This window comes from Lepidochelys kempii, chromosome 23, assembly GCF_965140285.1.
Source record: "Lepidochelys kempii isolate rLepKem1 chromosome 23, rLepKem1.hap1, whole genome shotgun sequence".
Classification (NCBI taxonomy): domain Eukaryota; kingdom Metazoa; phylum Chordata; order Testudines; family Cheloniidae; genus Lepidochelys; species Lepidochelys kempii.
Window position 1 is genome coordinate 13353347 of NC_136402.1, and position 71135 is coordinate 13424481.

The window sequence follows — 71135 nt, forward strand, 5'->3', positions numbered from 1 at the left end:
TCCATAGGAATCACAGCAACTTCCGATGGCCGCGGATGCCAGGACAACGCATCTGCATCTACATTGCTTCTCCCTGATTGGTACTGAATGCTGAACTCATAGCTAGTCAAGGCGGCCACCCATCTCTGCCCTGTAGCTTCCAGTTTAGCACTTGTCAACATGTAAGTCAGCGGATTGTTGCCTGTCCACACTTGAAACGTAGCACGATACAAGCAGTCACAAAACTTCTCATTGATGGGCCAATTCAAGGCCAAGAACTCCAGCTTGTGGATGGGGTAGCGAGTTTCACTGTCACACAGCCCTTGGCTGCAAAGGCCACAGGTTTATGTTTGCCTTCAACTTCCTGGTATTGGACCGCTCCTAAACCCTCCAAACTGGCATCTGTATGTAGGATAAATGGCTTGCTCAGGTCAGAAAAGACTAGGACAGGAGCATAAGTTAAGCAGTTAATGATTTCTCAAAAAGCCCTTTCACATCTCTTGTCCCATCATGGTCCAAAGCGCTCTAGGGACCCACTGTGTCTCTGTTCAGGAGGCCTTGGGGACTTCCCCTTACTCTTGGTCTTACATTTGTTCTTGCTGGATGGGTATCCCCTGGTAAGACCAGTCAGAGGCTTTACGATGAGGAAGTGGGGCTGAGGCAGTTGACAGGGGAGGTCTGACCATGGTGATCGGCTACTTGGGCAGCTAGGCCGAGCACTCACTGCACAACTGCACCGGCCCTGCTGTTTACAGGCACTAGCATGGGTCCGTCTACATGAGCTGAGAGTGACCCCTCCCAGTTTCTGTGCAGACAAACTTCCCCGTCGTGTCAGTCACCTGTGGGCCCTGGCTCTGTGCACACACTGGTGGGGTGTCATTTCTGTGGCTGCCTTCAGATTTGGGCTGGCTCTTAACACCCTTATGAAGCACACAAATGTTATAGATCCAGCTTAGAGAGGGGCAAACTGAGGCACCCAGACAGGAGGGGACCCACCAAGGACAGTGGTAGAGCTAAGGCTGGAACCCCAATGCCCTAGTACCCAGACCAGGCATCACCCCCAGAATCATTCTTCCCACCCCCTGCAACAGAAGGGCCGGTGTCTGGTCAGTGCCCTGAACAAGCTTCTGATAAATGGTTGAAAAATAGAGGGGTGTGTGTGTGTGTGGGTGGGTGTATAATAGCATTGTTCACAGACCAGATATTCCAAGAATGCCATTTTTAGGAACATCCGTATTTTTTAAAAATACTTTAAAGTGATCGTGGTCAATTTTGTGCCTCAGGTTTTTGAAGCTGCCAAATTTGAATTTGATGACAAAAATGTGGTGTGGGAAAAAATGTCCAGGACCCAGGTCTCTAAGATGACAAAAGCCATCTTTTGTCTGCTACAGCCCCACACTGTTTTCAGAGTAACTAACCCAGGTTAGGGGCTCAGATTTCTAACCACTAAGCCAAACTCCCCTCCCAGAGCTGGGGGGAGAATCCAGGATTCCTGGGCACCAATACGCTGCTGACAAGTGAATACTATGGTAACCCACTGAGAAAACATTGCTCACGTCCTTCTCTGGTGGCTGGTTGAGGAAAGGGCTAGTAATTGCTCCTGGAGCTCAGAGAACAAGCTGGGGTTCTGAGCAATTGAAACTCTGCTGCTGACCTATGTGGGGGCTGAGTGTCTTTTCATTCTGGGCTTGTACAGCGCCTAGCACAATGGGGCCTGTTCCAGGGCTGGGGTCCTAGGCGCTACCATGCTCTGCTTTCATGCAATTCATACAGTGAAAAGCCCCCTTGAAAACAGGTTTGTGCTTCACAACTCTGTTGCTCGCTGGGTCAGTTATGGTGTGAATCCCTGACACACGCATGTCAGGTGTTTGTCGCACATTTTGCCTGTGGAACTCTTCTCCTCCAGTGCAGGTGTGTGGTCGGTCTCCCACGTCCTGCCCCACATGCAGGCACTCAGCCTGGGAGTCTGGCACTTTGGCATGAGCTGTAAAGACTCGTGTGTTTAGCTCTGGATTCATTGGTCTCGTCCCCAGCGTTAACCAAGATGGCAGCCAGTCCACTGGCAGGTGTCTCTCATTAGCCTGCTCCAAGGGGGTGAAGTTTGGTTCACACGGGAGGGCAGGGGAGAGTCCAGGCAGATCAGCTGGTGCCGCAGAGGCCTGGCTGCTCCTGGCCACAGCCAATTTCCCTGAGCACTTTGGCAGGTGAGTGACGGTGCACTACATCCCCCGAACTGCCCCGCTAATGCAGCCCCTCAGGAGTGACCCCTCTGCTTGTATCTGTGTTACAGCAGCCCATCCCTTGACCCCACACTCCCTGCACTGGTGACGTCCTTGTGCCTTGGACCCACCAGAGGTCACTGTGCCGGTGCTGCCTTCCCTGCAGTTTCGGTGGAGCTGAGGACAGATTGTTCTTGGCTGTCCGTTTGCGAAGGCCGTGAAAAGTGAGTTATGGGCAGCCTTGTGGGCAATGAGAAGGTGGGGTGCACAAGTCTTTCCCTGTCACTTCCTAATTGTGCAATTGAATGATCCTTGTAATTTCCCATTAAATAGAATTCTTTCTGATTGCTACAATCCCATCCCTGCGCATTGTCCAGATTTTAAAGCTTTACTGGGTTTCTCTTGTGTTTGATTGGAGCCGTCTTCCCGGAACGGAAACCTGTTTCTTCTCCTCTGAATTGTCTTATGAAGCTCGGGATTTAGCAACAGGCACCTGACCCTAGCCGAGGCCTTTACCACCCACCTGTCCACACCAGAGGATCCCTGCCTGGTTAACGAGCAGGTGAATCTGGCTCAAGGAGAGAAGCTCATGAAATGAAACAGGCCTGTACGACTCACCAAGCCAGGGCAGGCCCATGTTTCTGTCTAACTGGCTCTCCTGCCCCCTGTTCCCCACCCCCAGCGCAGCGCCTCAGAGTCTCCAGCCACTGACTGGAGCCTCGTCCCATCAGCCTGGGAGCTACAGGTCCCTGTGGGGCGATGGGGCAGCTACACGTCCCACTGCAGGTGGACGTGCGGCCAGCGCTGGAGCCAGAGCGCTTTGCCCAGCAGTTCTCATGGGGCAGCAGCGCGTGTGGCCTCCATGTCATCATGCTCCCAGCCGAGGGCGTAAGGGCAGGTCTGCCCCGATCCCCTCTCAGCCCCTTCCCACACAGGGTTGGGTCTCCCTGCTGCCAGTGGGGGGCTGGGAGGAAATATGCAAACCAGGGTCTGTTCCTTGTGCTCTTCATGTGTCTTCCTCCAGTTCACCAGCAGATGGCAGCAGATGGTCAGGTTAATCCACACCGATCTCGGTGTTTGGCAAAGGCCGGCCTGTGTCGCTCCCAGGGGGTGACTCTGCCAGGGGTCTGGGCTCAGGGGGAGCCCCAGGCAAAAAGTGGGGGCCAGGCCTGGCCTGATGAAGGGGGCACTGCCAGGGAGACTGGGAGGCCTCACGTGCCCTGGAAATAGGGTGACCAGGTGTCCGGTTTTTTTGACCAGAACACCGGGGGTCCTGGCAGTTCCGGTCAGCGCCGCTGACCTGGCCGTTGACTGTCCAGTTGGTGGTGCAGCGCAGAGGGGCTGACAGGCTCCCTGCTCGCCTCTGCATCGTGCGGCTCCCAGAAGCAGCTGCCATGTCTGCCCTCTTCCTTCTACGCATAGGGGCAGCCGGGGGCTCTACACACTGCCCCCACCCCAAGCACTGCCCCCACTGCCCCCATTGGCCAGGAACCTTGGCCAATGGGAGCAGCAGGGGCGGCGCTTGAGGACGGGGCAGCGCGCAGAGGCAGGGACATGCCGCTGTTTCCAGGAGCTGCTTGAAGTAAGCGCCAGCTGGAGCCTGCACCCCGGAGCCCCTCCCAGGCCCCAACCCCCTGCTCCAGCCCTGATTCCCCTTCCGGCGGGTTGGGGGCCCCCACTCTCCGAACCCCTCAGTGCAGCCCAGAGCCCCCTCCTGCACCCCAAACCTCTTGTCCCCGGCCCCACCCCAGAGCCTGCACCCCCAGCCAGAGCCTTCACATCCCCCAGCGCCCCAACTCCCTGCCCCAGCCCAGAGCCCCCTCCTGCCCTCCAAACCCCTCATCCCTACCCCTACCCCAGAGCCTGAACCCCCAGATGGAGCCCTCACCCCCTCTCGCATCCCAACTTACTGCCTCAGCCTGGAATCCCATACTGCCCCCCAAACCCCTCGTCCCCAGCCCCTCCCCAGAGCCCGCATCCTGAGCTGGAGCTCTCACCCCCCTCCCCTGCACCCCAGCCCCCTGAGCCACCCTGGTGAAAATGAGTGAATGAGGGTGGGGAGAGCGAGTGACAGAGGGAGGCGGGGATGGAGTGAGTGGGGGTGGGGCCTCAGAGAAGGGGCGGGACATAGCTATGTAGGAGGGGTGGGCGGGGCAGGGGGAGGTGTCAGAGGTGTTTGGTTTCCGTGTGCGTAGAAAGTTGGCAACCCTACCTGGAAAGCCGAGACGCACGGACAGAGACGAGGGCGCCAGACGCACGGACAGACAAGCGGCCCCAGGATGCTCTGACACTTTACTGGTGTTAATCATATGGTTGGGGGGGACTGCAAGAAGAAATATCCCACCACCTCCAACCCTGCATCCCCCCATCAGTGCCCCCCGCCCCATAATCCCCCCACCCCTCCAATGGTGCCCCCACCCCTTCATCTCCCCAGCCCACCGACGGTGCCCCCGCCCTGTCATCCCCCGCAACCCTCCGATGGCGTCTCCTGCCCCGCCACCTCCCTATCCCTCTGACAGCGCCTCCTGCCCCGCTAACCCCTCCCAACGGTGCCCCCTGCTCTCCCCCGCATCCTCTGCTCTCCCCTGCGTCCCCTGATTTCCCTTCTGCCCCACTGCTCACATCCTCGGCAGGCAGCGATTGGTGTTGGGGTTGTTCCCTCTGCAGTCCCTGTAGCCATTGTTGTTGCAGAGCAGCAGGGGCACGTTGTCCAGCCGGTGCCAGGCCTGCAGCAGGCTCCGGCGCTTCTCAGACTCCCAGTCCCTCTTGTAGATCTGTTGGAAGACGAAGGCCTTGTAGTTCTTGCTGATGTGGCGGAAGGTGTCGCTCACCATCTTTAGGATGTTGTAGGGCCCCTTCTTCTGCAGGCACGTCCCCACGCAGGGCGAGTTGAGGGTGAAGAAGATCAGGCAGCTGCTGCTTTTGTAGGTCCGGGCCAGGAGCTTCCCCACGGGGCTCTGCCGGTGACCCCGAAGCAGGCGCCACTCAGTGTGTTGCCCCGCCCTGCCCAGACGGTTCACCCGGGCAGCCACAATGTGCCCTTCCTTCGGGTCATACAGGCCACCCTTTTGGTTAATGGCCGCCTGCATGCTTGTCAGCTCATCCTCACGTAGCTCCTGTTCCAGACCAGACGGGTTGTCACAATAGGTTCTGCTCAGGCTGACGGCGAAGGAGTATTGCTCATCCACCCCAAACCTAAGGGAAGGCAAAGCAAAGGGCAGTGAGGGCCTACGGGGCTCCAGACCATCCTATCCCGAGCCCTGAGTGGCAAACGTCTGCAGCGCAGGACACTTGGGCTGGGTCACACGTGGCACCGTCACTGGCCGGTTCCAGGCTCTCAGGGCTCCAGCCTGGGTCAGGGAATGTTTGAAATACACATGGAGGGCAGTTTTAAGAAGATCAGAAACTGCCACAGGTACCCCCTGGAATCATCAGCCCGGTGTGAGCTTTGGTCCGTCAGCTCCACCAGGCTGAGTGTTACCACTTGAGCTCCAGGAACAAGAAGGAGCTTTTATGCGGAGCCACCCCAAGAGAGTGACGTGACACACAGTTGGCCCCGGGACACAGAGCGATTTGCTGGAGAGTTAAAGAATACTGGAAATCGGGGCCCCCCATTTCTCCCCCCAGATCTGGGAGGGGACTGTGACTGTAGTTAAAGGGAGGCTAACAATGGCACCTATATGTGGCTCATTACCTGGGAAAGGCTCTGTGTCTGCCACATTAGAGAGCTGGGTTCTAGTCCCACCTCTGCCTGAAGTGGCCTTGTGCAGCTGATTTGGAGAGGGTTGGGGGCTCATAGCTGGACACCAGCCTGGGGTTCAGGGCCCTGCTTAGAAACAAGGGCTGTGATGTGCACTATACAGCAGACATGGGAGCAGATCTCCTGGCTCCCAGCCCAGTGCACCTTTGCCTTAGCTATGATCTACTGGGAGGGAATCTTCCTCTAGATGGACATAACATGTGCTTGTGGGATTACTGGGGTCACCTCTGGGGGCAGAGTTAGTCCTGCAGACCCTTTATCCTCTAAGCTGAGCCCCCCAGCCTTTGGAGCAGGGGGTAGGAATGAAGCTGGGGCCCCTTGCCCCTGTGCTGAAGCTGCCCTGGGAGGGAGTCACTCACCTCGTGATGTAGTTGATGATGGTGTGGAGGTTTTTTCGTCTGATGTGCCCGAGTGTCCCCATCCCCAGCCATAGCAGGAGGGCAGCTGTCCAGAGAGTGCTATGGGGCAGCCGGCCAGGCAGCTGGGGAGAGACGGGGGCATCAGGAGTGCCGGCAATGCTCCTCCACTCTCTAGAGCTTGGCTACTGCTGGGGCGTGGGCCCCTCTGGCCGAGGGAGCTGGGGCAGAGGCAGGGGAGGCAGCTCTAGGCCTTGGAACTGGATCCATGCACCTGGCTGGATGGGAACGGTCAGTCATCCATGTGATGTTCCCAGGGCGGGGGAGTGTATGAGACACGACTGCCCCCAGCTGGAGGGGCTGAGCCCTGCTCAGTGTGTATGTGAGATGGGGGCAGAGGGCACCTCCCTGAGCTCCATGGGGCAGGAAGGAAGTGGGGGGCAGAGGGAGCTGCCCTGGAGCTCCATGGGGCACGGTGAAGGTGAGGGTGGGGGAAGAGGGGCAGGAGGCAGGGGCAGGGGGGACTCACCATTGTTTCCATGGGGCAGGAGCAGAGGGTGCCGTCACTCACTGACAAATGCTCACACTGGACCCCTAGTGATGGGCTCAGCTCCCAGCCCCAATTCTTGTAGCCCCATTCTCCACCCCGCACCCCCCCGCACTGCAGAGGGGTGGTGCGCACTTTTGCTGTCCCCGTGCCCAGCCCAGGGGAGGTGGCATCAGCTGGGACTCAGCTGCTTCATTCAAAATTGCCTTTAAAGGAAACTCCATGGGGCTGAGCTAGGAGGGCTGGGGCAGACAGGAGACGGGATGGGAGGTGGAGAGGGGAGGGCAGACAGGGGTGGGGGATGGGAAGTGGTGATGGGTGGGGCAGACAAGGCTGGGGGATGGGAGGTGGCAAGGGCTGGGCAGACTCCAAGCTGGAGCATTGGCCCGGTCCGGGTGGGGTTGGTTTGTCTCACTCTGGGGGTGATGGGGTGAAGTTGCCAATTCCCTGCCTCATGAGCAAGGGCCATCAAGCTTCAGACCATTCCTGGGGCCTCACATCTCTGTCCGTCTGTCCGGCTCTCTCTCACCCTGTCAGGCTGGCCACAGACAGCTGGGGACAGGGCAGGAGGCCGAATGCGCCCATCTGTCTCTCAGCAAAATTGGGTTGCCACTGTCTGCGCCAGCAGCACCAAGCAACAAAATGGGACATCAGGCAGGTCCCAGAGGGTGACAATCAGCCCCGAGCCGCTGAAGTCAATGGGGCAGGTCCCAGTGGGTGCCAATTGGCCCTGATGTCAATGGAGCTGCTCCAGCTGGGAATCCTCGCTCCAAGTTCACCCTGGGCTGGGGAGAGGTTCTAGTGGGGAGCTTAAAGCATGCTCGGGGTGGGGTGGGGTGGGGGTTTTAGACTGGAGTTCAACACTTTCCAGGGAAGAGACAGAGGTTCTAGACTGAAGCACAGAGGTCACTAAGAAGTGAGGGGAGGGTTCTAGATTGGAATCTGGAGCAGAGTCAGGATGGGGTGCGGATTCTAGATTTGAGCCAGGCGTGCACTCCAGATGGGGCAGAGATTCTAGGTAGGAGCCACGTGCACATGGAGGCTGGGGTTCCAGATGGGAACCAGGTGCACACTCAGGATGACAAGATTCTGGACTAGCAGCCATTACACACTCGGGCAGGGGTGGGGCTCTAGATTGGAGCCTGGCATATACCTGTGGGTTCCATACTGGTGCTCAGCAGGGGCAGATTTTCCCCCTGGAAAGCACACCGCACCCCGCAGCGACTGGGCAGAGTCGCAGCACTGCCTTTGCCAAACCAGCTGGTGTTTGTCAGTCACCAGGATCCAGGATTGAAGAGGGCTTGGGGTGGGTCTGGGACAGGGACAGGTAACTGAGAGCCCCAGGCTGGCAGCGTGTCACCCCCTCCCTCCCAGCCTCTTGTGGACACTGGGATGAAGGTCTGGTTTGTGTTAGTCCCCTGCAAAGGACTCGCTATTTGGTACCTGAAAGTCTGCTTTCCAGGTGAGGGGAAACTGAGGCAGGCCTCGCCCACGGTGCCACATCTGGCCTTAAGGGGGTGTGACAGGACGGCCTGTGCTATGACCGAGCTGCTTCTGTCCATCGCTTGGCTGCCCAAGGGGGCTCGGCACGCAGGGATCAGACCCCAAATGGGTGCATTATTGTTCTAATGCAGATTTAACAGGGGTGGGCTGTAGGTGTCAGGAGGGGTGAGAGCATCGGAAGAGCTGGCCTGGGGCCCCATAGCAAGGCACCGCCGGGGCGGGGCGGCTTTTGGGGTTCATGCAGTCATCAGGGCTTGGGAGGGATCCACTGAGTATCGAATACAACTGGGGAGACCACTGGGCAGTGCGCCCCTTCTGTGCCCAGGTGGTGCCCCTGGGGATCATGGGGCAGGGGCTGGGCAGGTCGTGCCCTTTAGTGGCTGTGCAGGTCCTGGGCCCTGTGGGCACTTGTGGGGTCATAGCCCAGCCTGGCTGAGTGGGACGCTCCTGCCCCGCCCCAATCTACTAACGGCCCCAGCCCAGCTCCCCTTCCTGGAACAACCGTGGCTTGAGAAATAAACGGTCTTTGTGGCTGTGATGGTGGTGCAAGAGCTGCGGGGCCAGCAGCCTCCAGCCCCTGAGGGACCAGCCTCTGGCGGCCTGGTCTGTGGCAGGGAGTGGGGAGCGGGCGTGGGCCTCCCTCCCTAGCCCCTCATCCTTCCTCGGGTCCCGGCCCTGTGATTCCCAGGAGAATGCGGCTGGGATCCAGATTAGAAGGGGGGAGCAGGGCGGAGCGGGGGTCCCCAGCGTGCAGGATGGGGGTAGAGCGACACAGTGAGGGTGTCTCTGGGGTGGATGCGGAGAAGGTATTTCTGGCAGGCTGGGGCAGAACAGGGGGTGCAGGGGAGAGCATGGGGCAGAACAGGGGACATGGGGGAGAGTTGGCAGTAGAGTTGGCAGTAGGTGTTGCTCAGTCTGCCCTGCAGTCCCCCCCGACCCAGCCCAGGGAAGCTCAGGAGGTGCCACGCATCCATCCTGGACACCCCTCCCCTCGGAGGAGCTGTGACCCCCCTAAACCCCATCCCCTGGCTGGCTGGAGCAGGGCCACAGCTGCTGGCCAGGGCTACAGGGCGCTCGAGTCCTTGGGGAGCCAGTGCGGGGAATTGGGGCTGGGGCGGCTTCCTGGAGGGATGGGGCGATTTCCCATCACTGGGGTTCCATGTTGCTCTCTCTCTGGCTGCGTCCAAGGCCTGGGTTGGATACAGGGGGTGCAGACCTAGGACACACCAGTCCCGCTGGATGGTCCCAGCCCTGTCCTGGCCGCGGACCCTGCACTGAGGGAAGGACATTGGCTGGGCTCCCCGCCAGCCCTCTGCTCTTCAGGAGCTCCCGGTGCTGTCCCTGCCAGCCATGGCTTCATGGGGATGGGCTGGACGTGTGACCGAGGGGAGGCCATTGGGGGTCAGGACTTGGGAGGGAAACACTGAGTCCCTAACAATAGGGGGAGCCATTGGGCTGCGTGTCCCATCTGTGCCCAACCAGTGCCCCTGCCCCAGGGAGGATGCGTGTGGGAGCGGTGCCCCTGCAGGGAACGATGGGGCAGGGCTGCTCATGTCACTTGTTGGCTGGGCTGGGGCCTGTACCTGTGGGGCGCTCACATTGGTAAAGGGGTTCATGGCCCAGCCTGGCTGGGCGACACCCCATCTCAACTCCCTGCACCAGGCCAAGCACAGGGCGTCCCCACTGGCTGAGTTCCCCACACTGTCGCAAACATGACTTGGGAAACAAACGGCCCTCGTGGCGGTGATGGTGGCGCAAGAACTGTGCGGCCGGGAGGCCTCGCTCCTGAGCCTTACGCCAACCTGGCTGGGCTTCCCCCGTGGGCACAACCGCGGCTTGAGAAATAAACGGCCCTTGTGGCCTTGATGGTGTCACAAGGGCTGCAGGGCCGCCAGCCTCAGCCCCGAGACAGCAGCTGCTGGCAGCCTCATCTCCTGCAGGGAGCGGGTGAGGGCCTCCCTCCCTAGCCCCTCATCCTTTCTACGGGGTGAAGGGACCTCCCTGCTCCCAGCCCCGCCAGGGGAATCCAGCTGGAACGGGCTTTGGCCTGGGTCAGAACTGGGGAGCAAGCAAAGCGCATGTCTCAGGGCATGTACCCGGCGTAGCCCCGGGGGCTGAGCTAACCCCAGGAACGTGAGCAGGAGCTGTAGGGCCAGGTGCTGGTGGGCCAGCTGCCAGGGCCTGAGCCGGGGCCTCCTGTGCTACAGGCATGACCTGCTGCCGTTTGGGAACCAGCCCCGGGAAGGGGTTTTCTGGGCAGAGCTGGATGCAGACGTGAGCGCCTGACGTCCAGGCAGAGATGCCAGGTGCCAGGCCCCAGGGGCTTTATTGGCCTCGGTCGCCTGGCAGAGAATCAGCAACTTCATCACACGTGTCATGAACAGAGCGAGCAGGAAATTCCTCCTGACACCACCCTGATGGCACCCCCTGCCATGGGGACCCGCAACCCTGACTGCACCCTCTGCCCTTGGACTTCTGCCGCAGGTGCACCTATTTCCCCAAGACCCCCACCCCAATTTCACCCCCCCACCTGGAGACCCCCCCTCCCCGATTGTGCCGCCTGCCCCAGGACCCTCATCCCCAATCAGGCCACACCCTCAGGAGGCATCCACCAGGCTCAGGGAGCGGCCACCCCCCCATAGCCCCATAACCCTCTCCCCTGCCCTAGCGCTGCAGGATTTGCTTGCCTCCCTTTGCACAGTGAGGGTGTTACACAGATAAAACTACACAGGATCGTTTCAGGGGACAAGACAAGATGTCACGTTTATTATAACACAATTTGATTTAAGACCAATAACTAATATCTAATAGCTATTTATACACACACACACACACACATCAAATGTTCTGCAGCTGCTAGACAGTTACCAGTGCTGAATGTAGCTTGAGTTCGTGGCCTGGGTTCCTAGCTTGTGGCGGCTAACTGGCCAGGAAAGCCGGGCACAAGGAAGAGCTGGGTCTCTGTCGGGCATACACCGATACCCTTCCATGTTGGCAGCAGAATGTTCCCCTCCAAAATCTTCCATCTCACCCATCCTTTTTGTAGGCTTTAGTTTGAATCCAGAGTCTATAGGTCTTGCTGTGTCATGCTGCCTCTGGGTTCGGGGTGATTGATCACCCGTCAATTGCAGACCTGACTTTCAGCCTAGGACCTGGCTTTGATGTTTCTACAATTGTACTTTTGTTCTTTTCTTTTGAGGACTCTTCTTGCTTTGTCAGGGCTGTTGTCTGCATCTTCAGCCGTTGGTGTTTACACTTTATTTCATCAGGACCCGCTGGGGCTGGAGGTTGATTCCATCATCCATACATACCTCATTCACACAGCTAAACTACACTAGTAAGATTACAGCAGGGTTTTGCAAAAATGAAGGTTGCAGCAAGCTTTTACAAAATGGAGTGAGCATTTTAAAATGGAGTTTGGGACAAGTTAAAATGGAGTTTGAGTTACAATATGGACAAGTGTAAGGAATGGCAAACAGGGAACAGAAATTCCAATGTAGACAAGTATAATAAATGACAAACAGTGAGCAGAAGTTACAATGTTGAAGCAGTGCAAGTTTCAGCAATTTAAGCAGCAATTGGATTGAAAGTGAAACTCAATTAGCCAGTTATTGGGGTAACCGGTTTTATGAATGAATGTTGTTTCATTCATAAAACTTTGCTTATGAAGTTATATTAATAAAGTGAACAGTTAAAAACAATTTCATTGATCAGTTCTACAAAGGTGGCACTGGGTCTTGTGAACAAGGGCAGCAAAGATGGCTGCCCCCTTCCCCTGTGGGAGACAGACTGTTTGGGGCCCACCCATGGGGCTCTGTCACCCCCCAGAGGCTACAGGATCAGCCTCACAGTGTGGAGGGAGGACACATGGGGGCTGTTCTAGAATCACAGTGGGAAGCCCAGGGAGCCCCTGGCTTGGCCACAGCCCGAACCCCCGTCCCAGACCCCTTTGGGTCCCCAGCCAGGACGGCTGCATCCCCACACTGGCTAGACCCTGGATGTCAGCGCGGCAGGGTGAGAGGCACTGGGCCAGTCACCCACAAAGGGCTCAGGGTCAGTCCGAGGCCTCCTCAGCCCCACAGGTCCGTGACTGGCCCATCTGGCATTGGCAGGGCCTCTCTGTGGGTCCTGTGGGGGCTGGACATTGCAAACACCCCGGAAATAAGAGCTGTCTGTGAGCCAGCGGGCTCCCTGTGCTGTGCTGGGAGCGACGCACTGGCCAGGGTACAGGCAAGTCTGGGGCTGGCTCCAGGACAGCAAGAGTGCACCCAGCTCCAGTCATGGATTGTCCATCACTGGCAATTTTAAAACCAAGTTTGCATGTTTTTCTAAAAGATCTGCTCTGGGAATTATTTCACGGCTGTTCCCTGGCCTAGATCACCCCGGTTCTTTCTGGCCTCGGAATCTATTAATCTATGTGCAGAGATAGACGGAAAGCGGAATGGCCGCTCAGTGGGAAATGCTGACATTTCTGAAATCTGTTGTCAGTCCGAATGCCAGCGAAAAGCATCCCCTGTCCAAAACTGTCTTGGAGAATGGAAATGCTGAAAAATGTCAAAGCAGGAACAGCGAAACATTTGGATAATGTTGGATTGTCTCCAGAACGGCACAGAAATTTGTTTCTACATGATGAAAATGGGTCCTTCTCGTAATTTCAATATTCAATATTGTAATTTAAAATATAGTTAGAATTAAAATTAACAAAATGTTGCATTAATGTTTTGAAACATTAAACTGTAATATACATTAACACATCTAAAATATGATAGATACCATAATATTAAGATTCAGATTTCAATATAATATTAAAAGTTGAGATTACAAGAATTGAAATGATAAATTCAAAATGAAATGTTTTCCCCTCCTTAGAAGAAAATGCTTCAAATAATATTTTGCAATAAAGTAAAATGTTTCAGTCCAATATTTAGAAAACATATTTTAATAAAAAATAAAATATACATTATAATATTAACATTAATATTTTATTTTGGTACCGTAAAATGCTTCACTCTGATAATTTTGAAACAAACATAAAATAAAATATAGAAAATATAATATATACTATAATATGAAAATCTAGATTTTAATATAGAAGTTGAAAAGAATTAAAACAATAAATTCAAACTATAACATTCTCCCTTCATCAGAAGGACATGTTTCAGTTAATATTTTGAAATAAAGTTACATGTTTCATTTGGATAATATACACCATAATATTCACATTAATATTTTGTTTCAGTACAGTAAAAGGCTTCACTCTGACCATGATGTAACCTAGAGGTACTGAGACCACTGAGAGACAGATTAGAGCAGTGGTTCCCATACTTTTCAGCATCATGCCCGCTTTTTAATTTTCAAGAAACCCTCACGCCCCCCACCTCTCCTTTACCATCATCCAATGCCCCCCCCCTCCCCCCCCCGGTCCTTGTCCCCTGACTGCCCCCTCCTCGGATCCCCCGCCCCTAACCGCCCTCTCCGGGACCCCACCCCCTATCCAACCCCCCCTGCTCCCTGTCTCCTGACAGCCCCGACCCCTATCCACACGCCCACACCCTGACAGGCCCCCCAGGATTCCCACACCTATCCAACCTAGGGTGACCAGATGTCCCAATTTTATAGGGACAGTCCCGATATTTGGGCCTTTTTCTTCTATAGGTGCCATTTACCCCCCACCCCCGTCCTGATTTTTCACACTTGCTATCTGGTTACCCTAATCCAACCCCCCTGCTCTCTGTCTCCTGACCTCCCACACAGACCCTTCGCCCCATCCAACTGCTCCCTGTCCTCTGACTGCCCTCTCCCGGGACCTCCTGCCCCTTATCCAACCCCCCCCCCCCCGTCCCTCGCTCCCCGCCCACTTACCAGGCCACTCAGAGTGGCAGGACTGGTTTATCGGGAAGCCTGGGAGGTGGGTGGGCGCAAGCTGTGCCCACGCGGTGGCGTAGCTGCAGGAGAGGGTGGACAGGAGGGGAGGGGCTGGGGGCGAGCCTCCCCGGCCAGGAGCTCAAGGGCCAGGCAGCCTTGCGCCCCCCTTGGAATTTCTTCATGACCCCCAGTTTGGGAACCAAGGGATTAGTGAGTCTGCTCTACAGCCTAAGCTGACCAGCACTTGGCTTTTAGCTCATGCAGTTAGCTCCAAAAGCCCCAGGTTCAATCCTGCCTGTGGCTTCCAATGGTGAAACCTTTAGCTATAAGATAAAATAAACTGTATAAAACATTAAAATTCACACTTTAATATAATATAGAAGTCAAAATGAAAAGAACTGAAATGATAAATTCAAACTGAAACTTTCCCCCTCATTGGAAGGAATCTCATCAAAATCAACACAGTTTGCCGAACCTGCGTTTTCCGATGGAAAACTCATTCGGTCGGAAATTTTACCGACCAGCTCTACCGACGTGCATTAACTTCGTCACCCAGTGCTGGAACATGACCCCGAGATTGCTCCTTTTCGTGGCGGTTTCTGATATTCATGTGACGGGAACGTAGGGACACCCAACGGTGTGCACGGCAGTGTGTACCACACAAGACACGCTATCGGATGGGGCACAGCAGACGTGCTGCTTTCCAGGCCCTGTAGCCAAAGCCGTGCAGCTCTGGGCACTGATGTTTCCCACTCGCTCCAACTCACCCTCCCTGACTCCGCCTGCTCCCCACTGGTTGCCTGACCCACAGCCCTCAAACTGTCCAGTGTGAAACTGGGGCCTGTGCTGGAGGCACTGCTAATGGCGTGATCCATCTCATTACAGCCAGACACGGCCTCAGGCAGCGCCAGAGTGGGAATCATAGAATCATATCAGGGTTGGAAGGGACCTCAGGAGGTGTCTAGTCCAACCCCCTGCTCAAAGCAGGGCCAATCCACAACTTTTGCCCTGGATCCCTAAATGGCCCCCTCAGAGATTGAACTCACAACCCTGGGTTTAGCAGGCCAATGCTCAAACCACTGAGCTATCCCTCCCCCTAGATTCATGGGCCTTTAGCTTTCGGTAGGGCGTCTTTCCCCCTTTGATCCTCTGGCAAAACAACAATAATCCCTCACTCTTATGCAGTAGATCTCCAGGTGCAAAGGAGGTCAGGGTCACTATCCCCACTGTACAGATGGGGAAACTGAGGCAGGGTCCTGCAGCAGACCCCAGGTCTTGTGCCCTCCCTCATCCCCAGGCTGCCCCACATCCCTGCAGTCTGCTCTGGATTAACTCCGGAGGTGCAGAGATCAGGCTCTGGCCCTGACCCCAGGGCAGTCGGTGGGAGTGAATTGGGGGGTTGACTCAGTAGGGGTGAATGGACCCTTCTGGTCTCCAGAGCAGTGGCTGGACTCCCTGCATCCCTCCTGCCCCTGGCTGGCTCCCCAGCTCCGTCTCCAGCTGCTGCTGCGGTGAGCGTGGGACTCGGGCAGGAAGGAGGAGCCGCCCTCCTGGTAGAACCTGCTCAGCGGGTTCCAGAGCTGCCGCCCTGCGCGCCACGTGGCTGGGAGCGATAGAGACGGTGGCACTGGGGAGACTCTAGCAGGCTGCAGGGGGCAGCGTCTCCGGCTCTAGCAGGCTCCGTGCAGTCTGGGATGATGCCCTCTGGTGTCAGGCTCCTGGCCTGGGGCTGGCTGCTCCTGCCCGTCTGCAGGGCGCTGGAAGGGGAGACCTGGCTCCGTTGAGCTGTGTGATGCAGGACTGAAGAGGGCTTGGGGTGGGTCTGGGACAGGGACACGTAACTGAGAGCCGCAGGCAGGCAGCGTGTCACCCCCTCCCTCCCAGCCTCTTGTAGACATTGGGATGAAGATCTGGTTTGTGTTAGTCCCCTCCAAAGGACTCGCTGTTTGGGACCCGAAAGTCTGCTTTCCAGGTGAGGGGAAACTGAGGCAGGCCTCACCCACGGTGCCACATCTGGCCTTAAGGGGGTGTGACAGGACGGCCTGCGCTATGACCGAGCTGCTTCTGTCCATCGCTTGGCTGCCCAAGGGGGCTCGGCACGCAGGGCTCCATGAAGGCTGGGATGATGCCGTCTGGTGTTAGGCTCCTGGCCTGGGGTGGACTGCTCCTGCCCGTCTGCAGGGCGCTGGAAGGAGAGACCCAGCTCCGGGGAGCTGAGTGATGCGGCTCCAGCGCCTGCGTGGAGCCACCGGGGCACGGTTGGGGCGGCGGGGAGGCCAGTACTGGGGGGGTCCGGCCCTGCATTGCCTATCATGGGGGTGGGGTGCTGGTGTTGGGTGCCATGGCAGGGCTGGGAGCAAGCGCATTTCACGGGCAGATGGGATCCCGGAGCAGGGCCGGAGACGCTGGGGCTGGACACAGCACATGGGTGATGCTGAAACACTGAGAACAGCTGCTAGCCGCATCTTCCGCCAGGGGCAGACGGAGCCTCCCGCCCTGTCCTCCGAGATGCCCTGGGCACGGCCCAGACCCCACCTTGTGCTTTTCCTGGCATGGCCCCAGCTCCCAGCCTGTGATGTCCCTGGCAGAAACCAGCCCCACACCCGCAGCGCTCAGTGCTTCCTGTCACTCTGTCCCTGTCATAAATATAAAGGGAAGGGTAGCCACCTTTCTGTGTACAGTGCTATGAAATCCCTCCTGGCCAGAGGTAACATCCTGTAAAGGGTTAAGAAGCTTAGCTAACCTGGCTGGCACCTGACCCAAAGGACCAATAAAGAGACAAGATATTTTCAAATCTTGGGGGGGGGGGGAGGCTTTTGTTTGTGCTCTTTGTTTACATGGTTGTTCTCTCTTGGGACTGAGAGGGGCCAGACAGAAATCCACCTTCTCCAACCCATCCTAATCCAAGTCTCCAATATTGCAACCAGTAGAGGTAAGCCAGGCAAAGCGGATTCGTTTATCTTTTGTTTTATGTGAATTTTCCCTGTGTTAAGAGGAAACTTAACTTCTGTAACTTTAAGGTTTTGTCCAGAGGGAGATCCTCTGTGTTTTGAATCTGAATACCCTGTAAAGTATTTTCCATCCTGATTTTACAGAGGTGATTCTTTTCCCTTTTCTTTAATTAAAATTCTTCTTTTAAGAACTTGATTGATTTTTTCATTGTTCTTAAGATCCAAGGGTTTGGGTCTGTGTTCACCTGTACAAATTGGTGAGGATTATTATCAAGCATTCCCTAGGAAAGGGGGTGTAGAGTTTGGGGGAAGACGTCTCCAAGTGGGCTCTTTCCCTGTTCTTTGTTTAAAACGCTTGGTAGTGGCAGCATACTGTTCAAGGACAAGGCAAAGTTTGTACTTTGGGAAGTTTTTAACCTAAGCTGGTAAGAATAAGCGTAGGGGGTCTTTCATGCAGGTCCCCACATCTGTACCCCAGAGTTCAGAGTGGGGAAGGAACCCTGACATGGTGGCAGAGCGGTGGGATCATTTTGAACCAAAAGCACAGACCTGAAGAGGGTTTTTTTTAAAGCTGAGAGCAGCTAGAGGGTTTTCTGTCTATTTGCCTGGAGACAGAGGTGTTAGTTTTTTTACAAAGGGATTTTTCTTTTTTGAGCTGGAGTTTTCTCTACCTAAAGGCAGGGTAGTTAACCTCCTGCAGGGAAATTCACAAGTGTTTCCCCCCCCCCCCCCATAACTCTTGGGTATAGCTAGAGTTAAGCACAAGAAAACAGGAATAAACCTCCCTCTTAACACAGGGAAAATTCACATAAAACAAAATATAAACTAATCCGCCTTGCCTGGCTTACCTCTATTGGTTGCAATATTGGAGACTTGGATTAGGATGGGTTGGAGAAGGTGGATTTCTGTCTGGCCTCTCTCAGTCCCAAGAGAGATCAACCACAGAAACAAAGAGCACAAATAAAAGCCTTCCCCCACACCCCACGTCCCTTATTGGTCCTTTGGGTCAGGTGCCAGCCAGGTTAGCTGAGCTTCTTAACCCTTTACAGGTAACAGGATGTTGCCTCTGGCCAGGAGGGATTTTATAGCACTGTACACAGAAAGGTAGTTACTCTTCCCTTTATATTTATGACAGGCTCACTCTCTCTCCCCATTTCAGACTGCACCGCCTGCGTCTTCCCCTTCATCTACTGGGGGTGATCGTACCCCACGTGCACCCGGGACGGGAGCTGGGCCAGGTGGACACTGTGGTGCGCCACCACCGCCCGCTACGACCAGGACTCCCGCTGGAAGCGTTGCTATGGGACGGGTGAGGGCTGGGGCTTTCTCCCTTCGTCCTGAGGTGGGGGGCACCCTCTGGCTCCCCGGCTCCCTCTGCAACACCAGAACCCCCAGGCATCTGGCCACAGAACAGCCATGAACCCACCAGGCATGTCCCACACTCTTTTGCTGGCATGGTGGGGGGTGCATCGGGCAGCCAATAGCGCTTCGCGGCCCCTGACAGTCTCCCCACGGGGAGGCCATAGGCAGGCGCTTTGAGCCAGGAATCAGCTCCTCTGGATCTGAATGTTCAGGGCTGAAATCAGGGGGTGCCCAAAGTCTCCCCCCCCCCGGGAAGTGCCATAGCAGGTGCCAGCTCCAGCCAGACACCAAATCCTGTGGCAAAACCCTCCAGCCCTTTTGGCGCCCTGGGGAAATGCCACATCTTGTGACTGCAGAATCGCAGATCCCAGGGGGCTGGAATGAGGGGAACAGGGCCCTTTGCACCTCTCTCAGCTGTGGTTTCAGGCTCCTTGCAGATTCAGGCAGGGTTGGTTACACTGGAGGTAGCTCCCCCCTCTGGGTGTGATGGGCTCAGGCTCTCAGCAGATCCAGGCAGCCTTGCTGTGTTGGTCACACTTGGAGCAGCTCTCCTCTCACAGCTACAGGCTCAGGCTCTCTGCAGACTCAGGCAGAGTCGCTGTGTTGGTCACACTCAGTTCAGTATTTTGAGGTTTTCTCCACACCCATAAGGGTGGAAGGCGGGATTTTTCTGTTGAAATGAAAAGGTGAGAAGCAGAGAGAAACAGAGCCAGTGGAGATGTCCCTGGGTATGACCCACCTTGTCCTCTCCCGCTCCCCTGCCACGTTTGCTCAGACTCTAGGCAACAGAAACCTGTTTCCTACAAGAAAATTGTCCCCGCTCCAAAGAACTTTCCAAATTTTTCTCAGACAATAGTTCACTATGTGCTGGATTTAATGATCACTCAGTTGCTGTCTGTCTTTCCATGCATAGGAGCATCTATCGTTCCTTCCTCATCTCAAACTCAACAAACAATTCCTTTCTGTCCATGCAAACAAAGAAAAAGTTTGACATTTCTGGTGAATCAAAAAGTAAAAAAAAAATCCTTTCAGGTTGAAAAAATTGTTTCATTTCAAGCATTTTTAAAACTTTTTACTTTAAAAAATAAAATGAAAGAATATTTCAGCTTGGAAAAGAGACGATTGCGGGGGATATGAATGAGGTCTATAAAATCATGGCTGTTGTAGATAAAGTGAATAAGGAAGTGTTGTTTACTCCTTCTCATAACACAAGAACTAGGGGTCACCCAATGAAATTAGTATTCAGCAGGTTTAAAACAAATAAAAGGAAGTATTTCTTCATACAATGGACAGTCAACCTGGGGAACTACTTGTCAGAGGATGTTGTGAAGGCCAAGACTATAACAGGGTTCAAAAAAGAACTAGATAAATTCATGGAGGGTAGGTCCATCAGTGGCTATTAGCCAGGATGGGCAGGGATGGTGTCCCTAGTCTCCGTTTGCCAGAAGCTGGGAATGTGTGACAGGGGATGGATCACTTGATGATTCCCTGTTCTGTTCATTCCCTCTGGGGCACCTGGCATTGGCCACTGTCGGAAGACAGGACTCTGGGCTAGATGGACCTTTGGTCTGACCCAGTCTGGTCGTGCTTATGTTCTAAAGGGAAATTTTGTAGGTTTTTTGCCCAACAGAAACAACTTGCTGAGGTGGACACAAAGTTGTAAAACATTTTGGTCGACCCGAATTAGCATTTTTCACTGAAAAAAAGATTTGCTCAAAGATATTTTACCCAGATCCACTTCCACAATGTCTATGCTGCAACCAGCAGCATGGGGCCTGATCTCGGCTGGGTCTCTGGACACTGCAGCAAAGCTCGTCTGTAAGAACCGTGTGCATCGGTCCCCGGCGCCGTGTGTCCTGCCTGTGCCACGCAGCTGAGGGCAGCAGCTCTCACGAGGTGGGAACGGGCTGCGGGTAATGGAATGGGCACAGCCCTGCCCAGCCTCAGCCTGTGATGCCCGGAGGCCAGCTGGGCAGGGGGGCAGTAGAGGGGATGTTGCTTAGGAATCTCAGCAAAGACCTCAGCGAGCGTCCCCAGAGCCCCAGGATCTCCGGGCGATGGGCTGTTCTCAGATCCTGCCAGGTCTAGGATCAGGTGAGATGCAGCCACTGTCATGGAAGGGACACGCGTGGGAGGCATGGGGGTAATTGGCACAGCCAGCCCCCCATGAGGATGCTCCAATCCCACGGCGGGCATCGTGTTAGGATATAGATATTCAGACCTGTCTGTAAAGGCCTATACTTTAAGAATTTAGGTGTATTCTTATCACCTGGCTAGTTATAGAGGTATAAAAGAGAGTATCAAAATCACTGTCTGCCGGTGTAAGGGCCTTCTCTTACTGTGACAGTCTGAGGCCCTGTTCTCAGGCTAAGGCCTCTGGCTAAGCAGCAGAGGCAGCCATAAACTGGGAAGCAACCGTTCACATCCTGACAGGTTTCAGAGTAACAGCCGTGTTAGTCTGTATTCGCAAAAAGAAAAGGAGTACTTGTGGCACCTTAGAGACTAACCAATTTATTTGAGCATGAGCTTTCGTGAGCTACAGCTCACTTCATCGGATGCATACCGTGGAAACTGCAGCAGACTTTATATACACACAGAGAATATGAAACAATACCTCCTCCCACCCCACTGTCCTGCTGGTAATAGTTTATCTAAAGTGATCATCAAGTTGGGCCATTTCCAGCACAAATCCAGGTTTTCTCACCCTCCACCCCCCAACACACAAATTCACTCTCCTGCTGGTAATAGCCCATCCAAAGTGACAACTCTCTACACAATGTGCATGATAATCAAGTTGGGCCATTTCCTGCACAAATCCAGGTTTTCTCACCCCCCACCCCCCATACACACACAAACTCACTCTCCTGCTGGTAATAGCTCATCCAAAGTGACCACTCTCCCTACAGTGTGCATGGTAATCAAGGTGGGCCATGTCCAGCACAAATCCAGGCTTTCTCACCCCCCCCCCTTTTTTCCCAGGGACACACACACACACACAAACTCACTCTCCTGCTGGCAATAGCTCATCCAAACTGACCACTCTCCAAGTTTAAATCCAAGTTAAACCAGAAAGTCTTGGGGGGGGGGGTGTAGGAAAAAACAAGGGGAAATAGGCTACCTTGCATAATGACTTAGCCACTCCCAGTCTCTATTTAAGCCTAAATTAATAGTATCCAATTTGCAAATGAATTCCAATTCAGCAGTTTCTCGCTGGAGTCTGGATTTGAAGTTTTTTTGTTTTAAGATAGCGACCTTCATGTCTGTGATTCCGTGACCAGAGAGATTGAAGTGTTCTCCGACTGGTTTATGAATGTTATAATTCATAATTCACATCCTCACATTCCAAACTAGTCTCATCGAAAGAAGGTGCTATTGGGCTGTTAGGAATACAATCCTGTCCTGATAATGCCCATCACCTCCAGAGAAAGGGAAGTGCCTAGAAGATGTAAAAGGAAACTTAGTTTGATAGCATCCTGTCTGGCAAGAACTCACTTATCCATAGCTGGGATGTGAAATCCTCATTTCTGAGTTTGTTCTATCACTGTAGTCTCCACTTCCCTATTGTTTGTCTGTATAATCTCTGTCTGGTTCTGTGATTGTTTCTGTCTGCTGTATAATTAATTTTGCTGGGTGTAAACTAATTAAGGTGGTGGGATATAATTGGTTAAATAATCATGTTACAATATGTTAGGACTGGTTAGTTAAATTTCAGGAAAATGATTGGTTAAGGTATAAATAAGCAGAACTCAAGTTTTACTATATAGTCTGCAGTCAATCAGGAAGTAAGGGGGGGAATGGGAAGAGGGAATGGGGGTGGGGGGATTGGAATAATGTTTTGCTAAGGGGGGGAATGGGAAGAGGGACACAGGTAAGGCTCTGTGGTGTCAGAGCTGGGAAGGGGGACACTAAGGAAGGAAACTGGAATCATGCTTGCTGGAAGTTCACCCCAATAAACATCGAATTGTTTGCACCTTTGGACTTCGGGTATTGTTGCTCTCTGTTCATGCGAGAAGGACCAGGGAAGTAAGCGGGTGAAGGAGTAAGCCCTCTAACACACCGCTGTGCTAATGGAGGGTGGGTTGGGGATGAAAGCCCACTCCTTTTGCCTCACCGTGCCTCAGTTTCCCCTCCTGCCTTTTGTTTGCAAGCTCTCTGGGGCAGGGACAATTTCTGGTTCCCCAGGTGCATAGCAATGAGAACAGCCCTGCAGAGCCCCGCACACATCGGTGACACCTCTTTGTCCCTGTCTCTCCCCTCCCAGAATATGGAGGCAACACAGGCGGCCAGCCCTGCGTCTTCCCCTTCGTGTACCGGGGCCGGGCGTTCTACACCTGCACCGATGAGGCTGCCAAGCCACGCAGGTTCTGGTGTGCCACCACTGGGAACTATGACTGGGACCGGCTCTGGAGCTACTGCCCTGACACCCATAAGGATGGGCAGCATGGGGTGCGGGGCAGGAAGGGGGTCAGTGCAGGGTGGTCAGGGGCCACTCACCTCGCAGCCTCCCTGAGTGGAATCCCAGCTGGGATCCCTACCGCACCCTCCTCCCAGGCATGGCATGTCTGGTCACAGGGTGACACTGCTGGGGATATTTCAGCCCAAGATGCTTGAGCAGAGATGCCAGACCCCGTTCCCAGCCCTGGTATCTGTAGCGGGTTTATCCCAAGTCTCCCCACATTTATCGTTATTCTTATTTATTAGGTGTGCTACGGTAGGGCCTAGAAACCCCACTCATGGCCAGGATCCCGGTGTGCTAGGTGCTGTACATTATTTATTAGGTGTATTACAGTAGCACTAGGTGCCCCAGCCATGGCTCGGAACCACACTACGCTCAGGGCTGGGGAAACCCGGAACATAAAGGCAGCCCCATGTACTTGTCAAACCCCAGCTCCTGGAGTCCTGTGACTGTGGGGGAAACTCAGGTTTTGGTTTAAAAGGAGAAAGGAGGTTTCTGCCCCTTGGGGCTGCAGGGAGAAGCTGGGATTGGGAGAATGGTCCGGGAACCAGGCGGGGAATGAGAAGACCCTCCTGATTTTGGGGGCCAGAGTCCCCATTGCTGAACGTGTTGGGCTGGCAAAACTGAATCTGCCCATACTGCTTCCGACCCCAAACTGTGTCCGGGAGCTCAGCAGGATGAGGCAGACCCATGTCCCAGGCACGGCATATAAGGCGGCTCAGGGGTTTTATAAATATAACAGCCCTGGGGTCCCTCCCAGAGAAGGATTTGAACTAGACAGCCAGGGGCTGGGGCTGGGGGCAGGCTGGTTTCCCCTCCACGCCGTGTCCTTCTGATTCGGTTTTTCTTTGCTCGTTAGCTGAATAAACTCTCCAGCGCACACGGCACCGCTTGGCTTCATAAGCAATTCGGGTTGGAACCAGAGAGAATCTTCGGCACGTTGCAGCTGACTCGGGAGCCCAGAGATTTCACCCCAGCTCACCTCCAAATTCACCATTTGATTTTAACTGCTTGTCTGGCCCAGGACGTCCCCTGAATGACACTTATGCCCCTGTGCAGGCGTCCCTCTGGCCTGGCCCCGGGGCACAGGCAGCCCCGTCCTGCACACAGTTAAGCAAGCGGCACCTGAGACCCAGTTCTATGTTGGCAGCGTCTGCCCAGTGCCGAGTGCCCCGCACCTGTTTCAGGAGCAGGATGGTGAGGGACCTGGGGACTGGCCCAGCTCCCGTCAGACGGGGGATCTGGTGTCACGGCTCCGTGCGTTCCTCCCCCCTCCCGCCGTGTTGCTTTGATTTGTTGCATGTGGCCACTAGGGGGCCTCCTGGACATGGGAGGTTCACTGCAGTGGAGTGGGGCTGATTGACACCCATAGGGGCTCTGGCCCTGGCTATCTAATACCTCCGCTTCTCCCCACACCAAGGGGGTGCGAACTGAACACAGACACAGCCCCGCCTGCAGGGACCCCAGTCCCAGCGCTGCCCATCCCCACGTCCCACAGATGATGCCATGAGGCGGGGACAGGGCAGCCCATCCCTCAGGAACTGCACTTTGCCCCCTGCTGCCCTGCAGCCCCAGGCAGGAGCCCTCCGCTCCCTGGGCAAAGCCCGGGTGAGAGTGACGGGTTCAGGCTCTGGGCCCCGATCCTGCGCTTGGGGAATTGGCGCAGGTCAGTGGGAGTCACTGGGGCGAGGAACATTGACCCAGCCCTGGATGGGTCCACGGGGAGCGATGGCGAGTGAATGGGGCTCGCTGGGAATGAGACCCTGTCCCAGGGAGTGCAGAAAGTGGGGTCCATGCTCAGGGGTTCAGGGGGCCTCTATGAGGGACACCATTCCCTATGACGGGGCTCCCAAACATTCCCCCCTAGCTAATGAAACTGTTCAAAAGCCATGTGAAAAAGCGCAATTCCCGCTCTCACCACACGGGTGCAGCCCAGCTCCAGCACCCAGGTCAGGCTCGTGTCGTTCTGAGAGCGCAGGCAAACTTTGCCCAGTGAAACTGGGGGGTGCTCAGCACCCATCGCATCCCCAGTTCCCGCACCTCTGGCGCCCTGGCTGCAGGCTCCGAAGTGCTCTGGGTTCCAGCTGCTGGTCCTGGCTGGGCTGGGGAGGGACAGGATGTCTCCTCTTCCTCCGGACAGGCTGCACCCGGAGCTGGATCAGACTCACCACTGGGGACCTTCCTCCAATTGCAGGACGCTCCGCAGCTCCCACCCAGGCTGCCATTTTCCCTCAGGCCTGGCCGAGGCAGATGCTTGGCCGGGCCCAGCCATCACCTTGATGGTCCTGATCACCCACCGCCAAGTCCCGATCCCAGGGGCCGCGACAGTAATGGCTCCTGGGGATGCGGCACTTTGGAGTGGGAACGGCTGTGAACCATCCAGCCTCCTCCAGCCACCCTGGGAGGAGCCGCCTCTCATGGTCTGGCCTCTTCTCCTCGCCTCTGCCCATCACCCGGCAGCCCTGCTTTGCCCTCTGCCACCCACTGGGGGCACTGGGCTCCTCCAGCCCTGGGTGGGGGCTGTTGCCAGTCACCACTCTGCCCATGTATGCAGTTCTGGGGGTGTCAATACTCCCCATGTAGCCCCCAACTCTACCTACGGGAGACCAGCCAGGACTGCGTAGCAGCCCACCTTTGGGCCAGGGCCCACAGTTTGGGAACTCTTGCCACGTGGGATCCTATAATGGGGGCACAATTCCCCACAGCTCCTCTAGGGGGCACCATTCTCAGTGTGATCCTGTAATGGGGGCCCCATTACCTTGCGATCACGTGGGGAGGTCTCCCTTAGAGCCTGTTCCCACCGTGGAACAGGGTGCTGGACCCAGAGCTGGTGCTGGCCAGCTGGAGACCTGGGCGCTGCCCTGAGTGACCCCAGCTGAGCCGAGCCATGGGAGTGGTACAACCCCATGGCTCCTCCAGCTGCCCTTGCCCCCCAAGGGGTGAGCTCTGGGTACGTATCTGTCTCTCGAGTGAGGATGGCATCCTGGGCTGCTGCACTGCAGCCGCTGGCCCCAATGCTGCCCCTCTTGGTCGCAACTGCAGCAGGTGCCAGGGTAGGGTTGTTCCCGAGACAGCTGCTTGGGCACAGAGCTCGCTGGGGGTGCAGGTGTGGGGATTTTGCAGCCAGGAAGCTGCCTGCTGCCGTTCATCTCTTTGGGGTCAGGCAAATGGGACATGGCACGCTTTTGTGAGCGAGCACAATCGCACCAAGAATCTCCCTGACACATTTCTCCTCCTAACAGAAACACCCAGCAGTGCCCTGGATATCAGTGCACCACTCGGGCCAAAGGCCAGGCACTCACACTTCAGACTTAATCAGACTGTTTCTGTCTGGGTGTTCCTGTGGCTTAAAACCCTTGTGCCCAGAGAAATCCCCTTCCAGACACCATCGCCCCTTGTTACTGAGCAGTGACTGCCCTGTGCCCATGGCCCTGTCTCCCCGGGTAGAAGGAAGGCAGGGCCTGCCAAGATGGTGAACAGAAGCTGCCCTGGCTAGAAATGAAGCAAAGACACTGCCCGGAAAGAGCCTTTATTTTCAAGGGCAGTGAATAGTGGGAAATGCACCAGGCTGGCCAGCCTCAACCAGCATGAAGCGCTGATCACACAAAACAGCCCAGGATGGGTCTCAGGATTTTCAACCCAGTGTCAGGATTTTGGGCACCCACGTTGTATCGCCTTAAAGGGGCAGTTGCTCAGCACCTTAAACAGAGCCTGATCTTCCACAAGCACTGAGCACCTGCCCTTTGAAGGCATCTCGAGGTGGACACCCAAAATCACTCGTCGCTTCTGAGAATCTTGGCCTGGGTTTTTATCCAGGAGCCCCCTCCGTCGAAGTGGTGTCACGGGACATCGACGGCTCTGGCACTGCCTGTCCCTTCGGCTCCTCCTTCTCCCTCCTCAGTCAGGACAGAAAACCCACTGGCGGTCCATGTGGTAGCTGTCAGTGGTGGCACACCAGAACCTCCCGAAGAGATTGTCAAACTTGGTACAAGCAGAGAAGCGTTTGCCCTTGTAGGTGAAAGGGAAAACACACGCTTCTCCATTGTCGTAATCTGAGGGAGACAGAAACACCGACTGGTACCATGGCCAGGGGGAGATTTCAGCTCGGTTAGGAGAGGAATCAATGTTTTTTTTTCTGCAAAGGACACGGTCTGTTAATTGACTGCGAAGGAGCTGTGCTAGGGGAGAGTTTATTTTCCCCCCTTCGCCTTCAATTTCAACATGCTGTTATTAGGTTTCAGAGTCAACTACCCTTTAGATGGATGGGGCAGTCCCCCTTCAGAACCACGATTCCAGGCTCTCTGCAGATGCAGGCAAGCAGCACTGTACTGCTGACATGCGGGTCCCCTTTTTAAATGAGAGCTGAGAGTCTGGCGCACAGTTCTGCGGCTGCGGGATCTTGGAGCCAGGAGGCCCTGCGAATAATTCAGCCTCACAATGCAAAGCCACTGGGCTCCACACAGACCGGAGCTGGGGGAAATGGGCTGTGTCCTTCACTGCCCTGTTAATGCTTTAGCTCCAGCATCTCAGCACCTTGACATCATCACCTACATCCTGCCCCTGGCAAATGTCTCTGTGCACGGTCGCACTTGACCAGTTTCCCTGGGTCACCTCCCAGCATCAGGATCCTGATGTTCCCAGCCTCTGAAGGTTCTACCCTGCCCCGCCCTCCAGCTGGAATCGCTTCAGCAATTTCATCTCCCTTCCCAGCTCCTTCTCCCACACTCTCTGGTCTCTCTTCTAAAATGCAGTCAGTGTAGTCATTCCCCAGGCAGGCTGCAGCCGTTGGGTCTCAGGGCAGGAAGGTTTCACAGGCAGAGATAGGAAGGATTGGACCAGCCTAGGGTGGGAGATTCAAAAGTGCCTCCATGACTGAGCAGCAAAATCCCAGGGAAAATCACCTACCCGGATCGTAGAAACTCTCGGAATCTTTCCTAAATACCTCCCACCAAGCGTGTAGTTCCTAAATGCCACACAGGGCTGGGGCAGAGGTTCTGTCAGCATGAATTTGGGGTGATAAACACCTTTCCGGAATAATAATAATGTTTAAGTGTATTGCAGGAGTGCCTTGTAACATCAGTAACAATCCAGAGCTCCATTATATCCTAGGTGCTGAACGTTACTAATTAGGGGTATTATAGTAGCCCTGGGAGCCCCACTCAGAGGCCAGGGTAACACCGATAGACCTCGGTTGTCAGCAGGTGGGATTGAACCTGGGATCTTGGGAGCTTAGTGCATGAGCCTCTACTGCATGAGCTTTGAAGCTACCTGGCTCTGAGCTAAGGCTGTAGAGCAGACTCATTTTATCTCTCTCTCTAACTGGTCTTGGTGCCACTAGATGGGACAGATCACCACACCCAGGAGGTGTGTGGGTTACACCAGGACCCCATTGTCCTAGGCACTGTACATTATTGATTAGGGGTATTATGTTAGCACTGGCAGCCCTGCTCATGGGCCAAGACCTCATTGTGCTAGGCGCAGTACGTCTATATTAGGGTGTAATGCCAACCCACTCAAAGGTGTCAGCGGGCGGGATCGAACCCAGGTTCTCTTGAGCTTAATGCAGGAACTTCTACTGCGTGAGCTAAAAGACTCTTCTCTCTTAACCAAGGTGTAGCAGGCTCACCATTCTCTAGGGGGCCTAGCCACCACTAGAGGGAGACAGAGCACCACTCCGAGCAAGCAGAGGGTTACAAGGGGTATTATGGTAGCACCGGGAGCCCCCGTCATGGCCCAGGACCTCATTGTGCTAGGCACTGTACATTATATATTAGGGGTATTACGGTAGCTTCAGGAGCCCTATTCATGGCGCAGGACCCATTGTGCTGCACAAACACAGAAGTGGCCAAGTCAAACTCATGTGGCCAAAGCCTTTATAGAGCCCTAGACTTGAAGGCCAGAAGGGGCCATTGGCCCAGAGCCACAGAGGGACTTGGGCACCTAAACCCCAGCGTTAGGTGTCACCGCAACCACCGCCCCCCCACGCGGCTACCTCCTGCCCGCGTAGGCTCCTGCCCTTGCTCGCCCCCAGTGTCTGCACTGTGAAGGCTTCCCAGGCTGCCTCTGGGCCTGCACGTGCTGCCTCCCTCCAGGCCCCCGGCTGCCTGTCACTCACCTCCTCCCCCAGCCCTCAGTGGGAGATGGGCCAGCCCCGGGCTGATTTGCCCTGAGGCCTGATCCACTGGGTGTGCTGGGAGCACAGCGGCTGGCTTAGGCCCCATTCAGAGCCCAGCTGGAGAAGGCGGTGGGGGTGTGTCTCTCCCTTATAATGTGTAGCCCTGGATTTCGAGTGCTCACCTGGGACGTGGGAGACCCAGGCCCAATCCGCCCTCGGTGTGAAGTGAGAAAGGACTGAACCAGGGGCCTCCCATCACTCCAGGGCGGGCTTGAACCGCTGGGCTAGGGGACTTTCTGATCTGCAGCACCGCAGTCGCTCCTGCTGAAGCACTTCGGATACCCACTTAAAGAGTCATTGGGCCAAAGAGAGGAGGAAGAAGAAGAAGGGCTGTGTAACCTGGTGGTTAGAGCACCCCATGGCAGACGCAGGGTCCGGTCCCCCTGCTGCAATAGCTGGACCAACCCAGTCTGAATTGGTCCAGCGTCACCTTCCAGCCATTGGCTTTGGCTCTGCTTTGGTCTGCTGGACTCCAAGGGCCTTATTTTTTAACATTTGAATGCTGTCTTGTGTGCTATAAGATGTCATTGCAGCACGTGTGCTGTCTCATTCCCACCCAGCGTGCACGTGTGTGTGTTTTTGGGACATGTGTGTGTGGCATTGTGAGAGCACCGTTGTGTCACTGGGCCGAGCCAGAGCGGATTTTTGCACACAAAGGAGCAGCGGATATCCTCGCGAGTGGCAAGAGGGAGGGCGACCGACCGATCGATCGTTAAATCAAACGCTCCCAGGAGGGAATTAACTGGCGTCTTGGAAAAGTTTGGCCAGCGGATTTGGAGCTGGGTCGTTCCCTTGCAGCGAGTGGGGGCTGCTTCCCGGGCCAAGCCGAACGGCCACTGTGCCACGCAGGGGAACGGGGTAAGAGGCGAAGCCTGCCAGGACTCACCCGTCACACTGCAGTACCTCCACCTGCCGTCCGTGTCGTAGTTCGTGGTGGTCGCGCACCAGCGCAGCCTGCTTCTGGTCCCATCCCGGGTGCAGGCCGAGTACGATTTCCCCTTGTAAATAAAGGGGAAGGCGCAGGCGGGAGAGACTGAGAAGTGAAATGGAGAGAGATCGAGAGAGACAAATCACAACCACAAGCAAAATAAATTGGCATGCTCCATTGGAGTCAATGGACCAGATCCCCAAGAGGGTGTAAATTTGCCTGGCTCCTTTTGAATTAAAAGGCCAGATTCTGAGCCCGCTGTAAATCAGCACAGATCCACTGAAGCCGGTGGAGCGATGCCAATTTACACCAGTGCCGAATCTGGCCCTGTGAAAGGGGGCAAGCAGCCAGTAGCTACACCGGCACAGACAGGGAGGTCTTTGTTCCCATGAAGGAACTGGTCTGATGTGCAAATTCACCCCTGTTCTTTACTTGCTTGCTCTGATCTGGTTTGTTATTGCAGATTATTTACACTAGAAATGCTAAGGGATATAACTGCATCTTGTACCTAGGGACCAGATCCGGACTGTAGTTACTCCAGAGTGGATTTGGAGTCATGCTAATGAGTGCAGGTAGAATCAGCCTCAGATTCTCATCTCAGGATTTATTATTAGAATGACCCCCACTGCACAGACCCCAGCTGAGATCAGGGCCCCACTGTGCCAGTGGAGAAACATGGAATGCCTCACAGAGATTGAAATCAAAACAGCTGAGTTAGACAAAGGGTGGGAAGGGAAACTGAGGCACAGGGCAGGGTTGTGACTGACCCAAAGGTTACAAAGGAAGCCATGAATTGGTCAGAGCTAAACCCTAGGTGTCCTGACCCCTGGGGCAGAGCACTAGTCCTGGCAGCAAAAGCAGGGACGAAGACTGAGGATCGTTACAAATGACAAACACAGAGGATCTCCAGTCTCTGGAGAGCTGAGCTCGTTAGCAGCAGCCAGGCTGAGCGTCTCTCTTTCTATTTCCCCTCCTCTCTTTTTCTGTCTCTTTTTTCCCATTCACGTGTATTTTCCCAGCTTTTGTTTTATAACCTCAGTCCTGTTTTCTCTCCCGCTTCCTCCTGCTGCCCGGCTCTCTCTTCCCAAATGCATCCGTTGCTTTGGTTCCCCAGGGATGCTGCTGGAGTTGGTCTAATGGCCGGAAGGTTTCCCAGGCAGAGATAGGAAGGGTCGGACCTGCCCAGGGTGGGAGATTCAGCAGCAGTTCCATGACTGAGCAGACATGTCCCAAGGGAAGTCACTCACCCCATTAGATGCTCTTTGAAACTTTGCTAAACTACCTCCCGCCAGACGTGTGGCAGGTAGATACACAAGGCTGGGGTGGGTTGTGTGGGAGAGGTTTTGTTGGCATGAATTCGGGCTGAAAAGCTCTAAGTCCTGCCACTTCTTCCTGGACAAATGTGGCCCAGTCAAACTCATGTGGCTCAAATCTTTATAGATTCTTAGATGTTAAGGCCAGAAGAGACCATTCTGGTCATCTCGTCGGCCCTGCTGTATAGCACAGTGGTTCCTACATCCAGCCAATAGCTTACAGTTGAGCTGGAGCAGATCTTTGAGAAAGACGCCCAGTCTCCAGAGAGACACCGAGGGATCCGCCATCACGTGGCAAGTTGTTCCAGTGGCTAGTTATCCATCCGGTTGGAATTTGTGCAGCTTCAGCTGCCTGCCAGTGGATCTGCTAAACGTTGGCCTGATAGATTAGAGAGCCGTGTTTCTTAATGCCTGAATATCCGTGACAGCACCACGCATCCCCTGCCCTGGCTCATTCCTTCTCTGTGTGAGTCTGAATGGTACGGCATCGTGGGAGTGCCATCGTCTGATTGCGCTGGGTCGGGGTACGGTAGCCTGGAAACGTTGAGAGCCACGGCTTTACATCATAAAGTCCAGTTGGCCTGGGTGATAAACTGGGGCTGGAATGTCAACGGGATTGTCTGTGATCCAGGCATGCTCCATTATTACTGGCTTGGTGAATCTAATGATAGAATATCCCCTCAGTTTGGGGGTGTCTGCTCTGTTCGCTGGCGATCTGTCCTGAGTCTGGGCATTCTCAGCTGCGACCCGCTCTAGGCAGCGTGACACAGAGCTCAAGGACTCACCCTTCTGGGTGCAGAACTTCCATTTGCCGTCCTTGTCGTAGTCGCTGGTGGTCGCGCACCAGAGCCGCTTGTCGGTGCTTCCGTCCCTGGTGCAGGCCAAGTACGATTTCCCCTTGTACTTAAAGGGGAAGGTGCAGGGCAGAGAGTCTGGACCTGAGAGTGAAACAGGGAGAGAGCAAGGAAAGGCAAGTGACAACCAGCAGTGGCCATTGAGGCCAGTGGCCAGCTCCCAGCTGGCGTAAAGCAGCGCGGATCCAACTGAGGGTCTGGCCCTAGGTATCACGGGGGTGGGGATGTGTGTGTGGAGAGGGCGGGGGAGAGGAACCAGCTCGATCCCCAGAGACAGCTACACTGCCACTCACAGGGAGTTCTCCATTCTCATTTAAGAATTGATCTGACCCCCAACTCCTCTCTGTCCTGTAGCAACTGGCTTTGCTCTGATTTAACTGCAGCTTGGCACAAGGGGCCAGATGATGAGAGCAGTGACTCTAGAATCAGTTTGCAGACACCCCTGACGACAATGGAGTCAGACCCACATTCTCATCTCAGGATTTATTAGTAGTAAGTCACTCCCCCTCCCCCCACAGTGGGGCCAACAATGACTTTTCAATTCACTGGCAGTTCTGAAAATGCTTCAGAAAAGTTTCGCTTTGGGTCGCACCCAAACCAACGTGTTTCAGATTTTTCGTCAGCCTGAAGTGGAGAAAGTGAACGGGAATGAATAGCTAGAGCGCGGCCTTGAGTCTCCTCCAGCCTCGGCAAGCGCCCCGGCACCAGAGTCATTCTCTGGAGCTGGTCACAAATTCATAAAGTGGTTTAGGGTCATCTGGTGCTGCTTTTTTTCAGCACCTAAACTATTTACCAGGAAACTCACTCAGCTCCGTCACCAGCCAAGATCAGGGCCCCACTGTGCCAGGTGCTGCCCAGACACGCAGGGAGAGACAGTCAAAGCTCACAATCAAATTAGGGTTGACAGAGAAAGGGTGGGATGGGAAACTGAGGCACGGGGTGGGGAGGTGACTTACCCAGGGTTAGAAAGGAAGCCATTGTGTCAGTTGACCCGGGTCCTGAGACTTGCTGCTGTGTTTTTTGGGTTTTTTTTTTGCTGTGTAGACGTACCCACAGCGTCTTAGGTGTGTAAGTCCCATTCTTCAAGTCATTTAGACCCAGATTTTTAAAGGCATTCAGGAGTTGTTGCACTCAGTGTTGCAAAGCCAACTGTGGTGAGAGATTAACCTTGTTTTCCAAAGGGATTTAGGCACTTAGTAGATGAAACTCACATAGGAGCCAAAATCTCATTGACAATCAAAGGAACTAAATACATTTTGGAAATGACATTTAGGCTCTTAAATCAGTTGGCTTTGCAACACTAAGGCAGCAACCGCTAAATACCTTTGAAAATCCGGGTGTTAGGCACCTGGGGCTAAATTTTCAAAGGTCTTTAGGCTCACAGAGACGCAGGCAGGTGTCTAAGGGGCATTTCCCAAGGCACCTCGCTCCAGCTGGAAGCTATGGTCTCAGAAAAGTCTGGCCAGTGGATTTGGGGCTGGGATGTTTCCTTGCAGCAAGTGGGCCTGTGTCCCTGGCATTAGGGCCCAGAGGAATGGCTGCTGTGCTGGGCAGGGTAATGGAGTGAGAAGTGAAGGCAGCCAGGCCTCACCCATGGGAGAGCAGAACCTCCATCGGCCATCCTTGGCGTAGTTGTTGGTAGTTGCGCACCAGAGCTTCTTGTCCCTTCGTCCGTCCGTGGTGCATGAGGAGTATGATCTCCCCTTGTAAATAAAGGGGAAGGTGCAGCGGGGGGAGCCTGAGCCTGTGAGGGGAGCAGAGAGAGATGGAGGAACAGAAAAATGAGGCGCTCTGCTCTCGTGAAGGCTCAGACCAGCTTTCTGTCTAAAGCTCAACTCTAAGTACACTAAAATCCGCACGATTACTCTGATTACCTTGAAACTTGGTGTGTTTCATGGGGTCAGGGGGTTCGATTTCTGATCCAAATTTGGTCCCATTTGACTAAGAGGTTCCCAAGTTACAGCCCCCCTGAAAAAACCAGCTTGGCTTAAAGTTGACTTTTTTTTTTTGCATGTGGCTAGAGATGAAGCTGGGGCTCAGACCATCACGGCGCACTCCCAACCGAGGGCACGGCACCAATTAGCCTTCTGGGGAGAAATCTAATTCCAGTGTCATTAGCCGAAGTTTGGGTCTCCGGTTAGACGTATGGCGAGCAGGTTTAAGGCTCATGCACGGAGCACTGTGCACGGGGCGTGATTCACTCAGCATGGACTATCACAGCCTCTGGACCCGCACAACACAGAGCTAGCACTGTGAGCTCAAACCCGAGCCCAGGCAAAAACTGGAAATTAAACAAGGGGGCATCATGCCACGTTCTGCCTCTGTCACAGGGGAAATGAAATCTGAGCACAGCTGAATATCCAGGCAGTGCTGTACCGAGTTCTGAACAGAGAATAAATTACAGGTGCAAATCCCCACTGGGAGGGGAGGGTTATTGGGGTGGAAAAGTAGGTGGGAATAGGGAATGGAGGGGGGATTATGGGAAGGGGTGGGTAGGAGAGAGTTGGGGGGTCAGGTGGAGTGGGACACTGGGAAGTGGGACATGGTTTGAGGGACTGGGGGAGAATAGGGGCTGTCTGCCAAGATCTGGAGGGCGGGGGTCCTGATCCTCTTTCCCTACCTTTGTGTGTGTGTGTTTGAACATGGGGGCCCCCTGTCCCTCTAGGTGGGTCTGAGCCCCACTGCCTGCCTCCTTTTGGGTGTGAGGCTCTGGAGCCTTTTGGGTGTGGTCCATCTATTGGAGTCTAACCCCCCGCCCTTCCTCCCCGCTTATGTGAGCAGGTTCTGGTTGGCTTGCCCTTCTTGGGGTGGCTCCCCTCTCCCAGCCCCCTCCTGTGATCTGGGACCTAGGGGTTCCTGCCCCTCTGGGGGTATCTGAGCTCCTCTCCTTGCATCCATAGAAACCAGTATGTGGGGTAGCCCCACCCCTCTGCATGGGGAGCCGAGAACAGCCATCCTGGTATCATGCCCCGAGAACACACAGCTCATTTGGGGTGAGGAGCTTAGGATGGGCAGGCTTGGTGCATCTCACAGTTTCCCCAGCACTGGGGAGGGAGTGGGGGACTGCCCACAGAGATGAATGGAGCAGTCCCCACGTCTTAGGGCCCTGGTTTCCACCTGGGTTCTTCTACAGGGGACATTCTCCTTCTGCTGACAACACCTCTCTGCTCTGAACAGGCCATGTCATTCCGCGTGGAGGCTCCCATGTCTTTGGACTGACCCTGGGCTGGGGACCTGCAGAGAGCAAAGGTGCTGCTGCTGGTTAATTTCATCAGTATCATGATGCAGCACCATTGTGCCAGACCTGCCCCGGTGATGCCAGAGACAAAATCTTGCAAAATCCACATGCTCCTCCAGATTTTCCTGAACTTTGCCTTGCCTTCTGGGGGTGTGGGGCAAGGCAAGAGATCTAAATGTGGGGTCATTTGAGCAAGAAGTTCCTGAGAAAACAGCTTGTCTTAAAGGTCACATATTCTCATAGCATTTTGGGTGGCACACATGGCTTCCCAAATGCAAATGGCTTAATGGAGCGGAGGCTGAACTGGAACTGATGGTGTGGGGGTGGGTGAGAAAAAATATGGCGGGGAAAGGAGAGACAGCGGTAACGCAACTATAACCACCATGTAATAAAACGGTTGAATTGGACAATGTTGAAGATTTCTCTTGCCGGCTCTGTTAGCAGCTACAGATTCCAGCTGTTTTAAAGCACAACTAGTCACCCTAGTCCTCTACAACAATGTGTATAGAGCATGTGCGGGGGTATTTAGGAGTCACACAGCAGCAGTGTAGCCCTGTGGGGTGGGGATAGCACACAGACTCAGAAAGCCTGGGACTCTGCCATTGGCTTGCTGAGTGACACTGTGCCTCAGTTTCCCCCCTCAATTAGGTGAATAATGATGTTTCCCCTGTTTGGAAGCTACAGATGAAAAGCGTTTTGTAAGCACAGGGGCGTCTGAACTGCACACCTATGTGATATTTACAACAACCCATAGGACCACTAACTCCAATCAACAACTTTTCTCTTTCTTTTAAAAAAGGGTTGGAAATTAAATAGCAAAAAGCTTTGTTAACATTGAATTCAGCAAAATCCAAACTAGTGAGCACCAGGAAGTACAGAGTGAAGGTACGCGCCCACACCACCTAAATTCTGCCCTCTTGGAGCGATGCCCCAATAAGCATGCACCACGTCCTCACCTGGCACTGACCAGCAGCTCCTTCCACTCAAATCCTTCGCATGCATGACAGAAAGATGATCACAGCTACTGAATGTGACAGCCCCTTCATCCTTGGGCACATGAGACCATCACTCTGCTTTCACTTACCCATCATTTAACTCACTGGCTGCCCTCTCCCACCTCACTGCTGACAATCCCCATGGCAAGGAGCCCCTGCACCCAACTAGTGGCACAGCCAACCCCAGTGTGTCTCCAACTTCTCTGCTGTTTAATTATTATGCACCATGGGGGGAAACCGCTGCTCTGAGGGGAGAAGCTGTGACCCCATGAGTGGGCTAGTGGAGATGGTGCTAGATTTGAAGTCTGGCAGCCACCTGTCTTCTAATCCTGCTGCTGATCCCGGGCAAGGTTATGCCTCAGTTTTCCCATATGACAAATCTCTCATTTACCTTCCCTGCGTAAAAGTCTTAAAGCTGCAGAGGAGAGGTCTATGTACACAGAATCAAGGTGGGTGAGGTAACATTTTTTTATTGACTCAGCCTCTGCCGGTGAGAGAGAAAAGCTATCAAACGGCACAGGTTGGACCTGAAGACGAGCGCTGTGTACACTCCAAAGTGTGTCTCTCTCCCCAGCAGAAGCTGATCCACTAAAAGCTGTTACTGCCCCCACCTCATCTCTCCATATCCCGGGATTGACATGGCTACAACATCACTGTATAATACAGTGAGCAGCTGGTACTCTCCACTTCCCCCGTTCTCCATTTGGGGTGTGTGTGCACAGGCAGCTACCACACCCACTGAGCTGCCCTCGGATGCCGGAGCCGCACACCCATTAGCTATTGCCAGTGCTCTGTGCTGCACCCACCCTGCCCTATGCAGGGACCATGTATCTGCCCCCGGGACGCTCTCTGCAGCTGTGTTTGGGACACGCTCCGCTACTTGCAGCAGATCAATAAATCAGAGCAGAAGTTAGTGTACAAGAAAGAAAAGCTTCTGAGCCATTCTCCTGTGTGTTCAGTTCCCCCCAGCACCCACCCAGGGGACCAGTGAGATGAGGGTCCTGGGGGGCACAGCCTGGGGCTACCCGGGGGGAAGGCGTTACCTGGGGCTGCCACGCACAGGGCCAGGGCGACCAAGCCCCAAGCCAGGAGCTTCCTACTGGACGACATCTCCCTGGCTTCTGCTGGGTGTCCCTCAGAGTCGCTCTCCCCTTATGGAGTTGGCAGGTGGGCCACCCCCCAGAGCCACCTGCTAACAAGGAGATTTCACAGGTGCCCGGCTGCATATTGTTTCTGTTCCACCCACCCGGATGTGCAGGGAGAGGCAAATCCTCCTGAGGCTGGCATCTGGCCCTGGCCCCTGCCTTCGATAAACTGCCCTTCTCCAGCTGTGCAGCCCAGACTCAGCCACATGCTCTGATTCTTGTAACTTTGGAGATGCCGAACTGGGGAATGGGGGGCGGGGGGGCTCTGGAGCAGTGCTCAGGTGTGGAGGTTGATGCAGGGTGGGGTCTCTCCCGCTTGCTCAACCTTCATCCCGCTAGGCCGTGCTCTGGCACCAGGACCCTTATTCAGGAGAAGGGACCATCCCAGCAGCTCGGTGCTGAAACACCCAGTTCGATGGCTGTAGCTTTGCCCAGGAACTGGGTTTCCAAAACTGCCGTTTTTCTATGATCCCTCAGTGAATAAGAACCCGTCCTCAAAGGGCCCTTTGCTCCATGTGGTCCAACGTGCTGACAGAGCAGAGCCAAAAGGGGGGAAGCCAGGCCCTTTCCCCGCATGGGAAGGATTTGGGGGAAGGGAGATGGAGCCAGCTCAGACCCCCCACCCATCTCACTCCCTCCCCATCGCCCCACAATTCCTCTCCATCGCTGCTGCCCCAGGCCAAGGGAGGGGGCTCCAGGCTCCCCCACCACCGGATGGAAAGGGGGGTCAGATCAGTGCAGGGGTGTGTGGGGCAGGGGTCAGAGCAGTGCAGTGGGGAATCGGGGGGAGGCTTTGGCTCAGCTCCACCTACCGCCACCTCTGCACCCCACATTTGTGACCCCCCTAAAAGGTGCCCCCCCACTGACTCCACATCAGTCCCAGCCCTGCTCCTGCATCCTCCCCCAGCTCCTGGTCCTGTTGGGCCCCAGCAGACCTCCACCCCGGGGTGAGGCACAAGCTGGGGTGGGCAGAGTGGGCTGAGCTGGACAGGCAGAGATGGGACACAAGGAGATGGTGTCCGGGGAGCAAAGGGACTCGCATGCAGCCAGGGACTGCTGAGCCTGGGGTGACCCTTCCTGAGGAGGCAGAGGCCAGGGTGGGTGAGAGCTGGGCTGTGGGACCTGGGGGAGCTGAGGGGAGATTTGCAAGAAATCCAAGGAAATGAAATGTCCGTAAACTTCGTTCGCCCAGAGTGAAGGGCGCCCGACGGGAACTTGTGGCGATGCAGAATGTTGAGCGCAGAGACACCCAGATCCCTGCAGGGAATACGGCGCTGAGGGCCACCCCTCCCCCCACAACACCAGCCACCCCCACACCAGTGCTCTGCCCTCACTGGGGCTACAGAGCACGCAGGGGAGGGAGCACACGGCTCCATCTAGCGCCTTCGCTTTGCCAAGGCAGAACATGGGTTTGGAGCAGGTGCAGAGACCAGAAGCCCCCTCCAGCTGCCAATACACCCAGCCTGCCCCACGCAGCCCGGCCCCGACTGGCTCAGCATCCCCCAGGCCCCGAGTTAGTTCACTCTGCCCTGGAGGGGGCAGGGCCGTGCGCTGCCAGCCTGTGGATGGTCCCCCTAGCCAGGGGACCCTGCCAGAGATGCAAGCGGCACAAGGCAGCATTGGCATGAGGCTTCCTGGGGCTCCCAAGAGGCACACGCTCCTCTCTGGCCAGCTGCTGCCCCCCGCCATGTGGCACGGCCCACCTGAACCCAGCAAGGGCAGCTGGAGAGTCGGTTGCTGAACGCTGCAATTCACAGCTGTGCCGCCCAGCACGACCGACAGCACGTTCAGAATTGTCTTCTGTCCATTCACCCTGGTGTCCTGCCCCCCCCGGCTGAACCGTTCATGCTGCTGCCTTCTCTGGGCAACAGGCTGCTGCTGGCATGCCCTTCCCTGTCTCCCCCCCACCCCGTATCTGCCTCCTCATGCTGGTGTGTGTTGCATTGATGCCAAAGGCAGGAGCAGGCTATGGCTCAGAGCTGGCTCCATGCCTGGGCACTGGCTGGAATGGAGGCCACGGGCCAAGATTGGGAGCACGCCAAGCCGGGTTACTTTTCTGGGCTGCCAGGCTCAGAGCACAGGCCCAGAAAGGCCAGTGACGTTCTCCCACAAGTCACTGCGAGAGCGTTCAGAGAGTAACGCAGCACTGAGAGCCAGCGGAGGCTCCCTTTGAAGGCCCAAGGCCTCCCCTGGGCTAGCGCAGCACCACTGGGACGCAGCAACTCACCCAGGCACTCAGACCTGGGGGCCGATCACCCGGGTTAGCTCAGCAGTGAAGACAAACCCAGCGATTCGTAGCTCCCAAGGCCAGAAGGGTCCACTGAGATCATCCACTCTGACCTCCTGTATCACGCAGGCCGGAGAACGGCCCCGCAGGAATTCCTAGAGCAGAGCTGATAGAAAAACATCCAATCTTGATTTAAAAAATTGCCAGTGATGGAGAATCCATCATGACCCTCGGCGGATTGTTCCAATGGTTAATTACTACCCCGCTCCCCCATTAGACAAAAAAACACTTAGAGCAGGGACTGCTGGGTTATGACCCCAGGACCTCTTGTTTAGTAGGGAGAAACCACAACCACCAACACTGTGCCCACCCTCTTTGAAAGAGCATTCTTGGAACTACACGTCAACCAACTCAAGAGAAAAAGGGGTCAATGGGCCAGGTCCCCGCTCGTGTAAATCAGCCCAGTTCCATTGGCATCAATGGGCCATGTCCCCAGCTGGTGTGAATGGGTGCGGCTCAGCTGAATCATAGATGGTAAATTCCCACACAACTACGCCAGCCCTATACGGGGAGGTCTTTGCTGCCGTCCTCTACAAACGAGCCCTGAGCTGGTTTGTTTTTGCAGATTATTCACCCCAGAAATGCTGAGGCCTTTAACTGCAGTGGGGCCCAATGGGCTATGTTCTGACCCCAGATTCTGGGCCTTGTTAGGGGTGAATCTGAAGTCAACCCCACCATTGGCAGAGTGAGGCTCCGAGCTTCTATTCATTAACCTGGCCACTTGCTGCCGTCTGCTGGTGAACAGGAGGAAGACACGTGACGAAAGCAAGGAGCAGATCCTAGTTTGCACGTTCCCTGCCAGCCCCGCACTGGCTGGATCAGACGATGGAAGCTCACAGAGCAGCACCTCCAGTCCAGTCAGAGCGAAGCATTTTACCTTCAACAAAATATTAACATTAACATTATAGTATATATTTTATTTTATAATATAGTATAATGTTTTGTAATTATTAGACAGAAACATTATACATTATTGCAAAATATTAATTAATTATCCAAACGAAACATGTCACTTTACTTCAAACTATTAATTGAAATGTTTCCTCCTGATGAGGGGAAAACGTTACATTTTGAATTTACTTTTCAGTTCTTTTCTTTTCAACTTTTATATTGCAATCTGGATTTTAATATTATTGTAAATATATTTATATATTTTATTTATATTGTAGTCTAATGTTTCAAAATGATCAGAATGAAGCATTTTACCATGCTGAAACAAAATATTAATGTTAATATTATAGTGTATACCAGATATTTCATTTTTTATTAAAGTATAATGTCTTGTAAATATTGGACTGAAACATTTTATTACAAATGTTATTTTATTACAAAATATTAATTGAAACCTTTCCTTCTAAGGAGGGGAAAATGTTTCATTTTGAATTTATGGCTTCAATTCTTGTCATTTCAACTTTTATATTATATTGAAATCTGAATTTTAGTAAAAAGAAAAGGAGTACTTGTGGCATCTTAGAGACTAACCAATTTATTTGAGCATGAGCTTTCGTGAGCTACAGCTCACTTCATCGGATGCATGCCGTGGAAACTGCAGCAGACTTTATTTATACACAGAGAATATGAAAAAATACCTCCTCCCACCCCACTGTCCTGCTGGTAATGGCTTACTTATAGCTAAAGTGATCATCAGGTGGGCCATTTCCAGCACAAATCCAGGTTTGTGCTGGAAATGGCCCACCTGATGATCACTTTAGATAAGTTATTACCAGCAGGACAGTGGGGTGGGAGGAGGTATTTTTTCATATTCTCTGTGTATAAATAAAGTCTGCTGCAGTTTCCACGGCATGCATCCGATGAAGTGAGCTGTAGCTCACGAAAGCTCATGCTCAAATAAATTGGTTAGTCTCTAAGGTGCCACAAGTACTCCTTTTCTTTTTGCGAATACAGACTAACACGGCTGTTACTCTGAAACCTGAATTTTAGTGTTATAGTACATATAAAAATATTATAGATATAACAAATCAGAATGCAACTTTTGAAACAACTGAAAACCGTTGGCAGTTTTTCAAAGAGACATTATTAAGGGCACAAGACCACACTATTCCACTGTGTAGAAAAGATAGGAAGTATGGCAAGAGACCACCCTGGCTTAACCAGGGGATCTTGAATGATCTAAAAATCAAACAAGAGTCCTACAAAAAGTGGAAACTAGGTCAAATTACAAAGGATGAATATAAACAAATAACAGAAGTATGTAGAGGCAAAATTAGAAAGGCCAAGGCACAAAATGAGATCAAACTAGCTAGAGACATAAAGGGTAACAAGAAAACATTCTACAAACACATTAGAAGCAAGCGGAAGGCCAAGGACAGAGTAGGTCTGTTACTCAATGAAAAGGGAAAAACAATAACAGAAAATGTGGAAATGGCAGAGGTCCTTAATAACATCTTTGTTTCGGTTTTCACCAAGAAGGTTGGTGCGATTGGACGCTTAACATAGAGAATGCCAGTGAAAATGGGGTAGGTTTGGAAGCTAAAATAGAGAAAGAACAAATTAAAAATACTTAGACAAGTTAGGTTTCAGAGGGGTAGCCATGTTAGTCTGTATCAGCAAAAACAACGAGGAGACCTGTGGCACCTTAGAGTCTAACAAATTTATTTGGCCCTAAGCTTTCATGGGCTATAACCCACTTCGTCAGATGCATGTCATGTTATAGCCCACAAAAGCTATGGCCAGATAAATTTGTTAGACTCTAAGGTGCCACAGGTCTCCTCATTGTTTTAGACAGGTTAGATGTCTTCAAGTCACCAGGGCCTGATGAAATGCATTCTAGAATACTCAAAGAACTGACTGAGGAGATATCTGAGCCATTAGCTATTATCTTTGAAAAGTCATGGAAGACAGAAGAGATTCCAGAAGACTGGAAAAGGGTACATATAGTGCCAAACTATAACAAGGGAAATAAGGGCAACCCAGGGAATTACAGATCAGTCAGCTTAACTTCTGTACCAGGAAAGATAATGGAGCAGATAATTAAGAAATCCATTTGTAAACATCTAGAAGATAATAAAGTGATAAGTAATAGTCAACATGGCTTTGTCAAGAAGAAATCCTGTCAAACCAACTGGATAGCTTTCTTTGACAGGGTAACAAGCCTTGTGTATGGGGGGAAGTGGTAGATGTGGTATACCTAGACTTTAGTAAGGCTTTTAATTCAGTCTCGCATGACCTTCTCATTAAAAAACTAGGGAAATACAACCTAGATGGAGCTACTATAAGGTGGGTGCATAACTGGTTGGATAACCATTCTCAAAGAGTAGTTATCAATGGTTCACAGTCATGCTGGAAGGGCATATCCAGTGGGGTTCCACAGGGATCCTTTCTGAGTCTGGTTCTGTTCAATATCTTCATCACTGATTTAGATAGTGGCATAGAGCAGGGGTGGCCGACCTGAGCCTGAAAAGGAGCCAGAATTTACCAATGTACATTGCCAAAGAGCCACAGTAATACGTCAGAAGCCTCCCCGCCATCACCTACCCACCCTGCTCCCAGTGCCTCCAACCCACCGCAGCCCTGCCAGTCAGTGCCTCTCCCTCCCTCTCTGCACCTCCCGATCAGCTGTTTTGTGGCATGCAGGAGGCTCTGGAGGGGAAGGAGTGAGGGCACAGCAGGCTCAAGGGAGGGGGTGGGAAGGAGTGGAGTGGGGACAGTGCCTGTAGAAGAGCCAGAGGTTGAGCAGTGAGCACACCCTGGCACATTGGAAAGTTGGCACCTGTAGCTCCAGCCCGGAGTCGGTGTCTACACAAGGAGCCACATATTAACTTCTGAAAAGCCACATGTGGCTCCAGAGCCACAGGTTGGCCACCCTTGGCATAGAGAGTACACTTGGCAGTGTACCAATATGGGAGGGGTTGAAAGTGCTTTGGGGGGTAGGATGAAAATTCAAAATGATCTGGACAAACTGGAGAAATGGTCTGGGGTAAATAGCAAGAAATTCAATAAGGAGAAATGTAAAGTACTCCACTTAGGAAGGAACACTCAGTTGCACACATACAGAATGGGAAATGACGGCCTAGGAAGGAGTACTGCGGAAAGGGATCTGGGGGTCAGAGTGGATCACAAGCTAAATATGAGTCAACAGTGTAACACTGCTGCAAAAAAAGCAAACATCATTCTAGGCTGTATTAGCAGGAGTGTTGTAAGCAAGACAGGAGAAGTAATTCTTCCATTCTACTCTGCGCTGATTAGGCCTCAACTGGAGTATTGTGTCCAGTTCTGGGTGCCACATTTCAGGAAAGATGTGGACAAATTGGAAAAAGTCCAGAGAAGAGCAACAAAAATGATTAAAGGTCTAGAAAACATGACCTACAGGGGAAGATTGAAAGAATTGGGTTTGTTTAGTCTGGAAAAGAGAAGACTGAGAAGGGACGTGATAACAGTTTTGAAGTACTGTGGCAGAGGTCCGACCTTGTCCCCATGGGTCCCATGCTTCCAGGCGGTTTATGCTAGCCTCAGAGACTGGAGTGAGCCCTTTTATAGTATCAGAAGGGCCTTAATTAGAGTCAGTTGTTCACATTAACTTAATGACAGGTTTCAGAGTAGCAGCCATGTTAGTCTGTATCCGTAAAAAGAAAAGGAGTACCTGTGGCACCTTAGAGACTAACAAATTTATTTGAGCATAAGCTTTCATGAGCTACAGCTCACTTCATCGGATGACTCTTTGCAGGTTAATTGGAGTCAGGTGTTCTCATTAGCCTGGAGCAGCCCCTGCTCTGGTCAGTCAGGGAACAGAAAACTGCTAATCCAGTGGCCAGTATATCTGTCTTCTACTACTCTGTTATACCCAACTGGCCTGGGTCTATCACAGTACCTAAAAGGTTGTTACAAGGAGGAGGGAGAAAAATTATTCTCCTTAACCTCTGAGGATGGGACAAGAAGCAATGGGCTTAAATTGCAGCAAGGAAGGTTTAGGCTGGACATTAGGAAAAACTTCCTAACTGTCAGGGTGGTGAAGCACTGGAATAAATTGCCTAGGGAGGTTGTGGAATCTCCATCATTGGAGATTTTTAAGAGCAGGTGAGACAAACTCCTGTCAGGGATGGTCTAGATGGTGTTTGGTCCTGCCATGAGTGCAGGGGACTGGACTTGATGACCTTTGAGGTCCCTTCCAGTCCCATGATTCTATTATTTTGTTAATTTCAATTGCTGTGATATCCGTAATTTGAATTGCAGTATAATGCTTCAAAATTAGGAGAAGGATCCATTTTGATTGTATAGAAATGAATTTCTGTGCTGTTCTTGGGACAATCTGACATTATCCAAACATTTCACTGCTCCTGCTTCGACATTTTTCAGCATTTCTGTTCCAAGACAAGCTTGAAACGTCAGCTTTTCATTTGCATTCGGACTGACAACAGATTTCGGAAATGTCATGTTTCCCGTGGAGCGGCCATGTCGCTTTCCATCTGTCCTGCACCTAGAGTCATCAATTCTGAGGCCAGCAGGGACCGGGGTTGTCTAGGCTGAGCCCTGTATAGCACAGGCCAGGGAACGTCTCCAAAACAATTCCCGGAGCAGATCTTTTAGAAAAACGTCCAATCTTTGCTTTAAAATTGCCAGTAATGGACGGGGTGGCCCCATTACTCTTGCTGGCCTGGAGCCAGCCCCAGTTGGTAGGGGTGCCTGTACGGGATCCATCTGGCAGCCCGGTTACCAACCCGCTTGTGACCAAAGCCCTTGCCAGTGTGTCGGTCCCAGCGGCATGTGGGAAGCCCACTGGCTCACACTGCTCTGATTTCTGGGCTGTTAGCAATGTCCAGCCCCCATGGGACCCATGGCAATACCAGCCTCCGAACCACCCTGGCCAAAGCTCCTACAGGGGCCTTGCCAACGCCAGACAGGCTAGTCACGGACCTGTGGGGCTGAGAAGGCCTCGGCCTGGCCCTGAGCCCTTCGGGGGTGGCTGGCCCAGTGTCTCTCGACAAGTCACACTGATGTCTGGAGTCCAGACAGCACGGGGATGTGGCTGCCCTGCTTGGGGACCCAAGGGGTCAGGGATGGGGGTTCGGGCTGAGGCCAATCTGGGGGCTCTGTCACCCTGGGCTTCAAGCCATTATTATAGCATATCCCCCTTGCCCCCCCATCCCACTGTGGGGTGGATCCTGCAGCATCTGGGGGGTGACGGAGCCTCCTGGGTGGGCCCCACACAGTCTGTCTCCTGCACGGGGAGGAGGAAGCCATCTTTGTCACCATGGCTCACAAGATCCAGTGCCCCCTCACTGGTGCAAAGGGAGGTGATCAAACCCTGAGGAACTAGGGCAGGGGGGAGGGTTATGGGTCCGGATTGGATGGGGGCTGCTCCCTGAGCCTGGTGGATGCCACCTGAGGGTGTGGCCCTGTTGGGGGTGAGGATCCTGGGGTTCCCCCACAGCAGCCCTCACTTCCTCAAGCTCCACTTCACCCTTACCTCAGGGCCTCCTTCCTTGTGCCTGCTATGGTGTGTACTACTCAGCCTCTCCAACAGCGCAACTTCCTCCCACAGCTCCTGACATGCACACCCACCTGACTGACTGGGAGGCTTTTAACTAGTTTCAGCCAGCCCCTGACTGGCTTCAGGTGTCCCAATCAACATAGCATTCTCCCTGCCTTCTGGAAAGTTCTTAATTGGCCCCAGGTGTCCTAATTGACCTGGAGCAGCTTCCATTTCACTTAACCTGGTACCAGGGATTTGTTTAGCCTGGAGCTAATATATCTGTCTCCCACTACTTTTCTATAGCCATCTGGCCTTGCCCCGTCACATATCCCCCCCTCTGCTCAACACCATAGAGTTGGGCAACTTGGGACGCCAGGCAGTATGCTCATGACAGACCATCAGCATTGCCATGGTGGCATCCAGCCCTGTGCCATATGCGGAACTGGAATGGTTGGAGGGATAAGAACCACCTGATGACCTTTGCATTCTTTTTCTTATTCCGCTGCATCCACTGGAGGGGTGCATGGTCCGTCACAAGAGTAAATCGCTGGCCTAAGAGGTAATAACACAGTGTCTCCATAGCCCATTTGACAGCAAGGCATTCTCTCTCAACTACTGCATATTTCTGTTCTCTTGGGAGAAGCTTTCTGCTTAGGTAGAGGATCAGATGTTCCTCTTCTCCCACCGTTTGCGACAGAACTGCTCCCAACCCCACCTCGGAAGCGTCTGTTTGTAAAATAAATTCCCTGTTAAAGTCCGGGGCTATGAGTATGGGGTCATTACAGTGGGCCGTCCGAAGGTCTGTAAATGCCCCCTCTGCTGCGTCGGTCCACTTTACCATGTCTGGACCTCGGGCCTTCACCAGGTTCGTTAGGGGACTTGCCCTAGTGGCAAAGTGGGGAATAAACTGTCAGTAGTAGCCTACCACGCCTAGGAATGCACGGACCTGCTTCTTTCGGGTTGGCCAGGGCCAGTTTTGAATTGCCTCTAGCTTATTCGTTTGGGGCTTCACTATGTCCCTTCCCACAATATATCCCAGGTACCTAGCCTCTGCTAGCCCTATGGCGCATTTAGCGGGATTAGCAGTGAGGCCAGCCCGCCTTAAGGTGCGTAGTACTGCCTCAACTTTCTCCAAGTGGTTTCCCCAATCTGGCGTATGGATGATGACATCATCTAGGTATGCAGCTGCATAACTAGTATGGGGGCGCAGCAATTTATCCATGAGGTGCTGGAATGTGGCTGGGGCCCCATGTAGCCCAAAAGGGAGGACACTGTACTGGAATAGCCCATTCGGGGTGGAGAATGCTGTCTTTTCTTTAGCTTCTTTGGTCAGAGGAATCTGCCAGTACCTTTTTGAAAGATCTAGTGTAGTCAAGAATCGGGCACTACCCAGTCGGTCAACCAGTTCGTCGATGCGTGGTATGGGGTGTGTGTCAAACTGGGATGTTTCATTCAGTCAGCGAAAGTCATTACAGAATCTCATGGTACCATCAGGTTTAGGCACTAGAACAATTGGACTGGACCACTGACTGTAAGACTCTTCAATAACCCCTAATTCTAACATTTTCTTTACTTCGGCCTTGATTTCTTCTCTTTTGGCTGTTGGGATTCGGTAGGGTTTCAATGTTACCTTGGCTCCGGGGATTGTGTGGATATGGTGATAGGTCTCAGTCGTCCACCCTGGTTTTGTAGAGAACACATCTCTGTTGCGATTAATCATGTCGGCTGCCTCGATCTTTTGGATCGGCATCAAGTCGGATGATATCCTCACTTGCTCGTGTAAGTTATCCTCCTGGGGAAGGGTCTCCTGCATGACTAAGCATGCCTCTCGATCGTGCCAAGGTTTTAGAAGATTGATGTGGTAAATTTGCTCCGATTTCCGGCGGCCTGGCTGCCGCACCTTATAGTTCACCTCTCCCATGGCTTCGATTATTTCGTAGGGTCCCTGCCACTGGGCCAACAGTTTACTTTCTGCTGTGGGCACCAGTACCATCACCCGATCCCCTGGTTGGAACCGTCGAAGCTTCGCTTGGTGGTTATAATGGGTTCGCTGGGTCTCCTGTGCTCTCTCCAAGTGTTCCCGTACAATGGGCATAATTCGGGCTAGCCGATCTCTCATCTGCAGTACATGCTCAACGATGTTCCTTCTGGGATTTGGCTCCTCTTCCCAGGCTTCTCTGGCTATATCCAATATGCCCCGAGGGTGGCGCCCATATAATAGTTCGAATGGAGAGAAACCCTTGGAGGCTTGCGGAACCTCCCGGATGGTGAACACGAGGTAAGGCAATAGGGTATCCCAAACTTTCCCATCCGGCTCACCACTTTCCTGATCATGGCCTTGAGGGTCCTATTGAATCTTTCCACAAGGCCATCTGTTTGCAGATGATATACAGAGGTCCGCAGGGCTTGTACATGGAGCAATGAACAGAGATCTTCCCTCCAGGGCAGAGGGTGCAGTCGGGTTGCGGGTCCCTGGGGCAGGGGATGCTGTCGGGAATTGTACATGTCATGTTTCTCTAAAAGGTCAGCTACCATAGCTGATACTATTAGGTCCCTGGGCTGGAGCCTGGAGTAGAGGGTGGACCCAAGCTCCCCCCCCACCTTTGCCCCCTGATTAATCACGGAGACTGGGAGACAACAGAGACTGTGCAAGGAAGGATAACTTCTCCTCACCTCCCTCACTGGCTTATGATGAAAATGGCTCAGTAGACTGTGACCCTTGTCTCTAGAGAAAGAAGGGTTACATGGAGGGTCACAGTGAGCCTCTGAGGGTAGCGAAATCCGCCAGGAAACGTGGGACCCACGGAGGCAAGGACAGAGCTTTGTCACAGTTGATTGAGGCTTTAGTATCAATAATAAATTGCAAATGGTGACCCTCACCATTGCTGAGAATGTAGGTTTTCCATTTCTATTTCTTTCTAATGAGGCTATAATTTTACATGGGGTCTTTTGGTGTTACACATTCTGTTCCTTTACATTTACATTTTTTGTTTGTTTCTTGGCTTTTATGCTTCAAATGCGGTGTTGAAATTTAGGATGCGAGTTCAGTCACTACTACAATGGGCTGAGGTGGGGTGTATTGGTTGTCCAACATTATGGCATTCATTTGCTGCTGTATTTCTTGCATTTCACGCTTGTGAAAATCTAGTGTTTTTCCAATTTGGTGAAGTTATTTTATAATCATGTCCATTGTAGGACTAGGGGTTGATCAATTGGGCTTCTCAGATGGAAGCGATAACAATTCATGTCAGGCATGAATTGTTTCCTGCTTGTGATTGGTGAAGATGGTAAGGAGCATATCCCTGTCCCATCAGCCATGTTTCCAAGGTGACACTAACTGGGATTTTGAAGTTGGGGATGTCGTGGTAAGGCCCCTTTTTGGTCTGATTTTATTTTAATATTATTTAACCCTCTTGGACGAGATGATTGACTTTGTGTCTCAGTGTGTGAGCCTTCTACTTTCACTACTGCTTTATCAGAGGCTCCTTGAACAGTTGCTCTAGGAGGAGGATTTCTCTTGGGATTTTTTTGTTGGGTTTGAATATAACTCTAAGCGTTAGACAATAAATCCAGCACTTCTGGAAGAGTGCTTCCAGGGTTAACATGCATTATTACTTTACCCCGAACTGCTGTTAATTCTTTGTTAAAGAATTGTTAACAAACAAATTAATACATTGTGGGTTTGTTTCCTGGCTGGGCATTTCATTAGAGAGCCAAGCTGCTGAAAGTCTATTGTGAAATGTATGCCATGACTCGTCTTCCCATTGCTTCACGTTAGCTACCAAAGTCACCCCTGCCTGGCTTGGGGGCATGTTTCTTTTTATCAACCCTACAGTGTCTTTAAATAACTTGTCTTGTTTTGAAACTTTGGGGGCAGTGTATTTCATAAAGTCCTGTCTGCAGTTAACTGTAAAATCTTAACCTTGTCTTCTTCATCTAACTGAATCAATTTTACTACAGTTTCTAAATGTACTGTGTGAGCAGCCACCAGATTTCCTTTTATTTTTGGCTCCACCATTTTTACAACGTCTTCTAAGGTTTTTATACTTGTTACTATGGCGATTGGAGAGACATGATTACTGGGTTCTACAGATTCCACATTAGAAATGGATTCTTTTTTCTCTTTTACAGTTGCATTGGGGCGTCTGGGTTCCTCTTCCTCTAGAGGAACTGGTATCTCCCAAGTTTGGGCAACTTTAGCAGTGGACAATTTAGGTAGGGAATTTTGCTGTAAACTTTTACATTTCTATTTGGCTAGGGTAGGTGCCTGCACCTTAGAAAAGTCCGGCCCTGGCATGGGTTTCTGTGGAGGCTCTGGTTTTGGCTCTAAAGTGTCTTGGGGTACAATGGGCTTGTTAGATTTAAAATGAATTATGCCACTTGTTCTTTTTATTATAGCTTCTGACTTGATTGGCTTAGAGATATTAAAGTGACTTTTAGATTGTAAAGACTTTTGTCTTTCTTAAGAGATACTGATAAACAGAATTTCATCCTTACAGGCTTTTACAGCAACTTCTATAGCTCCCTCAGTTTCTTGCAATAAACGACCCCATTGTGGATGGGCTTCCAAGATATTTACCATTTTTGTCCCCCCCCCCCCTTCACGATAGATACTAATTGCCGTTAGCTTCATTTTCTGGTTTAATCCTTTAATATTTAAGTTTGATCAAAACTTTCACGAGCACTGGCTGTGACTTGCTTTTTCCCCCCCACTAACAGCTTTTTCAGATTCCCTGCCTCCCCCCCCCAGCGCTGAATTTTTTGCAACTGTGTTTGCGTCTGATACTTGTTGCTCTTCCTGTCTGATTTTAGCTTTCAGTCTGCTTGAAAAATAAGAATATAGCGGTAGGGATATATTACAGACCATCTGACCAGGATGGTGATAGTGACCATGAAATGCTCAGGGAGATTAGAGAGGCTATTAAAATAAAAAAAACTCAATAATAATAATGGGGGATTTCAACTATCCCCATATTGACTGGGTACATATCACCTCAGGAAGGGATGCTGAGATAAAGTTTCTTGACACCTTAAATGACTGCTTCTTGGAGCAGCTGGTCCTGGAACCCATAACAGGAGAGGCAATTCTTGATTTGGGCCTAAGTGGAGCACAGGATCTGGTCCAAGGAGTGAATATAGCTGGACCGCTTGGTAATAGTGACCATAATATAATTAAATTTAACATCCCTGTGGTGGGCAAAACTCCACAGCGGCCCAACACTGTAGCATTTAATTTCAGAAAGGGGAACTACACAAAAAATGAGGAGGTTAGTGAAACAGAAATTAAAAGGTACAGGACCAAAAGTAAAATCCCTGCAAGCTGTGTGGAAACTTTTTAAAGACATCATAATAGAGGATCAACTTAAATGTATACCCCAATTTAAAAAACACAGTAAGAGAACCAGAAAAGAGCCACCGTGGCTAAACAACAAAGTAAAAGAAGCAGTGAGAGGCAACAAGGCATCCTTTAAAAAGTGGAAGATAAATCTTAATGAGGAAGATAGAAAAGAACATAAACGCTGGCAAATGAAGTATAAAAATATAATTAGAAAGACCAAAAAAGAATTTGAAGAGCAGGTAGCCAAAGACTCCAAAAGTAATATCAATTATTTTTTAAAATACATCAGAAGCAGGAAGCTGCTAAATAACCAGTGGGGCCACTGGACGATCGAGATGCTAAAGGAGCACTCAAGGACGATAAGGCCATTGCGGAGAAACTAAATGAATTCTTTGCATTGGTCTTCACTGTTGAGGATGTGAGGGAGATTCCCAAACCTGAGCCATTCTTTTTGAGTGGCAGATCTGAGGAACTGTCCCAGATTGAGGTGTCATTAGAGGAGGTTTTGGAACAAATTGATAAATTAAACAGCAATAAGTCACCAGGACCAGATGGTGTTCACCCAAGAGTTCTGAAGGAACTCAAATGTGAAATTGCAGGACTACTAACTGTCATCTGTAACCTGTAACTAATCTGTAATCATTTAAATCAGCTTCTGTACCAAATGACTGGAGGATAGCTAATGTGAGGCCAATTTTTAAGAAGGGCTCCAGAGGTGACCCTGGGAACTACAGGCCAGTAAGCCTCACTTCAGTACCGGGCAAGTTGTTTGAAACTATCGTAAAGAACAAAATTGTCAGACACATAGATTTGTTGGGAAATAGTCAACATGGAATAAATGGTCAGTTTTCAGAATGGAGAGAGGTAAATAGTGGTGTCCCCCAGGGATTTGTACTGGGCCCAGTCCTATTTAACATATTCATAAATGATCTGGAAAAAGGGGTAAACAGTGAGGTGGCAAAATTTGCAGATAATACAAAACTACTCAAGATAGTTAAGTCCCAGGCAGAGTGCGAAGAGCTACAAAAGGATCTCTCAAAACTGGGTGACTGGGCAACAAAATGGCAGATGAAGTTTAATGTTGATAAATGCAAAGTAATGCACATTGGAAAACATAATTCTAACTATACATATACAATGTTGGGGTCTAAATTAGCTGCTACCACTCAAGAAAGAGATCTTGGAGTCATTGTGGAGAGTTCTCTGAAATCATCCACTAAATGTGCAGCGGCAGTCAAAAAAGCGAACAGAATGTTGGGAAAAGTGAACAGACTGTTGGGAATGATCGAGAAAGGGATAGATAATAAGACAGAGGGTGTTGTGAAGGCCAATACTATAATGGGGTTCAAAAGGGAGCTAGATAGATTCATGGAATATAAGTCCATCAGTGGCTATTAGCCAGATTCACCTGCTCGTTAACCAGGCAGGGACCCTCTGTTGTGGACAGGTGTGTGACAAAGGCCACGGCTAGGGTCAGGTGCCTGTCGCTAAAGCCCGTGCTTCATAAGTCAACTCAGAGGAGAAGCAGTACATGGAACAATAGAAGCCTCTGGAGCAGGGGGTGGGAATGAAGCCAGGTTCATGGTGGTTTGTCCTATTAGAGCACTATCATGAATATTCATGCTAATGCTCAGCCTCCCATGTCCAAATCTAACCTCCTCACCCTGATAATACTGGGGGGCACTTATCCTACAGGCCAGTTCTTTAAAGAGTCTTGGGTGCAAGGTATCTGGTCCTCATTTATTCTAAAGGGAGTGTACAGCAAGCACATGACTACTGCTGCTCAAAATTCTTCTGACAGAAAAGCTTCTTAAACATAAAAATTTTTTCTGACAGAAAAGCTTCTTAAACATAAAAAAGAAGCTTACAAGAAGTGGAAGGTTGGACATATGACCAGGGAAGAGTATAAAAATATTGCTCGGGCATGTAGGAATGATATCAGGAGGGCCAAATCGCACCTGGAGCTGCAGCTAGCCAGAGATGTCAAGAGTAACAAGAAGGGTTTCTTCAGGTATGTTGGCAACAAGAAGAAAGCCAAGGAATGTGTGGGCCCCTTACTGAATGAGGGAGGCAACCTAGTGACAGAGGATGTGGAAAAAGCTAATGTACTCAATGCTTTTTTTGCCTCTGTTTTCACTAACAAGGTCAGCTCCCAGACTGCTGCGCTGGGCATCACAAAATGGGGAAGAGATGGCCAGCCCTCTGTGGAGATAGAGGTGGTTAGGGACTATTTAGAAAAGCTGGACATGCACAAGTCCATGGGGCCGGATGAGTTGCATCCGAAAGTGCTGAAGGAATTGGCGGCTGTGATTGCAGAGCCATTGGCCATTATCTTTGAAAACTCGTGACGAACCGGGGAAGTCCCGGATGACTGGAAAAAGGCTAATGTAGTGCCAATCTTTAAAAAAGGGAAGAAGGAGGATCCTGGGAACTACAGGCCAGTCAGCCTCACCTCAGTCCCTGGAAAAATCATGGAGCAGGTCCTCAAAGAATCAGTCCTGAAGCACTTGCATGAGAGGAAAGTGATCAGGAACAGCCAGCATGGATTCACCAAGGGAAGGTCATGCCTGACTAATCTAATCGCCTTTTATGATGAGATTACTGGTTCTGTGGATGAAGGGAAAGCAGTGGATGTATTGTTTCTTGACTTTAGCAAAGCTTTTGACACGGTCTCCCACAGTATTCTTGTCAGCAAGTTAAGGAAGTATGGGCTGGATGAATGCACTATAAGGTGGGTAGAAAGCTGGCTAGATTGTCGGGCTCAACGATAGTGATCAATGGCTCCATGTCTAGTTGGCAGTCGGTGTCAAGTGGAGTACCCCAAGGGTCGGTCCTGGGGCCGGTTTTCTTCAATATCTTCATAAATGATCTGGAGGATGGTGTGGATTGCACTCTCAGCAAATTTGCGGATGATACTAAACTGGGAGGAGTGGTAGATACGCTGGAGGGGAGGGATAGGATACAGAAGGACCTAGAGAAATTGGAGGATTGGGCCAAAAGAAATCTGATGAGGTTCAATAAGGATAAGTGCAGGGTCCTGCACTTAAGACGGAAGAACCCAATGCACAGCTACAGACTAGGGACCGAATGGCTCGGCAGCAGTTCTGCAGAAAAGGACCTAGGGGTGACAGTGGACGAGAAGCTGGATATGAGTCAGCAGTGTGCCCTTGTTGCCAAGAAGGCCAATGGCATTTTGGGATGTATAAGTAGGGGCATAGCGAGCAGATCGAGGGACGTGATCGTTCCCCTCTATTCGACATTGGTGAGGCCTCATCTGGAGTACTGTGTCCAGTTTTGGGCCCCACACTTCAAGAAGGATGTGGATAAATTGGAGAGAGTCCAGCGAAGGGCAACAAAAATGATTAGGGGTCTGGAACACATGACTTATGAGGAGAGGCTGAGGGAGCTGGGATTGTTTAGCCTGCAGAAGAGAAGAATGAGGGGGGATTTGATAGCTGCTTTCAACTACCTGAAAGGGGGTTCCAAAGAGGATGGCTCTAGACTGTTCTCAATGGTAGCAGATGACAGAACGAGGAGTAATGGTCTCAAGTTGCAGTGGGGGAGGTTTAGATTGGATATTAGGAAAAACTTTTTCACTAAGAGGGTGGTGAAACACTGGAATGCGTTACCTAGGGAGGTGGTAGAATCTCCTTCCTTAGAGGTTTTTAAGGTCAGGCTTGACAGAGCCCTGGCTGGGATGATTTAACTGGGAATTGGTCCTGCTTCGAGCAGGGGGTTGGACTAGATGACCTTCTGGGGTCCCTTCCAACCCTGATATTCTATGATTCTATGATTCTATGATAAGTATCGATTGAACAATGACAGCTGCTAATAAATGGTTTCTTGCCAGAGCGCTGAACGCTGTCAGACAAAGTTTTCTTTAAAGGTCTTAAGAGCCTGGTGATGGTGGGGACTATTAGGACAGAAATGCCTCCTTCACAGCCCAATGTTACATTATTTTATAATGTAGATGGGATGTGAGGATGTGACTGTCTGTTTCCTGGCTGCCACTGCTAATTGCTGAAAAAGGCCTCAGACCTTACAGATTCTTGCCCTGTCCTCAGTCAGCCATGAGCCCCCCCAACCCTCCCCAGTCCAGCTGCACAAGGCCACTTCAGGCAGAGGTGGGACGAGAACCCAGCTCTCTAAGAGGGCAGACACAGAGCTTTTCACAGGGAATGTGCCACATATAGGTGCCATTGTTAGCCTCCCTTTAACCACAGTCACAGTCCCCTCCCAGAGCTGGGGGGAGAAATAAGGAGCCCCGATCTCCAGTACTCTTCAGCTTGCCAGCAAATCACTGTGTGTCTCGGGGCCAACTGTGTGTCACGTCCCCTTCTTGCGGTGGCTCCGCATAAAAGCTCCGGTTTCTCCTGGAGCTCAAGCGGTAATGCTCGGCCCTGGGGAGCTGACAGACCAAATCTCATACCGTGCTGATGATCCCAGGGGGGGCACCTGTGGCAGTTTCTTCTTAAAACCACCCTCCAAGTTTATTTCATTGTCTCATGGAGCAAACATCCCCTGACCCAGGCTGGAGCCCTGAGAGCCTAGAAGCGGCCAGTGACGGTGTCATGTGCAACCCACTCAAGTTTGCCACTCAGGGCTGGGGGCAGAGCTGTTCAGAGCCCCACATCTCCTCACTGCCCTTCGCTTTGCCTTCCCTTCTGCGTGGGTTGGATGTTGAATACGCCTTCACGGTCAGCCTGGAGAAATCCAGTTGCTAGAACCCATCTGGTCTGGAACAGGTGCTGCCCGGGAACAAGCTGTGGGACATGCAGGCGGCCATTAACGAAGAGGGTGGCCTGCATGACACAGACGAAGGGCACATTGTGGCTGCCTGGATGAAGCACCTGGGCAGGGAGGGGGAGCACGCCGAGAGGCACCTGCTCCAGGGCAACCAGAACAGCCCTGTGCAGAAGCTCCTGGCCTGGACCTACAACGAGAGAAGCTGTCTGATCTTCTTTACCATCCACTCACCCTGTGCGGGGATGTGCTAGCTGGTGGAGAGGCCCCACAACATCCTACAGATGGTGAGCGACACCTTCCACCCCATCAACAACAACTACAAGGCCTTCGTCTTCTGGCAGATCTGCCGACAGGACCGGGACCTGGGTCCCAAAAGCCTGATGGAGGCCTGGCACCGGCTGCCCAATGTGCCCCTGCTGCGCTGCGACACCAAGGGCTGCAGGGACTGCAGAGGGAACGACCCCAAAACCGACACCAACGCCTGCCTGGATGAGATGCAAGCCATGAGGCAGCCACTGCACCCACCTGGCAGGGGTCAGGAGAGAGAGCAGGGGGCAGAGAGGAGAGCAGAGGATGTAGGGGAGAGCAGGGGGCACCACTGGAGGCCTGGGGGACAGTGGGGCAGAGGGTGCCATTGTAACATTGGGGGGATGGCTGGACACTGTGCTCTGTCAGAAGCATTGGAAACAGTGGTGCGGGTGGCAACAAGGGCAGCAAGGGAAATGGTGAGGTGGGGGGCAGCATGGGAAATGGTGGGGTGGGGGGCAGCGTTGGGGGCGTGGGGGATGGCGTGGCTGAGGGGGCCGCTGGAGGGTTGGGGAGATGGCGGGCCATGGGGTGCCATCGGGGGAAGGGGGGATGGAGGGTTAGGAAGCTCCATCAGAGGGGTGTGGGGGGGTTACAGGGCAGGGGGCACTGTCAGGGTTTGGGGCACCCAGCACCGTTGGAGTGTTCGGGGACATGGGTGGGATGCAGGGGATTGGGGGGCGGGGTAGGACATTTCTTCTCTCAAGGCCTGTAATTTTGAGGAGTCCCCCCCACCCTGAATGATTAACACCAATAAAAGTGTCAGAGCATCCTGGGGCCTCCTGTCTCTGTCCATGTGTCTGTCTCCCTCCTCTCTGTCCGAGCGTCTGGACTTTACACAGCATGGGAGGCCTCCCTGGCAGTGCCCCCTTCATCGGGCCAGGCCTGGACCCCCACTTTTTGCCTGGGGCTCCGCCTGAGCCCAGACCCTGGCACAGAGCTCACCCCTTTGGGAGCGAGGCAGGGCAGCCTTTGCCAGACACCCAGCTCGCTATGGATCACCCTGGCCATCTGCTGCCATCTGCTGGTGATGTGAGGTACACACATGAAAAACACAGTGGGCAGACCCCAGTTTGCACGTTTCCTGCTGGACCCCCAGTGACTGGATCCGACGGGAGGCCAGCTCAGCAGGTGCTGAGAGGGGGTCGGGGCAGCTCTGCCCTGTGGGCTCTGGGAGGGTCCATGAGATTGGCTGGCACGTGCCACACCACGAAAACTGCTGGGCAAAGCGCTCTGGCTCCAGCGCTGGGCGCACGTCCACCTGCAGTGGGACGTGTAGGTGCCCCATCGTCCCACGGGGACCTGCAGCTCCCGGACTGACGGGACGAGGCTCCAGTCAGTGGCTGGAGGCTCTGAGGTGCTGTGCTGGGGGTGGGGGACGGGAACAGGGGGCAGGAGAACCAGTTAGACAGAAACCTGGGCCTGCCCTGGCTTGGTGAGTCGTACAGGCCTGTTCATTTAATCAGCTTCTCTCCTTGAGCCAGATTCACCTGCTCGTTAACCAGGCAGGGACCCTCTGTTGTGGACAGGTGTGTGACAAAGGCCACGGCTAGGGTCAGGTGCCTGTCGCTAAAGCCCGTGCTTCATAAGTCAACTCAGAGGAGAAGAAACAGGTTTCTGTTCCGGGAAGGCAGCTCTAATCAAACACAAGAGAAACCCCATAAAGCCTTAAAATCTGGACAATGCGCAGGGATGGGATTGTAGCAATCAGAACAAATTCTATTTAATGGAAAATTACAAGGATCGTTGAATCCCTCAATCAGGAAGTGACAGGGAAAGACTTGCGCTTCCTCCCCGCTTCCCATTGCCCACAATGCTGCCCATAACTCTCCTTTCATGGCCTTCCCTGACAGACACCCAAGAACTATCCACCCCTAGCTCCACCGAACCTGCAGGGAAGGCAGAACCGACAGGGACTCTCCTGGGTCCGGGCACGAGGATGGAGCCAGTGCATGCAGTGTGTGGCTGTGGGACGGGCTGCTGTAACGGAGATGTAAGCAGAGGGGTCACTGCTCAGGGGCTGCGTTAGTGGGGCAGTTCGGGGCACGTAGTGCACAATCTTCACTCACCTCCCAAAGCGCTCAGGGAAACTGGCTGTGGCCAGGAGCAGCCAGGCCTGCGCGGCACCTGCCGATCTGCCCGGGCTCTCCCCTGCCCTCTTGTGTGAACCAAACCTCACCGCCAAGGAGCAGGCTGAGGAGAGACACCTGCCCGTGGGCTGGCTGCCACCGCGGCCAATGCTAGGGACTGGACCAGCAACGGCAGACTCCCAGGCTGAGCCTTGTCACAGACTCCCTGGGTCTGTATGTGAACCAGGGGGCAGGAGACTGACCACACACGGAGCCGGGTAAGGAGCCTCTCTGTACCACCAACTGGACTTTTAACCGAGCCATCAGGGTCCCTATTTGACCAGGTGTCCCAGTTGAAAACCAGACACCTGGCATTGGGCGCCTCCCACTGGGAGGCCCTGACTCTCAGCTCATGTAGAGGGACCTGTACTTCTGCCTGTAAACATCACGGCAGCACCTGCTGTGTGGTGGGTGCTTGGCCCAGCCACCCAAGTAATTGATCACTGTGGTCAGACATCCCCTGTCAACAGACAGATCCCCCTCCTACTCTTCTTTGTTGCACCCCCCTTCTCCCAGCCCAGGTTATTCCCCATCCCCCCCTTCCAGAAGAAAAGACTTTCCTGGTTGTCTCAGGTTTTTGGTTTCTAACAAGGTTTTAGGTGAGACTTTTCCGCTCACAGTGACAGGGCTTCCCCCACCCTCAGGCCCGGCCCCATGGTTCAGATCACAAGCCATGAACAGCAGCAGAAGGCCCCTGGGTGGCTCCAGATGTCTCCAGTCCAGAGCAGGGAGGAAACTGAGGCAGGGGTTGCGTAGGGAGGGGTGTGTAGATGCGTCCGATGTCTGTGCAGTCTGTGTGTCTGTGCTGCACCTCCCAGGGGGGCCAATGAAGGGGACCCCCCCCTGGGGCTCCCATCTTTTGGTGGAGCTCTGCCAGGGGGGTGTTTAAGCTACAGGAGAGTCTGAGGGGTCACCCCTGGTTGCAGGGGCTGGGCAGGGTGCTGTGTCTCTAAGCTGTCACGGCAGGGGCTAGGCAGAGGGTCTGCACCCTGAGAGTGTGCCTGGGGACCCCAAGAGAGAACCCGGGCCTGGGCTCTGTTCAGACTCCCAGATCCAGCAGCTGGGTCCCCTCACAGCATTCTGGTGAGTGGCCAAGAGGGGGCACTCATCTGCCACTCACTGCCAGGGATGTGGGGTGGCAGGAGGAGAAGCCAGGTCTCTGCTGACACAGGCTGGTGCCAGCCGTAAATCAACTTCACTCCGTTCAGTTACTGTTTAACCTCAGGCCCGTCTGAGTTCGGGAGAGCTCTATCTGGCTGTGGAACTGGTCCAACAAGCCAGAGCGGTTTTACTGCCCCCCCCCCTCTGCCCCCACAAGGGTGGAGGCCCAAAGCCTAGCACTGGCAAGGCGATGTTTGCAGAGCAGGGCAACAGCACAGGTAGAAATCCAGGGCACCCAGCTCAGCCTGCATTCTGGAGAATGCTGTCTGCTTGTGGGTCCAGTCCAGAGAAAACAGAGAATTGGCTTTCGCCCAGTGAATGCCTGGGGAAATTGCAAGGGCTTTGCTGAGTAACTCTGAAAAAAAACCCCAGTGGTCCAGGCCAGCGGCCAGCTGGAGAGACGGGCCCAGGGATGGAGAACAGAGAGGAAGGGGGTGAACTGTTTCTCTCTGTCATGGCCTGGGCCAGGCCTGGGCCAAGCATCCTGACCCCAGGATGTGTTGTGTGTTGGAAGGGAGTTTGACTGTGTCTGAGTGGCCTGCCAGGGGGCAATCTCAGATGCTGCCCTGCCAGGGACGCTTGGCATCTCAGCAGGGCTAGCGTGGGGAGAGCCATCCAGCTGGCATGTATGGGCCATGGCTCTGGAGGGGCTCAGCTGCTGGCCCATCCCCTGTGGAGCGAGGGTGTCTGCATGTGAGACTGGCCTAGCCAGGGGCATGGAGCTTCTGAGTGGGGCCATGGGGCAGAGACAGACCCCCTATTTCTGGGGGTGTTCTGCTCTGGGGGGCAAATCACCCCCCCTCAAGCCAGAAGGCCGTGTTGGGGAGACCGAGGCAGTGGCAGGGAAGCTGCATGTCCTGAACACGGGCAGACTTGGGTTCACCGAAGTGGGAGCTCGGTGGGATAAAGGGGAGCAAAATCCCAGTTCTGTACTCACTGCTGATCAGATAATGTCAGCCCGGGGCCTGGCCTGCTGCCAGGAGTCAGACGCCCCTTCCCAGCTCCCGCTGGTGTGTGCCACGTTGACAGGCACAACCAGGACCAACCTGCTGCAGTCGTTGTCAGACACGGGGCTGTCAGGACGTGCCCTGCTTTGAATGTTTCCGAGGGAGGTGGGGTACACGGAAGTCTGTTCATTCTGCCTGTCCTGGGCCATAAATTCATCCGCACTGGGGAGAGACGGTCCTCCAGGTATGAGCACCTTGTGTCTGAATGACGGGCTTCAGGAACGTGGGAGATCCTGGACCTCTCAGCCAGAGAAGCACAGAGACAGCATGGGGTAGCAAGAGCGGGGAGGGGAATCATAGAATCATAGAATATCAGGGTTGGAAGGGACCCCAGAAGGTCATCTAGTCTAACCCCCTGCTCGAAGCAGGACCAATTCCCAGTTAAATCATCCCAGCCAGGGCTTTGTCAAGCCTGACCTTAAAAACCTCTAAGGAAGGAGATTCTACCACCTCCCTAGGTAACGCATTCCAGTGTTTCACCACCCTCTTAGTGAAAAAGTTTTTCCTAATATCCAACCTAAACCTCCCCCACTGCAACTTGAGACCATTACTCCTCGTTCTGTCATCTGCTACCATTGTGAACAGTCTAGAGCCATCCTCTTTGGAACCCCCTTTCAGGTAGTTGAAAGCTGCTATCAAATCCCCCCTCATTCTTCTCTTCTGCAGGCTAAACAATCCCAGCTCCCTCAGCCTCTCCTCATAACTCATGTGTTCCAGACCCCTAATCATTTTTGTTGCCCTTCCCTGGACTCTCTCCAATTTATCCACATCCTTCTTGAAGTGTGGGGCCCAAAACTGGACACAGTACTCCAGATGAGGCCTCACCAATGTCGAATAGAGGGGAACGATCACGTCCCTCGATCTGCTCACTATGCCCCAACTTATACATCCCAAAATGCCATTGGCCTTCTTGGCAACAAGGGCACACTTAAGGGACCCAAGGGACTCAAGGGCTGGTCTAGACCCCAAACACGCTGGGTTGGGAGTCAGGACACCTGGGTTCTTTCCTCAGTTCTGCCTCTGACCAGCTCTGGGCCCCTGGGCCAGTCCCTTTCCCGGTCTCTTCCTGTATCAAAGCAGTCCTAGCATCTTGTCCCCTGTCTCATGCAATCTCAGCCTGTCTGGGGAGTCACCGACGCAGTGCACTGCCAGGGCCTGCAGGGCTACCAGGTGTTGTCAGTCGTCACCGGTGTGGTGCTCTGCTCTATCCAATGTTGATAACAGTCGGCTGCGTGTGTGTGCTCCCTCTGTGTGCTGCCCTGGCTCTGCGCAGATCGCTAACACAGCTGACCCTGAGAGAACCCCCAGTGACCACAGACTCCGATAAGGTACGAAGGCACCTGGCCAGGTTTATTTTGCCTAACGAAACACAGTCTCCAGCACCCCAGATCAGATGTCTGCAGTTCTGCTCGTACATATGCGCCCCCTGACAATGGACGGGCTGAGTCAGTGGTGGGATTCTCCACTGCCCCCAGGCCAGACAGAGACAACCCCTCAGGGGTGCATTCTTATACAGAGGGCCAAACAAGTTACACCTCACTCCTGGCGCATTGAGGTCCAGCTCCTCTACGCGTTAGGGTGCCGCCTCTCTCCTGGTTATCTGTGTGGAATGTGCAAGTATCGGAGTGTTCTGGTACCAGCCTGGCACATGTTTCTATCTCTCGTGTCCAGGACCTTTTAGGAATGTGTATTTTTGCAACATCAGCCCTTTCCTTGCCAGACTCTGAGCAGTGCCTGCCTCTTGCTCACAGCTTAACTTGGCTTTATGTTAACAAAGTCTTGACCGTTACTTTAGTACAAGCCTTAGGCCTCATACCGGGCCTCTGATACAAGGGTTTATGTTTCAGGGCCTCATCTTACTACATTCCCCCACTTTTTGTCTTTTATGGGGAGTATGTTTACTCATTGTCCTGAGAAGCATCGTGCATGGACTAAAGGTAACCCAGTGGGCTAGATACTGTTATGTGGTTACCTTATGTTACCATCCAGACACTCATGCCCCATCTGTCTTTTTAGTCTGCACATTCCCTTGTACGACTGATGGACAGATTTTATTATCCAACTAGTTTTTAGTCCCTTATGGTGGGCCTGGGAATGTTAGGCCCGGGACTATGACTGAGGAATGTAGTATTATGATTGAGTCTTAGAGACACTCCCAAATAATTAATATACACGAATAATATGGATACGGCGTATATATTTGTAGCGTATATGGGCATCTATGTATGTTTACATATCACAGCACTTTATGTCCAAGCATGACAATTCTTTTCCAATCTGGTGTTGTAGTTTGGTCCTTGCGGTACTGCAGATAGCAACCACTTTTATGAGGGCAATTGCAGTTACCATCTGTGTCATTATTAGCGGTAGGTTGAGTGTTTTGAAATACTTGGACAGGGATTGTGATAATGTGTCCCACAGTGCTCGGAAAAGGAGAAGTGACAGAGAAATTTGGAGTAGTGACACTACCGCTGAGGCCTTTATATATAAATATATTGTAATTAGTTACTGCACAGGACTGTCCATTCGTGTTGTAGGTTACCCTTACTGCTGGTTGTCACCCCGTGGTAAGCGTCGCTGGGCAGGAAACAGAAGTGGCCAACTTCTCTGTTCCATTGGTTGAACTGCTCTGTGATACCCCAGTAGATGACGTAGATCCAGTTGTTTCTGGTGGATGCTGTCTTCCAGATAAACCTACTGCATGGACAGTAACCAATTAAGCAAGTATTGCAGTGTCAGGATGGAGTACTGGTATCCAGACACTGATCAGGATTAGTATCCAGTACTGGTATCCAGACACTGATCAGGATTGTTTTGAATAACATGTGCCTCAGTTAGGTTGCAGTGTCACTGACCCAAATTGTGACGGGTACTAACAGGCAATTTGTTTACCTAATCTATAGTTACCGTGTAACTTAATATCTTTACCAATTTGTTTTTTTCCTTGCCTTCATGTTTTTTGCTGCTGTTCATTTGTTAATTTTTACCTGTGTGTTGGCTAAACAGTTTAGCCATGTTATGCATGTTGTAAATGATATAGAGCAAGAGTACAGCAATACAACAATAAGACAACACCACAACAATAATACAGTAATACAGAGATAATAGTTGCTTTTACAGAGTAGCCAAATTCAAATGAACTGACAGTGATTTCTAGCTGATGGCCAACTTAATTGTTCACATATGGAAGACTGAAGTGTATTTGGCCAGTCTCTTATTTCTAAAGCACTTCATTTTAATTTTCTTGATGCTTGGGGGGCTTCTTCACTGTTTACTGATATCATCTGGTATTTTGTGGTTTGATATCTTCTGGTGTCTTTGTGGTGCGATATCTTCTGGTGTCTTTGGTCTGTGGGATGCAACCTTAAACAGCTTAAGTTAGTTAACATAATACATTTTTTGTTTGTTTGTTTTTACATTTCTCTTGTTTTTAGTAACAAAAATTTAATACACTGATTAATTTAGTGTGTTTACAAAGTAATAGGGAACAAGTCTTTTATAACAGAAGCTATACTTTTGCAATTGTTGTGTAGAAATTCATTTTCACTTGAGGTGCATTACTGATATTTTATAAAAACAATGAGGAGTCCTTGCGGCACCTTAGAGACTAAAAAATTTATTTGGGCATAAGCTTTCGTGGGCTAGAATCCACTTCATCAGATGCATGGAGTGGAAAATACAGTAGCAGGTATAAATATACAGCACATGAAAAGATGGGAGTTGCCTTACCAAGTGGGAGGTCAGTCTAATGAGACAATTCAATGAACAGTAGGATACCAAGGGAGGACAAATCACTTTTGTGGTGGTAATGAGACTGGCCCATTTCAAACAGTTCACAAAAAGGTGTGAGTAACAGTAGGGGGAAATTAGGTCTTGTAATGACCTGACCCCTCCCAGTCTTTATTCAGGGCTAATTTGATGGTGTCCAGTTTGCAAATTAATTCCAGTTCTGCAGTTTCATATTGAAATCTGTTTTTGAAGCTTTTGTTGTTGAAGAATTGCCAATTTTAGGTCTGTTATTGAGTGACCAGGGAGATTGAAGTGTTCTCCTATTAGCCACTATGGATGTAGAAGCTCTCTACATTAATATAAATGGCATTCTATTAAATTTCTATTTCAGCCAATTGTTCAGACAAACAAGCTTGTTTACCATAGAATATCAGGGTTAGCAAGGGACCTCAGGAGGTCATCTAGTCCAACCCACTGCTCAAAGCAGGACCAATCCAATTTTTTCCCCAGATCCCTAAATGGCCCCCTCAAGGATTGAACTCACAACAACCCTGGGTATAGCAGGCCGATGCTCAAACCACTGAGCTATCCTGCCCCCCTCCCCTTCTATTTGCAGGAGATAATGCTGCCCACTTCTTGTTTTCAATGTCACCTAAGAGTGAGAACAGGCATTCACATGACACTCTTGTAGCTAGTGTCGCAAGATATTTACCTGCCAGATGCGCTAAAGATTTATATGTCCCTTCATGCTTCAACCACCATTCCAGAGGACATGTGTCCATGCTGATGACGGGTTCCGCTGGATAACAATCCAAAGCAGAGCAGCCCCATGCATGATCCTTTTCATCATCTGAGTCAGCTGCCACCAGCAGAAGGTTGATTTTCATTTTTGGTGGTTTGGGTTCTGTAGTTTCCCCATCAAGTGTTTCTCTTTTAAGACTTCTGAAAGCATGCTCCACACCCCGTCCCGATCAGATTTTGGAAGGCACTTCAGATTCTTAAACCTGAGGTCGAGTGCTGTAGCTATTTTTAGAAATTTCACATTGGTACCGTCTGCGTTTTGTCAAATCTGGAGTGAAAGTGTTCTTAAATGACCAACATGTGCTGGGTCATCATCCAAGACTACTATAACATGAAATATATGAGAGAATGTGGGTAAAACAGAGCAGGATACATAGAATTCTCCCCCAAGAAGTTCAGTCACAAATTTAATTAGCACATTTTTTTAAAATGAGCATCATCAGCATGGAAGCATGTCCTCTGGAATGGTGGGTGAAGCATGAAGGGGCAAACGAACGTTTAGCATATTTGGATGTAAATACCTTGCAACACCAGCTACAAAAGTGCCATGCGAATGCCTGTTCTCACTTTCAGATGACATTGTAAATAAGAAGTAGGCAGCAGTATCTCCCGTAAATGTAAACAAATTTGTTTGTTTTAGTGATTAGCTGAACAAGAAGTAGGACTGAGTGGACTTATAGACTCTAAAGTTTTATATTGTTTTGTTTTTAAGTGCAGTTATGTAACTACTCCCCCTTACATTTCTAAGTTACACTTTCACGATAAAGAGATTGCACTACAGACGCTCCCCGGGTTACACAAGACTCCACTTACACAAATTCACACTTACGGAAAAAGCTCCATAAGCCAGAAATAGGATTTTCAAGTTGCAGAAATTTTTGTGTAACATACGGGTATATGTTTCCGACTTACGCAAAATTTGAGTTACGCAAGGCTTGTTTGAGGTGAACTGAAAAATACTATTTCTTTGTTTATCATTTTTATAGTACAAATATTTGTAATAAAAATAATAATATAAAGTGAGTGCTGTACACTTTGTATTCTGTGTTGAAATAGAAATCAATATATTTGAAAATATAGAAAAACATCCAAAATATTTAATAAATTTGAAGTGGTATTCTATTGTTTAGTAGCAAGTTTATTCACGATTAATTTTTTTCATTGCTTTTTTTTTTTGAGTTAATCACGTGAGTTTTCTGCGCATTTCTATAAACTAAACCAGATTTGAACCAGGCAGTGTCTCCCCCCGATAGATGGTAGAGTTCCTTAATACACAGGCTGGGATTCTTCTTTTCAGGACCACCTCTCCTGTTCACAGTCTTTGTTCTACAAACTTGCTTCCAGGTGTTGAGTTGTGGGAGGCGAGAGGCCAAAAGTCATGTCCCTTCCTTTATAGGGTCTTCCAGCTTTCTGGAAAGATCTTGTGCTATGACATGAGTCAAGCCGTGTCCATCGTCCAGAGGCTCCCTCTGAGAAGCCTTCATTGTACACAGATCCTGAGATGGTCCTTGGGAGTCATGGATTCCCCTTAATGGGCCATCAGTGCTGTCCAGCTTCTCCATTGTTGTACCTGAAAGGCTGATTGTGGGTGTTCCCAACCTCACAACATCTTCCAGTGACACACACCAAGCCAAACTTCATCACTTCATAGAATCATAGAATATCAGGGTTGGAAGGGACCCCAGAAGGTCATCTAGTCCAACCCCCTGCTCAAAGCAGGACCAATTCCCAGTTAAATCATCCCAGCCAGGGCTTTGTCAAGCCTGACCTTGAAAACCTCTAAGGAAGGAGATTCTACCACCTCCCTAGGTAACGCATTCCAGTGTTTCACCACCCTCTTAGTGAAAAAGTTTTTCCTAATATCCAATCTAAACCTCCCCCACTGCAACTTGACTCCCCCACTGCACTTCCCATATAATACAGTGATAGCGCATGCAATCCAACAGGATATTAATGTTCAACAGAGCAAGGCTTTTCAAATGATGGCTAACAAGGCATGCTGGGTACAAAACATAGCATAATGATATTACCATGTAAATATGGGGGTGCCAGGGTACTGCTTTGGAGCACAGAGGGCCACAGCACCAGACACAGGGACAGAGGTGTGAAGCCCCGGGATGCTCTGAAGCTTTATTGGCTTTGCTCATGAGGCAGAGAATCAGGAACCTCATCCCATCACCCCCAGCGTGAGACAAACCAACCCCACCCAGACAGGGCTAACGCTACTGCCAGGGGTCTGCCTGGCCTTCGCCACCTCCCATCCTGCACTGCTGTCTGCCCTGGCCCTCACCACCTCCCATCCCTCTCCCCAACTGCCCACCCCTTTCAACCTCCCATCCCATTCCCCCATCTGTCCCACCCCTCTTGGCTCAGCCCCATGGAGTTTTCTTTCATGGCAATATTGAATGAAGTAGCTGAGACCCACCTCCCCTGCTGCTGGCCTGGTCATGGGGACAGCAGAAAATAGAAAATACATTTGGAACTTAGGCTTTTTGCTCGATCTTAAAAGAAACAATTATAAAAATTAAGCACCCAAACTAGCTTTCTTGGGGGTTCAGCTTAAAGGTTACAAGCAAACAAAAGCATTTGGGGTTAACACAGACAAGATCCACCAGCCAAAATAAAGAAATAAACCTGATTGTGTCTAACTAAACATTCCTAATTTACTTACATATTTGGGGGATTTCAAATAAGTAATTCTAGGTATGATCTATTGAATTTTCATACCTGGTTCAAGTTTTACACAGCGCTCCTTCTTACAGCATTGCTGCTCCATGCCCCCTTCTCCAGAGAACAACAGACAAAGGGAAAGGTTTTTTTCCCAATTTTAAAAAGGTCTACCTTCCCATTGGCTCTTTTGGTCAGGTGCCCACTCTCTTTTCTTTTACCTGTGGCCCCTTACTGAAGATGGAGGCAACCTACAAGAAGAAAGTCAAGGAAAGTGTGGGCCCCTTACTGAATGATGGAGGCAACTTACTGACAGAGGATGTGGAAAAAGCTAATGTACTCAATGCTTTTCTTGCCTCTGTCTTCACGAACAAGGTCAGCTCCCAGACTACTGCACTGGGCAGGACACCATGGGGAGGAGGTGACCAGCCCTCTGTGGAGAAAGAAGTGGTTCGGGACTATTTAGAAAAGCTGGACAAGCACAAGTCCGTGGAGCTGGATGGCGGATGTGATTGCAGAGCCATTGGCCATTATCTTTGAAAACTCATGGCGATCGGGGGAAGTCCCAGACGACTGGAAAAAGGCTAATGTAGTGCCCATCTTTAAAAAAGGGAAGAAGGAGGATCCAGGGAACTACAGGCCAGTCAGCCTCACCTCAGTCCCTGGAAAAATCGTGGAGCAGGTCCTCAAGGAATCAATTCTGAAGCACTTAGAGGAGAGGCAAGTGATCAGGAACAGTCAGCATGGATTCAACAAAGGGCAAGTCATGCCTGACTAATCTAATTGCCTTCTATGATGAGATTACTGGTTCTGTGGATGAGGGAAAAGCGGTGCTCCATCCCCAGACACGTTAACAGACTTTTCCAGTAGCTGTACTGGCCGCGAATGCCAGGGCAAATTAATCATTAAACATGCTTGCTTTTAAACCATGTATAATATTTACAAAGGTACACGCACCAGAGGTCCCTTCTCCGCCTTCAGGGTCCAGGAGCCCGCCTGGGGTGGGTTCGGGGGGTACTGGGTCCAGGTCCAGGGTGATAAACAGATCCTGGCTGTTGGCGAAACTGATTTCTCTGGTTCCTTGCTGTGAGCTATCTACAACCTCCTCCTCCTCCTCATCTTCCTTGCCCCCAAAACCCGTTTCCGTGTTGCCTCCCACTCTTTGGATGGAGTCAAAGCACAGGTTTGGGGTAGTGGTCACTGCACCCCCTAGAATGGCATGCAGCATGTCTGGGGCTCTGGACCGGAGCGGCCGTTTGCCTCTCTGTTTTTTGGTAGGCTTGCCTGAGCACCTTAAGTTTCATGTGGGACTGTTATAGCCTTTGTCCTTCATGCCATTAGAGATTTTTTCAAATATGTTGGCATTTCGTCTTTTTGAATGGAGTTCTGCCAGCACGGATTCATCTCCCCATACAGCGATCAGATTCCGTACCTCCTGTTTGGTCCATGCTGGAGCTCTTTGGCCATTCTGGGACTGCATGGTGTCCTGTGATGATGAGCTCTGCATGGTGACCTGTGCAGGTGAGCTCACCACGCTGGCCAAACAGGAAATGAGAGTGAAAAGTTCGCGGGCGTTTTCCTGTCTACCTGGTCAATGCATCTGAGTTGAGAGTGCTGTCCAGAGTGGTCACAACTGAACACTCTGGGATAGCTCCCGGAGGCCAATGCTGTCAAATTGCATCCACAGTACCCCCAAATTCGACCAGGCAAGGCCGATTTCAGCGCTAATCCCCTTGTCGGGGGTGGAGTAAAGAAATCGATTTTAAGAGCCCTTTAAGTAGAAAAAAAGGGCTTCATCGTGAGGATGGGTGCAGGGTTAAATTGAGGTAACATTGCTAAATTCGACCTCAACTTGTAGTGTAGACCAGGCCTAAGAAAGGTGGGGGCAGGTATTCTGGTCAGGAGAGTGTAGGCCCTTCCCAGGGACATTCCCTAGACCGGTTTGATCTGTTCTACCTACTGTTCAAAGAATAGAGCTAAATAGGCTCCCTTAGGAGCTGCTTTGTTATTTTAATTGTGGTAGGGCTGCGTATGCCCTGCCTGCTAAGAGCTAAAATCACTGGGAGCTGAAATCACTTGAGCTGGAGCCAGCCTGTTTCTGTCCAGCCTGCAACAGAGCTGAAAGTTACTAAGAGACTGATGTGCAGCAGTCATAGCTGAGAGACGGATGGCAGCAGATGGTTACTGATGGCCAGCAGGACAGCGGCAGAGAGGCGTGATGAGTGGCCAGCAGGGCAATGGTGGAGAGGTGGCTAGCAGAGCGAATAAGATGCCTCTTTACCCCCCCGACTAGGGTGGGAGGTGAACTCTGCAGATGCACCTCTGAACTCTGGGACTGCATTGACTAAGGGCAGCAACTGTGAGTGGGGTGCAGAGAAGGGTCAGGCATGAGAAGTGGACTTTTGGTTGCTGGATTTAAGAACCTGATGGGAAAAAGACACTGCCCAACATACTTGGGATGGTTCTTTAACTTATGGTTTAAGTTTATCAATCCTGTTTGCGGTTTTTTCCCAAATTAATTCTGAGTTACTTCCCTCTTTTATTAAAAGTTTCTTTTCTACACTCAGACTCCATGCTTGCGAGCGGGGAAGTATTGCCTCTCAGAGGCACCCAGGGGTGATGTGTAAATTTCCCAGATTACTGGGTGAGAGCTCGAGACGGTTTTGGGTTGGATCGATGGAAAGGAACCCCTAGATATTGAACCTGGCCCTGGCTGCTGCTGGCTTCACCTGGTAGAAGGGTTACACATGTATTATTTCTGTATCTGAAGTTAGAAATGTGAGGTATAAACTTGTATTACTTATGTAATTATGCAAAGTGAGGGCCCTTAAGGGTACTTCAGAAACCTGATGACTCTTAAGCAAGAAACCATGAGCTGTGAATGGTTT

General features: G+C 51.9%; 1 protein-coding gene across 1 annotated transcript; it reads right to left on the reverse strand.

Annotated features, from left to right (window-relative positions):
- Positions 1-26895: 26895 nt before the first annotated feature.
- LOC140901856 (72 kDa type IV collagenase) lies at positions 26896-37611 on the reverse strand. Its single transcript, XM_073321280.2, has 5 exons — positions 37545-37611; positions 33860-34012; positions 32200-32346; positions 30060-30206; positions 26896-27050 (listed from the first exon to the last, which is right to left on the reverse strand). Exons 1-5 carry the CDS (start codon positions 37609-37611, stop codon positions 26896-26898), a joined length of 669 nt encoding a protein of 222 aa, XP_073177381.1.
- Positions 37612-71135: the final 33524 nt, after the last annotated feature.

Coding starts and splice junctions, on each gene's coding strand:
- LOC140901856 (XM_073321280.2), bottom strand. CDS start 37,611: ATGTCGTCCAGTAGGAAGCTCCTGGCTTGGGGCTTGGTCGCCCTGGCC. Junction 32,347..33,859: donor GAGGTTCTGCTCTCCCATGG/GTGAGGCCTGGC, acceptor TCTCAGGTCCAG/ACTCTCTGCCCTGCACCTTC. Junction 27,051..30,059: donor GAGGTACTGCAGTGTGACGG/GTGAGTCCTGGC, acceptor TGTCTCCCTCAG/ATTACGACAATGGAGAAGCG.